The sequence below is a fragment of the Cryptomeria japonica genome, chromosome 8, assembly GCF_030272615.1.
Source record: "Cryptomeria japonica chromosome 8, Sugi_1.0, whole genome shotgun sequence".
Taxonomy (NCBI): Eukaryota; Viridiplantae; Streptophyta; class Pinopsida; order Cupressales; family Cupressaceae; genus Cryptomeria; species Cryptomeria japonica.
The window spans coordinates 360,665,603-360,737,691 of NC_081412.1; the positions used below are offsets into that span (position 1 = coordinate 360,665,603).

At 36.9% G+C, this 72,089-nt stretch overlaps 1 protein-coding gene across 1 annotated transcript; it reads right to left on the bottom strand.

The window, feature by feature from the left end:
- Nucleotides 1–31,811: 31,811 nt before the first annotated feature.
- Nucleotides 31,812–58,871, bottom strand: LOC131066307 (DNA repair protein RAD16). Its single transcript, XM_058001036.2, has 17 exons — nt 58,605–58,871; nt 58,271–58,354; nt 56,284–57,602; nt 55,904–56,026; nt 55,708–55,781; nt 51,924–51,996; nt 51,631–51,777; nt 51,411–51,496; nt 50,529–50,598; nt 49,550–49,684; nt 49,208–49,420; nt 33,473–33,577; nt 33,290–33,382; nt 33,142–33,201; nt 32,938–33,026; nt 32,295–32,375; nt 31,812–32,178 (listed from the first exon to the last, which is right to left on the bottom strand). The coding sequence occupies exons 1-17, from the start codon at nt 58,648–58,650 to the stop codon at nt 32,106–32,108; spliced, it is 2,871 nt and encodes a 956-aa protein (XP_057857019.1). The 5' UTR covers nt 58,651–58,871; the 3' UTR covers nt 31,812–32,105.
- Nucleotides 58,872–72,089: the final 13,218 nt, after the last annotated feature.

A 72,089-nucleotide genomic window follows, 5' to 3' on the forward strand; every position in this document is an offset into this window, starting at 1 on the left:
GGTTATGAGAAATATAATATTGGTTCAAATGAAGATCCAAAGTTTGTCAACATTGGCAATAATTGCACTTCAGATGAAAGAGATAAGTTTATCCAGCTTTTGCACCAATACCGTGATGTCTTGGCATATTCATATGATGATCTAAAATCCTTTCAACCCAAGGAAGTGCAGCACGACATTCCCCTCAAGCTTGGTGCAGAACCTTTCAGATAGAAGCAGCGCCAGTACAATCCAAAAAATTTAGGTACCATTCTTTATGAAATTCAAAAAATGCTTGATGCTCGGATTATCTTTCCCATCCATCATTCAACATGGTTGGAAAATATAGTGTCAGTGCGTAAGAAGAATGGAGAAATACATATATGTGTTGATTTCAGAAATCTTAATCAATTGTCCCTCAAGGACAATTATCCATTGCTAATCATGGATCAAGTTTTACAAATGGTGACAAGTTCCGAGATGCTATCTATGTTAGATGGATTTTTGGGATACAATCAGATTGAGGTTAGTGAACCTGATCAACATAAGACTGCATTTACTACTCCATGGGGTACATTTGCCTATCGCAGAATGCCTTTCGGGCTGATCAATGCAGGGGCTACTTTCCAACGAGCTATGGACTTGGCTTTACATGGTACTATGGGAAGATATATTGTAGTGTATCTTGATGATCTTACTGTTTTTTCTAAAGATCGTGAGAATCATCTTTTTCACTTACAAGATGTCACAAGCATGGCATCTCTCTTAATCCCAAGAAGTCAATATTTGGGGTAACTAAGGGAAAACTTCTTGGTCATATTATTTTTAAGGAGGGGATAAAAATTGATCCTAAGAGGGTTAAATCTATTCAGAATCTCCCTTTGTCGTCCAATAAGACTATTGTTCATTCCTTCTTTGGTAAGGTAAATTTTCTATGGAGATTCATTCCTGACTTTGTAGAAAAGACTTGTCATATTGTGGATATGATGAAAGGAAAGACTGCTTTCCATTGGAATTCTGAAGGAAAAGTTGCATTCAATTAAATCAAGGATGTGATTGCTCATGCACCTGTGTTGGTTTGTCCAAACTACACCAAGGAATTCATCATGTATAGTTATGCTTCCGAGCATACTATGTCGCCTATTCTGATGCAAAAAAATTCAGAAGGGATTGAATCTCCTATTGTTTTCATGAGTTGTCCTTTAAAGTCTCATGAACTCAAGTATTCCTCTATTGAGAAGAATGCCTATGCAGTTGTTAAAGGAGTCAAGAATTTCCATTTTTACATCCTGAATTCTCATACCGTTGTGTTAGTTCCTGATACATCAGTCAAGTCTATCTTAACACAACAGGATTTTGGCACAAAAAGAGGGAATTGGATTGCTAAAATCCAAGAATATGATTTGGAGATTAAGCCTACAAATCTTGTTCAAGGAAGAGGACTTTGTCAACTGATGGCAGAAGGTATTCCAGAGGAGCGAGAATTGGATGATTATGAAGATCTTCCCAAGGTGTTGTTTGTCAGTACTGCTGATGAATGGTACTCTAATATAGCATTTTTCTTGACTTATGGTGAATGTCCACAATATTTGTCATTCAAGGAAAAAAGAAGTATCAAGTTGAAAGTTGTGAACTTTGTATTATGGGATACTGGTTTGTACAAAAGAGAAATAGATGGTACTTTCCTCCATTGTGTTGACAAAGCACAACAAACCAAATTGTTGGAATCTTTCCATGACAAGGCTTGTGGTGGACATTTTTTTGTACCAGTGACTTCTCAAAAAAATTTGGAGAGATGAGTAATATTGGCCTACTCTCTTTCAAGATGCTTTTCGATGGGTGTGTAAATGTATACATTGTCAACAGTTTGTGGGCAAACAAAAGCTTGCAATGTTACCATTGAAGCCGATTATTGTCGAAGAACCTTTCCGTCAATTGGGCATTGATTTCATTGGTGTGATCAATCCTTCTTCAAGTCCAGGTCATTCGTATGTTCTTACTGCTACAGATTATTTCACCAAGTGGGGGGAAGCAATACCAGTAAAGAACGCTACTTCTGAGATAGTGTGTAGATTCCTCAAGGAGAATATTATTTCTAGATTTGGTGTTCCATTCAAAATTGTGACTGATAATGCAGCCACCTTTTCTTCTTGTGAAATTTCACAATTTTGCTTTGAATATAGTATTTTGTTAACTCATTCATCTGATTATTATCCCCAAGGTAATGGTCAGGTGGAATCAAGTAACAAAAATTTGATTACTATTATTCGCAAGCTTGTGGAAGAAAATCAAAGGTCCTGGCATAAGGCTCTTTTTGATGCTTTATGGGCGGACAAAATTACACCCAAAAGGGCCATTGGTATGTCACCATTTCAGCTTCTTTATGGGATCAATGCAGAAATACCCATTACTTTGGAACTTCTTGCTCTTAAGTTGGCTAAAGCAATTGAAGATCAAACTTATGAGAATGCTTTAGACAAAAGGATCATGTATCTTTCTCAGCTAGAAGAACAAAGATCACAAGTAGTAGACTGAATTGCTCAGCATCAGCAACAAGTCAAAGTTCTTTTTGATAAAAAAGAAAAGAAAAGAGGATTCCAAGTTGGTGATCGTGTTTTGCTTTGGGATAAGCAAAGGGAACCGAAAGGTTTGCATGGACAATTTGATTCTCTTTGGTGAGGACCCTTCACTATTCACCGTATTGCTGGAGAAGATAGTTTTAGCTTGGCTTATCATGATGGCACACCATTTGTACTGCCTTATAATGGTCAGCATTTGAAGCATTACTTTGAATGAAGGTTTGAGCTAACTTATTGTAAATAATGTCTTTTTCTTGTTTGATTTCTGTCTTTTGTTTGTTTGTTTTTGCTTTGGTTGACTTTGTGACCCAATGGATAAGAGGAAGGCACTTAGAGTTCTGGATTCTTTTCTTTACCAATTTTAAAGGATAAATGAAAGAATTCCCCAGTCAGAGCCAGTTGTTTCCTCATTTTTGTTTTCAAAAATGAAGGACCATTACATAAATTTTTTGTGAAATTTTTTTTAAAATTACTCTATGGCACGCTTACCAAGGAATAATTTCAACTAATCCATGGATTGGCTTAATCCTTAGTCCATCATCGAACTACATTTCGAATTTCATCGCATTCTAGATTCGTTTGCTATGTCTTTCCTCCAAATTCGGGTTTTTTCTCCCTGACTACAGGTGGAGAATTTTCCTTGAACTGCAAGTTTTAATGATTTCCATTGTTTTGGTCTTTGTAGGGAAATTTTTAGCTTGTTACATGTGCACTTTATTGAAAAATAAAAACTTGTAATTTGCTTTAAATTTACCCTTTATTGTTTTTATTGTTTTTTGGCTTTTTCAGTTAAAATAGGGATTTTTTGGTTAAGTTACAATTAAACTTGTAATTCTCGCCAAAAACCCCTACTTTAATGGTTTTCACATGTAATAGGGATTTTAAACCCTTATTACATGTGTGCAAGTGAATTATAACTTGTTGTGGGGATTTTATTTCCCCTTTGCAAGTGATTTTAAACTTGCATCTCTCTCTAAAAATCTCAATTTTGCCTTGTGAATGAAAAAGTGACAATTTTAAACTTGCACTTTGTCTCCAAAAACCCGATTTTGCTTATAAAGTGCATTTTTGACATTTTAAACTTTCTATTTGATCAAAAAATCCCAATTTTGCCTAACATGTTGAAAAAGTGAAATTTTAAACTAGTTATAACCTCCAAAAAACCCGATTTTCATTGTTTTATGCAATTCGAACTTGCACTTTGTCTCCAAAAACCCGATTTGCAAGGAAAAAACATTTTTGAGGATTTTTAGCAAAATTTTGTGGAGAATTTGTTGGAATAGGAAGGCGTTTAGGATTCCTTCCTATTTCCATCCATTTTCAAACACCTTTCAAGCCACATGGAGGTTAAGATTGTTGGTTTTTAGCTTTATAACAGCAACCACGTTTTTTGCCATTTGGAATGCCACGAATCAACAATGTTATGAATCATTTTTGCTTGGAATGATAAGGCGTTGAGGGTTGAAGGAGATTCAAATATCTTTCATGCCATTTCCCTTTAATTTGCTGCCATGTTTTTCTACATAAGGCGTTTTTGCAAAAACGTGGCTAGGGTTTGTCATTGTGGATTCTCTCTATTTATTGGATTGTCTTCTTCATTCAAAGATTGATTGCATTTTTTGGAGAGGCATTTTCAGTGTGAATCAAGGTATGTTTTCTTTTCTTTCCTTCTTTCTTTTTATTATTTTCTTATTTTCTTAGTTTTCCTTTCTATTTGTAATTTTTGTAAATATGTTGTTCTTCCCCCAAAAATCGGTTTTGTGAGAGAGATTTTCCCCTTGATATGCAATTTTTGAATTGCATTGTTCTTCCCCATTTTTTCTCTTTACTTGTCTTCGGGATTTTAAATCCCGATTACAAGTTGGCTAGAAATTTTTGTTCTTCCCTTACGGTTAAAGAATCTAACCATTTTTTGTTAAAATTCCAAGTTGAAAAGATGTGAAATACCCCTCCTTTCAAAATCGGGTTTTAAAAACCGGATTACATGTTGAAAAGTTCTTCCCATTTTCATGAAAATGACATTCTCGGATTTTCCCATTTCTATCCATTCATGTTTCCCATATCCGTACTTTCCATTTTCGTCATTTTCCGCAAGTCAAATTCTCATTTTCCATCCATTTCTCCATTTGCACATTTACAAGTGTACTTGCATTTGGGTTTTAAAAATCCAATTGCATGTATGTTCTTTCCAACTTGTATAATTGCAAAAATTTCCCCAAGATCCGAAATTGGTCAAAGTCAAGATTTTCCCATTTCCATATATTTCCCCTCTTTCTCTCACAAAATCGTGAGGTTCAAGAATCGAAGTTTTTCCCATTTGAAGAAGGAAGAATGTTATTTGCAACTGAATATGATGTTGCCTTAACACTTTTAAGTCTTCATCATAGTATTCCAGGTTTTCAATCAATGTCATATTTGTCGTCATCTCCAGTTCCAAAAAAGATGAAATACAAATATGACAAGTATCAAAACGAGGTTGCACCTTCCCAAGTTTCTTCCCCTTTGGATCATATCATAGACATAGAAATAGGGCACGTGGATATGTCAGAGTTTGTCAAGAGGGTGGAAGATCCAAAAGATAACAATATGCAGCAGCTGTTGGACAGCCATATCCATCATGCATCTTCTTTCCCAGTGGCTACCCTAGAACCTGAATTTGTTCTCGCCTGCGCCCATCATTTTGACAAGGAGACAAGAGTCATCAAAAATGATGATGGTGAAGCGATAATTCATCTTGATGCAGATACAATCGAGAAGGTCTTCAGAATACCTCTTGCACCTGTTTACATGGAAATCTCCAAAGAAAGTGCAGCTGAGTATTACATGAAGAGAGAAAAAGATTGTAAATGACATATCAACAAGTGGATCCAAGAGCCACGAGCCTCCTTTTCAAGGTGGTCTGAGTTGTACCATTGTGATTTCAAATGGAAGATAGGAGATACCATAACCCTTCTCAGCAGGATGATGGGCCTTGAACATTCTAATGTCTTTGAGCCCTGGATGTACCAGTTCATCATGTTCATAAGGTAGTCGCATCATATATCATGGGGAGAAGTCATCAGCGATGCCTTGTGCGAACAACTTGCAACAGTCCCTCCCACCATGACTTTCTACATGAACTCATATTTGGTATACATAGCAGCATCACTTAGACACTTTCCAGGTCTTTCTACCAAGGGTGATCGCTCACTTATACCAATTTGGGAATATTATGATCAGTTGCCTTTGAGACCTAGCAGACTGCATTTCAAAAGAGTCCAAGATGCATTCTTTGGATATTTCATGTGTTAGTTTGACAGAACTATGAGGAACAAAAGGGTATCAGATGAGGCATGGGAAAGGGTATGCGAATATGGATGTTTGTTTCTACAGTTCCCCACTTTCACCTATATGAGAATTGGATGCTATAGTGGTCAGCCATATATGCTTCCTAGATACCCAACTGACGGGATCATTCTTATGGAGTTGGGAAGACAGATCATGGCTGTCCACACTTTTCAGTCTACTAAACACAAGGTTGGAATGGGGATCTCTACAATAAACCCATTAAAAATTGGCTGGTATTCTCTTATCACATTTGTAAAAGCTAAGGCCATGGAAACTGAAATGCAAGAAATTAAGCTCAAAAGGTCTAAACCTAGAGCTGATTTTGATTACAGGGGTATGAAGGAGAAGATCAAAAAATCCTTTGTGCACGTGCATCGCATTGAGAATATCTGGATAGATCTCCGCACGGAATTTGAGGTTCTAAAGATGGATTACTATAGGCTCACTGTTGAGCAAATTTTTGATTTGAACTTGGTAGATATCCCACAAGGGATGATTGACGATGGGCACGTACTTGATCCTGAATATATTTCACGAAGGGTTGAGGAAGCTCCACTTCCTTTGATCCAATGGTCACACAAAGAGTGTGTATCCATCCTTGAGAGATTTCAGCCTATCTTAGCTAACACAAACACATGGCTGAAAAGTAATGTTGTTAGACTCATAAAAATCAAGGTTGGAAAAGAAGATGATTCTACGAGGCCTCTTGGACATAAGTCTAAGATTCAAGTTGATAACAAGGAAGGTGCATCATCTTTGGGCACAAGGATCAAGTTGCGAGTTAGTCGGGCAGTAGTGCTTCCTCCTGAGGAAATGACAGTTCGTGGGAAGGAAAAATCATGATTTCATGTTCAGGTGGTTAATCTAGATAATCCAGAAGAAGGGCAGCAATCTGATGATGCTCCTAAGTCCCCAGTTTCGAACTTGCCTCATGAGATCATTCCCCCAGTTTCCATTGAGATGCCTCTTTCTCCTCCTAATTTGCTTGTGGATGAATCTCCTCAGAATGCTATTCCCATTTCAGCATACGAGCCGCCTCCTGATCATCAACAAAAGAGTGTGTTGGAACTTCCTGAGGATATTCCTACTTGCATCCAGATGTCAGAAATTGATACTTCCACTTCTGATTTTGAAGAGTTTATGAGGCAATCTACATGCCCATTGGTAATTGAGAAAATTGTGGTCGTTGTCCAAACAAATATTCCTCCCAGGATGACCACGGTGATTCAAACAGAAACTGCTTCTCCTTTGCCTACAGCTGCTACTGAAGGGGGGTTGATGACTTTACCCCCATGGCTTATCTCTTTTACTCCAAAAAGGAAGAAGCAAGAAATCTCACTTGATGCCATTGATTATCAGCAACTAAAACAGTCCAGATCTAAAGTTGCTAAGAAGGCCAAGACTATCTCCAGAGTAACCGTTGACAGTAACAAGATGAAGGTAGCTGAAATTGTAGAACCCATTGCAGATAAGCCACTTGAAGAAATGTCAGATGCTGATTATAAGGTTACAAGGATAGAATTGGGCAAACAAACACATGAGGTCATTAAACATGATGCTCAGTTTTCTGTAGCTTTGCTGGTACAAAGGTGTGATGAACTTCTAGCAAAGAAAGACAAGCTAGAAGAGGAAAACTGACAACTTATGGCAGTCGTTCATAAAATCATGAAACTTGCTGCTGAAGGGAGTAACTCCATAGGTTCTTCTAGTTACCAAGAATCAATTTGTGGAGTGGAAAGGGCTGCTCAGAAGGTACAAGCACTGGATTCTTGGGTTGATCAGCTTCATGATCTATGTGCACAGGTAATGAAAGACATTTTTCAGATAATGTCTAAGTTGGAAACCATTGAGGAGAAACTGGATCAGACTTCTGATACTTTCAAAAAGAATCTAGAAAGTGTTGAAGAAAGTTTGACAATCTGCTGTACCATGCCCCAAAAATAGCTGAGTGTTTTACAAGAGCATGGCATCATCTCTTCCAGGGTCATGTACTCGGAATTTGAAGAGCTTCTAGAAAACAAGGACGTTGTTCTTAAATCCCTCATTGAAGAGATCGGTGATGCAAAGAGATTATGGGGTGAAGTTTTCTAAGATATTGTCTCACATTGTGAAAGGGCCTTTTGTAACATATTAAGTCAGGATGGAGAGATGATTCCAGAAGAAGAAGTTCTTTTTGATTTACAGATGAGGATTCATAATGAATGGAGGAGCGAACAATTCTCGGCCGCTTCAATTCAAATGTTGAGGAAACACCAAGTCTTTTTGCATGAAATCCAGTCCATCCTGGATAAAAACAACTTTGTGCTCCTCCAGTGTCATGACACTATTGTGAAGACCGTGGTTGTTGCCAAGAACACCCATGAACCAAATCCCAAGGAACTGCAAATGAGCATCCAGAAGTTTAAAGGATTTGTGTCTTCACGTGCTGCAACTTAAGCGTTTTTCAACACTTAGTTGTATTTTTCCACTTTTGTAATCTTTAGTTGTAATTTTGTTTTGACAAGTTACATGTAAAAGTATTTTTTGTAAAATGCAAGTTAACTCATTACTTGCACTTTTGTAATTACATTTAAGGCAACTACAAGTTGTGTTCAGTTAGGATTGTAGTTGGAATAAGTCTTTGTTAGTTATTGAAGTCTTAGTTAGTTTTTGAATAAGTCTAGGTGCCTGAGAGAATCTCTCAAGTTAGTAGGATCCTCCCACCTTTTTCTCAAGGCTCCTCTTCTATAAATACTTGAGGGGTCTATTGTAATTTTTATCTTTTGGAAAGCAAGCAAAAACTCTGCCAAATTTACAACAAAGAATTTTTTGAGCTTTCATGTGTAAATTCAAGAATTGAAAGGAATAGAAGAAAATTGCTCAATCTTTTAGTCTTTGTGCTACATACTTGATTTTGTGTTCTATATTATCTTTCTTGCAAGTGATCCTTAAAGAGCTTAATCACATCTGATTTGCAGTCTTTGTGCTGCAAGTAGTTGAGGTTAATATAGATTAAAACAAACATTTTCTTGAGAAAAGTTGCAAGTCTTTGTGCTTTCACTTGTTCTTAGGAGAATTTAGGAGTAGATTTTGTGAGAAATAGCTATAAGTCTTTGAGCTTATACTATTTCTCATTCTTTTAAGTAGAAAAGAATAAGATATTTCAGTCTTTGAGCTGTTATAATTTGTTCTTTATAGTATTAGTATAGTAAAGGGTAGATAGGACTTCACATAATCAAGTCTTTGAGCTTGATATTGTTGTCCCATCCCGAAGGAAGTGATGGAAGTCTTTGCACTTTCAGGAAACTTCATTTCCTTTCTCTCATTTCATTTTGAAAGTGGTTACTGTTGTTTATATCAAATCGCTATCATTTTTTGTGAAAAGAAAAGGATATTGTCTTTCTTGAAGGAAGAAAAAAGATTTTTGTCCCATCCTATTTTATTTTCAAAGTTGTAGTTAGATAGGGGGAGCCTTCCCTTAATTAGGAGAGTTTTACTCAAATGCTGTGGTTGAAACCACAATTTTGTATATTTCCCCAAGTGTACAAAATTTTCAACCAACACCTTTATTATAGAATGCTTTCACTTGAGTGAGGTGCCCATGATCTACAATGTTCATTTTGATCTTTAGAAATGATATTCTCTAGAAAGAGTAAAGTAACTTCAAGTAATATGGTACTTTCATATGTATCCAAATGGAACTCTTCAATAAATCTTCAAGGCCATATTGATTCTTCAAGAGCTACATTCATATTTTGTCCATTTGATTCAAAGACACATAGAAGATAGTCTTCTTATTAAAGTATTGCACCATCCATGTAATATAACTTTCACCATATGTTTTGAAGGCATAACCTCGCCATAGAAGAAACAATATAGTTAGTAACATAGTAATCAACTTCATTTTTGGTGCAAAGAAAGAACATAATATTATTTCTTTGTCATTTGTCAAAGATCATATAATATTCCTCATAAATTTAGAATATAATCCAATGCAAGGAGATCAACATATATTTTCATGAATTTTTGGCCTCTCAAGCTTCATCAACATTCATCTCTGCTCCCAATTTCTGATAATGGCAGAAGTGGGAGCGGGAAAGGGAGCGGGAGCTCAAATTTCAAATTCTCAGCAAGGCGGGAACCCTGGTACCAATGGTGGGATCGACCAGATCAATGGCGCTGGTCCTATTGGCGATAAGGACAAGCCCCCAGACTTCCCAGATGTTGTTGCTGACTCACAGTCTGATGGTACTCTGCTTGAGGAGACAGCGGGTTCATCTAGGCATCTGGGGGAAGGGTCCAATGGGGGGCCCATCCCACGAGATGACTCCATGGATAGCGGGAGGGAGAAAAAGAAATGGTCTTCCCTTTTTGGAACTAGACCAACTGGTAAATCCTCCCTTCCTCCTGTTAAGAATATTTCTGACCCTTCTGGTGGTAAGTTTGCTATCTCTATCCCTGACCAGGTTCTGGACCATAATATCAATAGTATGTCAAACTCCTTGGTAGGGAAATTCATGGGTTCGCGCCCTAATATTGAAGTTGTCAGGGCCTTTGTCAAACGAAAATGGGCCCTTAAAGGAAATGTTGAAATTTCGGCACTACCCAAAGGTCTTCTATCTTTTTCCTTTTCATGTGAAGAAGATAAGGTTAAGATTTTGTGCGGGAGTCCCTGGATGGTAGGAAAGACAGCTCTGGTTCTTAGAAAATGGCATCCGAATCTAAACATGAATGATTCTCTCCTGGCCCAAGTTCTAGTTTGGATTAAGCTTCTAGGATTGCCTCTTGAATACTGGGTAGAAAGTATCTTCTCTGGAATAGCAAGTTCTTTTGGCGAGCTGCTCTCTATAGACCCAGTCACTACTTCAAAAAGAAGACTAACTCATGCAAGGTTCTGTGTAGGAGTAGCCTCTGAGGCAGATATGCCGGAACAGATAGACCTAGTTTCAAAGTTGGGAACCTGGAAACAACATATTGAATATGAAACTATTCCTTTCACGTGCTTCCAATGTAAAAAAGTAGGTCATTGGGCAAAATCCTGCCCAAACAAGCAAAAGGTGGAACCCAAGCAGCTTAAACCTCATATTAAAAGTCAAAAGTTGCCAAAGAAACGGGTGTGGCAAGTTAAAAACCCAGAAAATAAGGAAGAAAATTCCAATTATTTTTTTCCTTTGGGGAACAGAAGGAAGCCTCAAATTCTATCTTCAGGCCCACAATATAGGAAGTAGAGAGAAATGAATCAACCAAAGCCAGCCCCATAAGAACAACTCAAAAAAAGGAAATGAAAGATCAGAATGATCCTCCAAATGAGATAGTTGAAGTGGTTGATGACACTTATGAAAGCAAGGCAATGGAAGCAAGAGATTACCAACCTGAGGAAGGAGAGATCCTTGATCCCCAAGTTGAAAGGACTGACTCTTCTCTAGCCATGCCAAGTTTTGAAATTCAAGAAGCCCAAAAATGTGCAATTTTGGGTATGAATCTTTCGGATTCGGATCAGAGCTCAAGAACAGTGAACAATGTTTCAACTGACTCCAGAACTCCTAAATGGGGTAATGAAGAAGAAATTTCCAAAATCCTCATCAACCCGGAAGCAGCTCCTGTGATAGAAACGGAATGGAAGCAACCAAAATACAGGAACAAGAAGGCAGCAACTCCCTCGACTTCTCTAATAAGGAAATCTAGCATAATAGCTCAAGTTGATGTGGGGTACATTTCCTCTTCCCCAGGACGGCCCTCTAACCACAAAGTTAGAGACAAGGAGGCCAGCAAGAACATAGCAGATGGAACTCAAAAAACTCTCAAGGAGCTGGGAATTGGTAAGTAGCTATGAAGATTATTTCTTGGAACATAAGGGGACTCAACAATCCCCATAAACATGATATTATTAGGAATATGATAAGAGATAGTAATCCTAACATTTTTCTTATTCAAGAAACCAAAATGAGTAGAGAAAAAGTTGAATCTTTGAAGTTCTTCAAAAACGGTAATGTTCATGGGGGCAGTTCTGAGGTTGCTTCTGGAGGCATTGCTACCATCTTGAATCTTAACACTATTAAAGGTCAGGTCATTATCCAGGAAAGTAACTTTTCTTGTATCAAATTTGAGCACCTAAAAGATGGTTCTTCATGGGTTCTCACTAACATTTATGCTCCTAATACCTTAAAGGCTAGAAACTCTTTTTGGAAAAAGATCATCCAGGCTAGGGACAGCTTCAAAAATCTTAGTTGGATGGTTATGGGAGACTTTAATACGCCTTTGAAAGAGGAGGAAAAATTTGGAGGCAGTCCTCCTCAGCTGGAAAGTAGGATGGCCCTCATGGATTTTATTAACTCCCAAGCTCTTAATGACTTGGAGATACAGGGTTGCAATTACACTTGGACCAACAGACGAACTGGTAATGACCTTATCCAAGTGCGTCTTGACAGAACTCTCATTTCTAATGACTGGTATAGTCAGTACTTCTGTTCTCTGTCTGCCCACATTCAGATTGGATCCGATCATTTTCCTATCACCTTCATTGCTGACTTGATCAATAGAAGGAGAAACTTTCCCTTTAGATTTGAAAAAATGTGGACCCTTCACCCCGACATCAAAAGAAATATTCAGAAATGGTGGAGTATCCAAGTTGAGGGAACGGTTATGTTCAAAGTTGTTAAGAAGCTCAAAAGTGTGAAGGACAACATTCGACTCTGGAATAAAACTAGTTTTGGGAATATATTTGAGGCTAAGAGTAAAACTCAGGAAAACCTTAAAGAAATACAGGACCAGATCCAGAAGGATGGTTTCAGTACTGTGTTTATTGCTGATGAAAACGAGATCCTTAAAAAATACCATGATATTATTGTCAAAGAGGAAATGTTCTGGAAGCAGAGATCGAGATGCATTTGGCTCAAGGAAGGGAACAGGAATACAAGATTCTTCCATATGTCGACTATCAAGCACAAAGCAGTCAATAGAATGAACAAGCTAGTTGTGGAAAGTGGGGAGCTGGTCAAGGAGGATGAAATAAGGAATGAAGCTAAGAGGTATTTCTCGGACCTCCTAAAGAGGGATCACAGTCTGGATGCTGAAGCCCAATCCTCTTTTCTTCAGAACAATCCTTGTCTCATTGATGCTCATAATAATGCCTCCCTCTCTTCCATTCCCACTATCTTAGAAATTAAAAATGTTGTTTTCTCCTTTGATGGTAATAAAGCACCTGGACCTGACGGATTCCCAATGTTCTTTTTTCAATATTTTTGGGATATTATTGGTACTGATGTTGCCAATGGGGTTAAGGAATTCTTTGGGGCTAGAAAACTCTTGAAAGAAATCAATGGTACTTTTATTTCTCTTATCCCCAAGACTCAAGGAGCTGACTCTTTGGACAAATTCAGACCTATTAGCCTCTGCAACTCCTTTTACAAGATTATTTCTAAGGTCCTTACTACTAGAGTTTTGTCTATCCTTCCTGCCTTAATTAAACACCGGCAAAATGGGTTTGTTCCTAGAAGACAAGTTCTTGACTCCATTATTACAGTTCATGAGAACATTCACTCTCTTGTTAGAGCTAAGAAGCAGGGTCTCATCCTTAAGCTTGACCTCTCCAAAGCCTATGACAGGGTTGACTGGTCTCTTCTTCAGAAAGTTCTCACTTCTTTTGGGTTTTCCTCTAGAGTTGTGGATCTTTTCTCCCAACTTACTACCTCTACGTCTTTTGTTGTTCTTGTCAATGGTTCTCCTTCTACTTTTTTCCATGCCTCGAGAGGTCTTAGGCAAGGAGATCGTATCTCCCCCATCCTTTTCATAATTTTGGCAGAATGCTTTGGTCGGACCATGGAAAAATTGGTGCAGCAAGGATCCTTTAAGGGCCTCCAACCTTCTTCTGCTGACCTTATCTGTTCCCACCAGCAGTTTGTTGATGACACTAATATTATGGGGGTATCAAGTATCTCAGAAGCTAAAGTATTGAAGAGTACACTGTGTAAATTTGCCTTTGCTACGGGGCAGCTTATCAACTGGGCTAAAAGTGAAGTCTTTTTCATTAATACTCCAGAGAGAAGACAACAGAGGATCAGCAGAATTCTGGAGTGTAAGATTGTTGACCTTCCTGCTACCTACCTTGGACTCCCCATGGGGATTGCCCCTCCTGACTCCTTCTGGAGTTCTCTAGTTGACAAATTTCATAAAAAACTTGCCGGTTGGAAAGGGGCCCTCTTAAGTCAAGCTGGTAAGCTCCAACTCCTTAAGGTTACTCTTCAAAGTATTCCTATTTATGCTCTTAGTCTCTTCAGAATTCCAGTCAAGTATGCTGAAGCAATTGAGAAAATTCAAAGAAGATTCCTATGGTCTGGGGTTGAGGAAAAGCAAAGAATGTCCTTGGTGGCCTGGGATCAGGTCTGTAGGCCGAAAAGCAAAGGTGGTCTGGGTCTCAGGAGGATTCGTACTTTAAATGAAGCTCTCTTGTCCAAACAAGCTTGGAGATGGTTTCATTCTGATTTTGAATGGTGCAAAATTTGGAGAAGTAAGTACTCTCTTCTGTCTTCTTCTCTCTCTTCTTTTCTTAATTTGGATCTCAGTATAAATGGATCCCATATTTGGAACCATGTTTCTAAATGTAAAGATGTGATTGCTAAAGGAGTGATATGGAAACTTGGAAATGGAAGAAAAGTTAGATTCTGGGAGGATCCCTGGCTTTTTGATAAACCCCTAATGGACTTCCATGAATGGGCCTCCCATGCCCCTTCCTGTATTGGCTCTTTTGGCTCCTTAGTGGCAAAATACTGGGATGGGAACAATTGGCAAAACATTGATAGTATCCACCCTAGCCTTTCTAAACTTAAGACCCATCTGTCTGTTATATGGCTGAATAATGAAGAGGACTCCCTGATTTGAAAACATGATCCCAAAGGTACTTTAACTGTGTCTTCATTGTATTGTGTCCTTCCCCCCCCCCCCTCCTATAAATCATTTCTGGTATAAAGCATGGATAAAAGGTCTCACCCCCAAAATCAATTTTTTCTTCTAAACTATCCTCCAAAATAAGATCCTTACCGTTGACAACCTAAAAGGCAGAGGTTTTGCCCTTCCTAACAAGTGTGTGTTGTGCTTTCAAGAGGAAGAGTCTGTGGACCACCTTGCCCTCCACTGTTCCTTCTCAGCCTCAGTTTGGGAAAATTTCCTCAAGAGCTTTAGTTTAGCTTGGGTGTTTCTGAGTAACATCAGAGATTTGTTCTCCTCCTGGAATATTCAATGGACTAACTCTTTTTTGAGATGTATGTGGTAGCTCTCTCTTCCTCACATCTTGTGGAGTCTTTGGAAAGAAAGAAACAACTGAATCTTCAGGGATGTCTCCCTAAATCAAGATACTGTATTCCAAAAAATTCAAAGGGCTATCCAGGAAAATATGGGAATCATGGAGGGTCCTTGTTACTCAAATAACTCCCTGGAGTCAAATATCTTAAGGGCTTGGAATATGAAGATCACCGATGGTCCTAATCTCAGCTACAATAAAAGGCTTGAAGCTAAATGGCAAACCCCTCCCCAAGGCTGGCTCAAAATCAATTTTGATGGTACAGCCAAAGGTAACCCAGGTCCTTCAGGTTGTGGAGCTATTCTTAGAGATCATAGAGGAATTTGCAAAGAGATGATTGTTGTCCCTATTGGAACCCAAACTAACCATAAAGCTGAAGCTATGGCAGCTCTTCAAGGCATAATCCTAGCCAAAAAATGGAATTGCCCCTATCTATGGATAGAAGGGGACTCAAATAATATAATAAAGTGCCTCAATGGGACTTCAAAACCTTCATGGTCGATTCACAACATAATCACTTCTGCTATTGACATTATTAGAACCTTTAAAAAATGTCATATCTCCCATATCTATCGGGAGGCCAACTGTTCTGCTGATTGGGCTGCCAATGTGGTGGTTAAAAATGAGACAATTACCACGTGGATGGGTGAGAGCAAACTCCCCGAAGATGTCAGACAAATCATAAGTGATGAGCGATATAGAAGTACCCCAAAGACTCTTGATTGACAGGGTAATAATGAAAAGTACTGATGTGAGCACTTCGAGTTATTTCTTTAATGAGAAAATCACTCATTATAACATCAATGCAATCAACTTCCACGCTTGCTAGGTAATTGTTTTAGCTCCGAAAAGCTCTCTGTTTAACCAGCTCTACAAGTTTTAAAATTTGGCTGTGAGAAGCGACATCATGGGCGGAAATAGGAGACGATATGAGCCAAGTAGCTGCAAAGAGAGGAAACAAAAGGAAGAGGTGTGGGGTATTTTGCAGAAGGGTAGTCTCTTGAACTTCATAGAGAGACTCCACAGCCGTGATGGAATGGTAACTAGCCTTTTCTGCAAAAACTGGAAGAAGGGCATGTTAAAAATGGGTGACCAAATGGTGGAAATTGATGAAGATTTAATTGCTAAAGCTACAGGTCTCAACAGGGAAGGCTGCAACTTCTACAGAGACAGGAAGGTCAGTAGGGAAGCCATTGAAAGGTACCCAGTTACTGAGAAAGAGAAAAAATGACTAGTAAAGTTGAGCAAAACCTACTACCCGCCTAGGGCTTTTGCCAAACCCTAGCGGGAAATTCTCTTTGTTTTAATGCGGTATATTACTCTAGATGGTAGGCTTATGAAAGTCTATGGGTATCATTTTGTTCTGTTAAACCACTTTAGGCATAATGATAAGGTGAATTTTCTTTATTTCTTGCTTTGCTCAATGAATGCTTCCCTTAAAGCCTACAAAGAGAATCCTCTGGGCGATACTGCAATGCACCAAGGCCTAATGGTCCTAATTTATGACCATTTAAAGGCCAGTCAAATTAATCGGATGCAACCCTCTGTGGACTCTAAGGAAGATATGTCTGATTCTGCTTTTTTGGAGGAGGAGGAATCCGACAATGATTCCTCGTCTGATACTGAGGATAGCTCTGATGATTCAGAATATGAGAGTAGTAAGAAGAGGAAAACAAGACCCTCATCTTCCAAGGGCAAAAAACTTCAAATCAAACCCTTGATCAGCATCTCTTCGGAAGAAGAGGATTCAGATTATTCTGAGGAGAAGAAGAACCCTAAAGGGTTGCTGAAGAAGAAAATTAAAAACCAAGCCCAGACCCAGAAAAAGCATAAGAAAAAAGAGGAGACTGGCAAGGAACCGGAAGCTAACAAGCAAGCTAGGACCCTGGACGCCGAGCACAGCCTGGAAAAGGAGGCAATGGAAGAGACTCTCAGGGCTGCCGACACTATCTCCGCCCTCCATATCCCTAAAGATGAACAGGTAACCCCTGGAAAAGCGACTCCCCCTGATGGCCCTCCTCTCGAGGGCTTGCATGGTTTTATGAAAACTATGGAATGGCTCATTGATGGTTACAAGAAAGCTATGGATGAGTATAAAAAACTATGCAACAGAGTCCTGATTCTGGAGACCATTAATATAGGGGAGGGGAATACAATGGCTGACTATATTGAGGATCTGAAAAACACTATTACTAAAGCGGAAGACATCAGAGATGCTTTCAACCCCAGGTTTGAGAAGATTGAAAAGGAGATGCTGGACAGAAAAAGCCTTGTGGAAACTAGTGAAAAAACACTCTCGGATACTATCACTAAAGTGGGAAAAATTGAGGAGTGCCTTAAGAATATCGCGGAGTAGAACCTTAGTTTTTTGAAAATCTCGGCCAAATCATACCCTCATCAGTAAGCTTGATGATGACAAGGAAATCCAGGAAATTGACCTGGATGCTGAAGGTACAGGGGAAGCTCAAGGTCCCAGAACCTGCACCAGAAGCAAGAGGAAGGAAAAGAAAATGAACAAGGATCTGGAAGAGCTGAAAGTTGTCGGGGCTACCTATGATGAGTTGGTGATAAAGGCAGAGGACCTGCTAAAGAAAATTGCTACGTAGTGTCTCCCCAGTTTCTTTGTTGTGTTTTGTTGTTTTGTTGCTTTGTTGTTCTTTCTGTTCGTTGGTCTTTTGGCCAGTCATTATGTATGCGGAATTTTAATCCTTTTGCTTCTCTTTCTCTTTCTATGATGTAAAGGTTTCGGATCCTTAAAACCTGTTTTTTAATCAATCAGAACTTATATTTTCATGAGAATAAGCATGAATAATTAGTTTTCTTGTTTAAAAAATAGACATACTACTACATATAGTAATGATCCATAAAAAAATAGGCAACGGGTGAGCTATCCTTTCTAGGTTTGCTTCCCAGACAATTTATAAGGGCGATAGTCACCCATTATAAATAGTATGAAAAAAAAATGGATCAAATATAGAATAGAATAACAAATCACTTGGATCTCCAAAAAGAGGATGCTAATGAGAAATTTTTAAATTTACTTACGCATATTTACCAGCTTGTACATTTCATAAAAAAAATATTTTACCCTACATTTATAGATAGATAGATGATTTCCTGTTTATCATTGTGATAGTTTGATATCAAGGAATTTTCTTATCAAACATACTATAATCAAGAATATACCTAATGTTAACATAAGGCATATCCTCCATCAAATACCTATAAAAATTAAATTTGAGATAAATCATGATGTTCCTTCCCTTTATTCCTACTAGTTCACATGACTTTTTGTAATGCAAATCAATACACTAATATAGATCTTAACAATATAAGTAGTTTGGAAGGGCCACTTGAAGATAGGATTTAAGACTATAAGCAATTCCATTTTATGTATGGATATGTAAGAGCTTAAAAAAAACTTACCTTTTGATTTACCTTGTCATTCTTTAGGCAACAAATTTATCCTTTTCAATATGAAAAATAATGAGAATTCTTTCTAGCTTTTAGTATTGACCATGAATGGACTTCTCTTTTCTATGACATATAAAATATCTAATATCAAGTTTTTGTCAATCCCTAGCCATGAATACTTATCTAAAGTTCCTATTAAATTATTCACATGCAAGGTAATTGCCTAAACTTGGAACCTTTTTCATGAATCAATTAGGAAACAACTCTAATATCATATTTTTCATTTTAGGGTCCAAGTTGTTTTATACTAAAGGAAAATTCATAGGTATGATATATGAGCAAAAAAAATGAGTATTTTCTGAAGATGTATGAGATTTTATTGACATTAAAGTCAAGGATTTGAAAGGAATTAAAATCATTTGATTATACAAATACTTCAATCTTCAATATTTTTTGAAAGAGACATGATTATATCAATATCATAAATTATTTGGGACAAAAGAATTTAGAATTCCAATATCTTCCATCAAGAAAGTATAGTAGACCCATTAAAATATATCTAAATTTTATACAAATAGACTTGTTCTATGAATTCAGAGCTCACATATTGGCCAACCTTCAACCCTAATCAAATCAATAAAAAATTATGAAGCTATGTAGAATAATACAATTCCCTTACAATTAAGTGTGGGAGTCCAAAGTGAAAAGTAAATGTAAAGAAGTATTACTGTGAAGACGTCAAGATCTTGTATTAATGTGGAACTCATGGAAATATATATTAATTTTAATAGCTCCTCTTTAGCCAGGCTTAATTGTAAGAAATTGGGCTCACTATGGACAATCTATGCACTGGACAAGACAAAGCGTGCGCGCTGGCAACAAGGAAAAAACTTATTTGGACGAGGGGGCCACGACGTTGACAAATGATATTTAGTGTGTGAATTTAATGATCTTCCTCAAGCAAAGATCAATAATTGCTAGGTTACCTCTAGGGAAAGAGATATTTAATGAAGATATGACTCCCTGAGTAAGATACTTGTAAAATCCGTTTGACTTGTTTAGTCCTTTCATCTGCAGTGCTATACTTAGCAATATGAAGGTTCAGTGCTTGGGCATGTTATGTTTCAGAGATGCCACTCACAGAATAGATTTGTTTAATTTAAAAAACTTTCAAGGAAATCCAATTTGTAGGCGTAAAGCCAAATGTCATGACCTTTGTCATCACAGCCACATGGGAGTTTTGAAGAAGAGTATGGACAACTTTGAAGCATAAAGAATTGAGAATTATTTCATATTTTCAAGATACAGGGAAAAATTCCAAGGGTGAAACCTCATACGTGGACCTTTTTACCATTCCATAAATTTATAAAGAAGTCGCTACTAAACGATACGCCTTTAAGAGTAGAACGTGGTCATTTAAAACAGTGTTTGGTAAAAGATGTGGAAGGTCACGACCATTTTAAAATAACACTTAGCCGAAAAAGAGGTGATTGGTGATTGATATATGGTGAGGATAAGCACAAACATGTTTACATGTCGTCCTTAGTGAAGTAATATGAGGCACTTAAAATGAAATATGGATATAAATTATTAATAAAAAAATCAAAATCTATAATCATTTTTGTAATTTTAGACATATACAAAAATTTATTTTAAAAAATTAAAATATCACGTGTCTATATAATGCATGGCTCTTCTAAAAGTAGGTTTTGGTTAAATAATATCGTTATTAATAATAGGTGTGTTACCTTTTGTAGATTTTAGGATTCACAAGCTATTAATTTTTTTATATCACTTAATAGTTAGATGGTTGGTAAGCATAATCTTATACTACATGAATATTTAAGAGAAAATGTGATTTTTTTCAAGATATAACTTTTGTAAAAAAAAATTGATAGAATCTCCTAACTTGACTTTCATGAAATGATTTTAAAATTCAAGAAAAAGAATATTAGATACATTACAAAAAATGGCCTTGCATGTGTGTTGATTGAGCATAAGGAGGTTTCTCACAAAGTCCTTTATATATTCTAGTATAACCTGTAAAAATGATTAGTATAGCCTAACCTTCTCTGATACCATGTTAGAAATTAGGATCTTAGGATACTAATCATTATAAACAAGATATAAAATAAATGAAATAAAAATCATACATGCAAAATATACACATTACACCAGATATACATGGGGAAAACCCTTTCGGGTAAAAAACCCCATAAAGCATCATTTAATTAAAACACTTACAAATATAGTCTATAATAAAATAGACATGAACATGGGGACACTCCTCCAATACTTCCACATGGCCAATAATACCTCATATGCATAGTGATACAACTCACCATAAAGCTCCAAATTCACACACCTCTCAAATGAGAGAGAACCTCCTTAAATATAGGAGGAAGTGTGACTTCACTAGTCACACCTTTTCAATAACCCCCACTCATAAATAATTAATAATCTAATAGTCATTAGATTATAATTATTTCAAATGGGATATGCTTATAAAGCATATAATATATAAGGTTTTATAACCTTATAATAGAACATTATATATAAATGTTATAAGGATGTGATCCCTAATAACATTATGTTCTAATAGTTAACCAGTAGGCAGTTAGTCGATAAAACGGGGCATCTCAGTATTGTTTTGGTCCGAAATAATTTCCGATGATTGCGGTAATTTTGGTGGTTTATTTTGTGTTCTTGGTGAATGGGAAGATCCTTAGGAAGCGTGTGATTACACTCTTTTGGTCTGGTGCTATGTTTTGTTCAAGATTGAAGCCAACATATGACTACACGTTACACTTCTTGAAGCCGACTTGAAGGAGATTATCTTTTATGTTAAGACCGGATATATAAGATCGATTTGGCGATTGGTTTTCGTGGTAATAATATTGTGGTGATCCATTTTGGTGCGATTGAGCGCAGTTTCACGTGTGCATTTGGTTTTCAGATAATCCGGTAGCTGACTGAGACAGAAACAGAGTATTTAGCAGAGCGAAGACAATCAGAGATTCAGTGCTTAACCGAAACTCATTCTTGCATTATCAGATGTTACTTGAGAGTTCATTTCATTATATTTCCTCATTGTAATCAAATTGTAAGTTAGTGAGACTTCCCTAAAGGTCGTAGCCTTCTGAGTCATTGTAATTGAGCAGTGAGCTCTAGGCAGTGAGCCTAAATGCAAGTCCATTCCCCATCTAAGTAATATTTATGTACTCCTGGCCATAGTATATGAATATTGTGGGTTCCATCCACACCGTGGTTTTTCTCTTTCCAGGTTTCCATGTAAAACTTCTGGTGTTGTGGATCTGTGGTTTATTAGTTGCTTGTTTATGTTCTTTTCTGTCAAGCATTGCTAACCGATGGATAAAGAATAAGTTTGTGGATTTGATTTCCAGCATATCATTGATTCACCCCCCCCCCCCCCCCCCTCCCCTCTCAATGATCTCTGATTCTAACAATTGGTACCGGAGCCTAGTTCCTCTGAGGAAGCTTAACCACTTGAGGAAGATCTGGGAGATTGATTCAATGGATTTTGGTTTTTAGAGACAACTCAATGTGGCACTTGAGGATCTTGATGCAGCTAGAAATGAGATTTGTACCCTGAAGAAGAACCTAAATGTTGTTGATGAGTTCATTAGTGAGCTGAAGGATCAAGAAAGTGTGTAGAGAGAAGAGGAAGGAATTGATGGACAAGTTGAAGGAGAAAGAAGATCAAATCATGGAATGTTAGGACAAAGTTGATGAAGTTAACAAGTTTGAGAGAGAGAATGTTTCTTTGAAGAATGAGATACAATCCATTGTGATGAGGTTGACTAAGGAGATTGAGGACCGGAAGAAGAATGAAGATAATTTGGCACAATCATTAAAGGAAAGAGTTGATGAATGCTTCAGGCTTACCTATAAAAATGATCAATTGAAGCTTGAGTTAACACAATCAAGAAATAATGGTCAAGAACTTGAAAGACAGATTGCTACCTTGAGGGGTGAACTTGCTACTACCAATGAATACAAAGACAAATTCAAAGTCGGTTCAGCAAGGCTTGATGAGATGCTGGAAAGTCAGAGACATGGAAAGGAATGCGAGGCCTAGGATTTGAGAAAGGTGAATCCTTCGGATCTGGACAAGGCAATGAAAAACCTGATCAAAAGAAGAGCAAGAATCCTCCAGTAAGGCAAACTAATGCTCATAAATTCAATGGTAGATGTTTTACTTGAAATAAGTTTGGTCATATGGCAAGTCAGTGCAGAAGTAGGATGAATAATGGAATGATGAACAACATGAATAATGTTCCTACCTTTATCGGCCAGTGTTTCATATGCAACAACTTTGGACACAAGTCAAATATGTGTAGAGCAGTAATGAATAACTTTCAGAACAAAAGATGTTATGCTTGTGGAATGTTTGGACATATCTCTAATCAATGCAGGTCAAGACCAAATCAGCAGAACTTCAAACCTATGCAGAATAATGTTGTTTGCAGAGCATGCAACAAAACCGATCACATTGCAAAGTACTACAGAAGCAAAAACAGTGCTCTGGTAGATACGAACAAATCAGATGAAAAGGGAAAGGCAAAGGTTAATGAGATCAGAGATCAGCATAAGAAGATGTCGGTAAAGAAGGATGAATCTATGGTAGATGGTGGATCTGTACCTGAATATAGTGTAGAACCCTCATCCGATAACTAGGGCTTTTGGCTTTAGCGGGAGGCAAATTCATGCAAATCTTGCAGTACCCCTTGATGAAATCTATAGTCAATGGATTATAGATGGTGGGAATTGAATTTTTGTTGATATCCAGGATTTAGATGGTTGATTTCGGCATCCGGTAGTTACACAGGGCATCTGGTTGGATATCTGAGGCGCATTTATTTCAAAGTGAAATTAGGGTTTGCAAAGTTAAAAGGGTAAATACGAGTCATTCTTCACTTTGTGAATAGCATTTTCGAGTTGAAGAACAAGGCGATCAAGGCTTCAAGGCGATTAGAGAGCTAAAAGTGATCCGGCGAGTGATCTAGGGCATCCATCACTCTGTTGAGGTATTTTTCAAAGAGCGTTTCTAATTTCGGTTTTCTGAAAATTTTAAATGGCATCCTCGTCTTCCATTGCTACTCCACTGGTTGTTGAGGTCAAGGATAGACCTCATCCTGTGTTCAAGAAGAATCCCTACAAATCCATGGAGGTTGACCCGGTTGGAGCTTTCTCTTCCATTATGCACGGAATATTGCACATAGATGATGTACAGGCCTATATTCACTGCGAGATTGAGGAAACTGGAAATGAAGACATTTTGGACTTGTATACCGATAGCATCATGGATGAAATCGGCAACCCCAAGGCATAATTTGTGCAATTGCAAAGAAAGGGTTTCACCCAGTTTGTAAACTTTTTGCCATTTGATGAAAATGAATGGGTGAGGTATGTATTGAGTAGAATTCATGCATAATTTATATTGATTGACCAACTTTACAAGATCACTGCATGCGATTAGGATGGTAACCTGTTTAAATCAAACCGGTGACAAGCCAGGGTTACACAAAGTCACAAACCCTACAGTCAACAAATTAACCATTATTATGTATTCGGGTTACTGCAGATGCGATATGGGCGTTCAATGAAAATCAGCACAATCAAGGAGGATGATGTCAAGTTTGTTGCGATGGTAATTGGTTACAAAGTGTATCAGTCTAACTGACTGAATTTTGTATCTGGCACTGCCATCCATGCAGCCTATCAAATGGTCAAAGAAGATGCTCATTATGACTTGTGCAGTGTTATGTTGGAGAAGTTGATGATAAATTTGAAGATAATTAAGAAAGATAAAAAGCATGTCTTCAAATTTGGTTCCTTGGTTATCTGTCTGGCACTCTATTTCATGAATCAAATCCTTGGAACTGGCAGAGTACAATGGGCTTCTAACAGACCGGTGGCCCAACAAATAAAGCAGGGGCTTGATAGACTTGGCAACAGGGACAATCAGAATGCTTCTTTGTGGGCATTCTTCAAAACTTTTCAGAACAAGATGAAACAGAGAGTCAGAATCCCCAAAGAAATTGTGAAGAAATATGAGGAGACAATCTGCTTTATGGTGAACAAAGATGAATGTCTTATGGAAGTTGTTCAACCCCAGACAGTATGGATAATGCCTATGGGCTACGAGGTTGATGAAGCCACGTTGGATGCCTATGCACAAAATTTGCTAAACACTCTAGTAGACACCAAAGAAGAAAGGTTCGGAACTTGCCAAGAGAAATCAATGGAATTACACACCAAGTTCACCGAATCGACTAGAAAAAGAAAAGTTGCAAAGATTGTGGAGGACATCCTTATTGAAGAAGGTCACTCTCGGGAGTAAGTCAGAGCTACAAGGGATGCGGTTGAAAAAGAAAAGAAACAAAAGACTGCACCTGCTCCGGTTAAAGTAAAAGTGATAGGGTCTTCTGCCGCTCTGGTGAAGACACCTCTTGCTAAAGCAAAACCCTCCAGTTCTTCTGCAAAGGGTAAAGGTGTTCTAAGGAAGAAGCAGAAACCCCAAAGAGAATATGTAGCAGATTCTTCAGTGCAATCTGAGACTGAGTCAAATGTGGACATTCCTAAGGCTCCAAAGAAAGGAGAGTTTGCTAGGGTTATTCGGAAACCCCAATCCGGTGCTAAGAAGAAAGGGCTGAAGGAGAAGAAAGCAAGGTCTGATCCTATACCGGCAAGCAAGCCCAAGCAAGGAAAGAAGATAAAATCTGACTTGGATGAGGCTATAGAATCCGGTGAGATAAAGACCTCCAAAACAAAGTATCATATTATTCCTCCATTGTCTATTCAAGAATTAATTGATGAAATTATTAAAGATGGAAACTTGAAGAACATTTTTGTATATTATGAGAATATGGATGATAAGGATGAGAGGCAGATTGAGGAAGCTGTAGTTTTGTACATGGATATATTTAGTAAAGCATTGATTGAATTAGAAAAATATCTTCCAAAAGATTTGTACAGTTTAGTTGATGCTAGGAGAAAATCTGCTAGCCAAATGGATAGAGAAATAAAGGAGAGTGAACTGGTGAATCAGTGCACCAGTATCACTATTGAGGAAATTGATAGATTAATTTTATTAGCGAATAAAAAGGAATTCAGAAGCAAGCACAGAGTCAACAACTTGATGGTTGGCAGAATAGGAGAAATAAGGAGAGAAACCGATGCAATTTGGAAGAAGTTTCTTACTGAGAACCAACTTGTAGAAACAGTTTCACAAGATGAAGCCACTCAGTCAGAAAATTCTCTGGTAAATAATGTAAATAAAGAGGGAGACACTCAGGATGTTGCAAAGCAACAAATTTTGGATTTCGTTGAGGTTGAGCCTGCTAAAGAGATTGATAAATCAGTTGAGGCAGAGGATGGTGCACCAACTGGTGACTTCGGTGCACAAGAGGCACCCAAAGAAGACAAATCTGGACAAGTTGGAGTTGAGAAAAAGGTAGAAGAAAAACAAGAAAAATCGAATAAAGGGAAGGGTAAGACGATGGAAACTTCGATCCTTATGGCAATTAACACATCAAAAATTCAAAGCCAAGGGAGTTTTCCGCAGTTTAATATCAGTTTTGACAAACCTTTCAATCAGATGTCTCCGGTAGGAATGATGATTGTTGTTGCTGCTCTCCAAGCGCAAGCCAATCAAGAGTTAGCACAGTTAGAATCTGAAGAGAAGAGACTTATCGAGAAATCAGTTAAATTTTTGGAACAGGTGGTACCGGAACTACAACTTGATGCTAATTTTAGTTCATCTAGTAAGCTTCAGAACTTAATAGATCATATATCCACCCAGTTTGATTCTTTGACCAAGGCATCAGCTAGGCAGGCTATGGAGAAATTTAAAGATGTCAAAGTTCAAACATTTTTGCAAATGATTAGTAATGATAAGGCCCAGCTAGATAAGGAATTAAAACTAATTGATGAGGCCTTAGCGGAAGGTGGCAAAATTTATAAGTCTTGTCTAATTTTGACCAATTTTACTACTGAGATAGACAAGTAGATAGATAATTGTAGAGGACGGTTAGTTCAAGCTTCTCAGGCTTATAATCCTTCAACAAACTTAACCGGCGGTATTGAAGGCCAAATTTTGACTATTATGGAGCAGATTAGGAATTTTGAGAAGGAGGAGAGAATGATTAGGCGGACAAGTGAACTCCAGAACCTAATTGGTCCCCTGTTGGACACCTTAGTGTATCATAAGATGGACTGCATTCAAAACATGTCTCAGGAGACTCCTACTGAGATTGCGGCTATAGAATTTCATGCTTATATTTTGAATGGTTTTGTTTCAATTTTGGAGAAGTTGCGGGCAGGATGGAATACATATCTTGGGTTCCTTAAGATGGCATATGCAGATATACTGAAGCGTGTATAGATTTGATCATTCGGTGTGTGTATATATGTACAGGCAAATTTGATGCACACCCCATCTTTGGCATTGTTGTCAAAGGGGGAGAGATGAGATGAAAAATGTACAAACTGATTGTGTATGGAGTGTACAGTTCAGTGATGCAAATTTTTTTATTGTTGATCTAAGGGGGAGTCTTAGAATTCTTTCATTCTTTTTCATCTGGTAGACATTTTTCACAGGTGTTGCCATCAATGCCAAAGGGGGAGATTGTTGGTAATTGACACTCACTTGGTGACTTCTGATGCTTGATTTATGGTCTAGGGTTGTCATTGATGGAAACTCTTCTTGGTGACTCGATCTAGAGATCATGACTCATCCTATCTGAAAGCTGGAGTTAGCCGGTAGGTAGTTAACCGGTAAAATAGGGCATCTCAGTATTGTTTTGGTCCGGAATAATTTCCGATGATTGAGGTAATTTTGGTGGTTGATATCGTGTTCTTGGTGAATGGGAAGATCCTTAGGAAGCATCTGATTATACTCTTTTGGCTCGGTGCTATGTTTTGTTCCAGATTGAAGCCAACATGTGACTACATGTTACACTTCTTGAAGCCGACTTGAAGGAGATTATCTTTTATGTTAAGACCGGATATATAAGATCGATTTGGCAATTGGTTTTCATGGTAATAATATTGTGGTGATCCGTTTTGGTGCGATTGAGTGTAGTTTCACGTGCACATTTAGTCTTCAAATAATCCGATAGTTGACTGAGACGGAAACAGAGTATTTAGTAGAGCGAAGACAATCAGAGATTCAGTACTTAACCGAAACTCATTCTTGCATTATCAGATGCTACTTGAGAGTTCATTTCATTGTATTTCCTCATTGTAATCAAATTGTAAGTCAGTGAGACTTCCCTGAAGGTTGTAGCCTTCCAGGTCATTGTAATTGAGCAGTGAGCTCTAGGCAGTGAGCCTGAATGCAAGTGCATTCCCTATCTATGTAATATTTATGTACTCCTGGCCATAGTATATGAATATTGTGGGTTCCAACCCTACCGTGATTTTTCCCTTTCCGGGTTTCCACATAAAAATTCTAGTGTTGTGGATCTGTGGCTTATTTGTTGCTTGATTATGTTCTTTTCTGTCAAGCATTGCTAACCGATGGATAAAGAATAAGTTTGTGGATTTGATTTCCGACATATCACTAATATTGTGAGAAAAAAATTGATAATCCAATTAGTATACTTGATATCTTCTACAAGGCTTCGAGTGCTAATATTTCTTGGCTAAATCTTTGGTGTTGGGATGGAAAGACAAATCTCCTAACTAGTTTGGTAAATTTAACCTTCACTAGGGTGGCCCAAATAAGCAAGTCGTTTATTTGGGCAACCCATTTATTGTCAACCCTTGTCTTAAAAGTATGCAGAATTGGATTAAAGAGAAAATTGATTCAAAAATTTATTGTTGGAACAAGCATTATATGTCCCTAGCAGGGAGACTTCAAGTTTGCAAAAAAAATCTCTCTTCCAATAGCTTATACTATTCTTCGGTTGGCTTTTCTACAATTATCAACTAAATGAGATTCAAAAATAAATTAGGTCCTTTCTTTGATTATATGATAGAGGCAAGAATAAAAAACATTCAGTATAGTGGGAGTGGTGTTGCTTAAACAAAATGCAAGGCGATCTTGGTCCCAAAGACTTGAAAGTTCATGGTACCTCTTTGGCAGTCAAATGGATTATAAATGCCTTTGAGGGCAGTAAACCTTGGAAAGTGCTTGTGAGAAGCAATATTTTGATGGCTTCCCCTAGACATGCTAAAAGTTGGAAAGGGTTGAACATCTATGACTCCTTATTTGGTAGATTCTATGTGGTCCACTCTGGTACTATGTGTTCAAGAGCGTATGGAAAGCTTGGGAATTGGTAAGAGATAAGATCACTAGCTATGACTTCTATAGCAATAATGATAATAAATTTTATGATCCTAGATCTATTTGGTGGAATCTTCACCACAAGAATGGACTTTGGTTCCCCGACCTAAAAATATAAATGTTATTGGAACTAAATGGGTTTTTAGGACTTACTCAATGGTCAGTGAAGCTTGTAAAGTTCTAAAATTTCATGTTAACATGATCTCTGAGATTGATATGGTTAACAAGGCTCAATGGTGAATTAACACCCACAATATTAGAAAAAGTAGTTAATATGCCAAGCATTGTATTAACATTCATCGCAGATTCAAAATCTATCATCATTGCATAAAAATCAAGCAGAAGTTTCACAGTAAGAATCCAAGTCAAACCACCCTACAAGTGTTTCTATATCAGAAATTCCCTCATTAGATCTCTCATTTTCAGGTACAAGTCATCATTAGCTAGGATGTGAGCATTAGGCACATTATTGAAACTAGGATCCTTTAAAAGAGTGGATTGACACTTTTTTTGCTATATTGATTTTGGAACTCAAGAATCTTTAGGAACTCATTAGCTATTCTTGACTCTAGCCAAAAACTAGCAAAATTGATCTTTGGCCTATTGATAGTGGTGTTGCCAAAGTCCCCTAGCTCCGCAAACCTCTCTCTAGACATTTCAAGCTTAGAGGTGACCTGCATAGACACAAAACTAAAAATGAGTCTTCTAAAAGTCAATAAGCTTTCCCATCCACCCTTTATATCATTCCTCATTTTTGAGCTTCCACAAAACCACATAATTTCAACTGATAAGGCAAGCCAAAATAGCTTATACCCTTTACCAAGACCTTTAATGGATCTAAAAAAGATTTCAAGCATACAATAATTCTTGTTGGAAGTCCAAGAAGCCAAACTACAAATAAAAATAGACTAGACCTCTTTAGCAAATAGGCAAGAAAAGGAAACATGATCAATATTCTCAAGCACTTCATAAAATGGACAAAGTTTGACATAATGGTTATGCAATGAAAGCTTTTTTTATTAACAAGAGCCATTCATGACTTCTAAGGTTTCAACACCGTGACTTCTCTAGGATGATTCCAGTGATGAATCTTTTGTATATGCAAAATGAATGTGAACAATATCTTCTAGCTTTAATATTTATGTTTGGGTTGTCCTTGGCATATAATATGATGTAGTGGACCTATGTAATATGCTTTTGTGTTGATTCACTATCTTTGTTGGCACATTTTGATCAATTCCCCTCGTTGTGCTTTAAATTTCTTAGTAATTTATTATCAATTCAAAAAAAAATCAAGCTACGCTTTTATTAATGTTATAAAATACATTCATTAAAACGGCTTAAGATTTTGTCTTAACTAATTCCTTCGCTTTATTTGAAAAGGTGTATGACATCAAGTGGGTTGAGCTTAATTAATTCAAAAATTAAGTTCTTATTGTGAAGACCCAAAGTTCAATTCTCAAAGGACCATCTAATATGCAATTCTAAGTTGCGAATCTTGGTCTACAATAGTTGGCGTTTAGTGCAAATGTGATTTCTAAATAAGTGGATTTCTAAGTTGTGACACTTGCTCTTCCATAGGTGGTTTCCAATGTGCTTTCTTGAAAGGAGCTAGTACTAGTCTCAACATTTTGCTCACAAGAGCTTGAATTAGTATCATGTTGATGCTTATATGAGTAGAATATTTGTAAAAAATTAGCAATATAATAAGACGCATGACACCCTCACATTGTGGCTTACCAATATTACTAGCACATCAAATGGGGAGGCAAACATTATATTAGAAATAATAGCAATGCCTACAACAAAATTAGGGGATTATAGATTGTCAAAAATAGGAGATTGTCAATTGTCCAAGAAATGTGGAAACATTTGTACAGTTATCAATAGAAACTAAGTTATTCATTGTGGCCCAAGTTTCACAACTAATTATGCTAAATTTGACTAGGTTTAGAAAAACAATTGATATGTTATCCTATTTCTCATAACTTTTGCCTTGTAACATTTGTTTTCCCAAATTTGAATTCTTTTAGAGATGTCACAATCATTTGTCTCAAAAATTTATAGGCAAAAAGTATAGAAGAATCAATCTTCTAATTGAATAGAAACCCTAAATTAGAGAGAAAAAAAATTGAAATACAAATTAGTAATAAAAATATGAATGGCGGCACAATAGCATGTCTCATTTGTGAGCAAAACAATATCATGAAACAAATTTCAAAGCAAGTTACAAAAGCTTCACTCCAAGGGGGCTTCGAGCTATCATGACGAAGCTTTGATCTAACCAATTCCTCATATTGAACCCCTACAACAATTTACAAAGCCCCCAAACAACCTCCACCTACCATTCCAATAAATGTCTTTTTCTTATACAAGATCAAAGCAATTTAAGGAGTGATGAATAAGAGCCCCTTATATGGCTACCTATTTTGTAATTCTTTTCTTTCAATTCATGTGTACATTTAATTAGACTGAACTTGTCACTTCAAGTCATCTTTTAGGAGTCCAGTGCAATCATAAAAAATTACATTTTACAAATAGAGAGCACTCTCTATTCAAGCTATCCCTTAATTAAAATAATAAAAAGAAAAAATAAATAAAATAGTACATAAGCCAAGTGCATGCATGTACATGTACATACATGCATGTACATGTACATATCTATCTAAATATGTATGTATGTAGAAAACCCCTATGTATATTCTAGTACAAAACCCCTATCTCATCAAAACCATATCAAAACAAAGGTGCAAGATGATCGGTATGAATTCACCAGCTTTAATCAAGAGTAGAAAAGAAAAAGAAAAAAAAAACACGGCACATTCAACATATTCTTTAAATTTTTAACATTTCCAGAATGACAACTTTTCGTTTATATAAGCTGGATTAGCCCAAAACATATATGAATTTCAACAAAATCACCAAATTATTCTTATGCATCCAATAGATGCCTATTTTAACAGCTTATCAAAATGAGATATCAAACAATTTGTTGGCAATATCTCACATGCAACAAATACAAAATTTGTTTCCCATTCCGATTAATGGATAACATGTGTAATTTCCATCCAAAATTAAAGGCCTGCTCCATTTCTTCTATATACACAAATATCGTTTATATACATGCTTTGCAGGTCAATTATGAGCTTCAAATGTTTCTCATCTGGAAAGGCCTGTGATCTATTAAGCACAAGGCCATATCATTCTAACAACATTTGACCTAGTTTGTGAACAAGAATCGAAGATCATCTACAGTTAACTTTCCTAGAGCCTCTGACGATCCTCCTACAGTCCTGAATTGAAAATTATAAATGTCAGTATTTACTGGGTTACTTCAACTCTATCGCAATAAATCTGAAGACTTTTAGGGCTTCAAAAACATATGATATCTGGCATATAGAATATTTACCCCTCAAAAACAAGTTGCTTCTTCTCCTGTAACTTTAGAACTCTCTCTTCAATTGTGTTTGCTATTACAAACCTTACAACCCTGAGGATCACAGGCCAGAATTACAGAATCATAAAAATAGTTTGAAATCTAAACGACTATAGCTTCAACCTAAGTTACCGATTCGGGTACAGATATGGATATGGAATCGGGTATTTATAAACTATCACTACCAGTATTGATTATTACAATGATAAAATCCATACAAATATGAAATATACAATGTGACTTTCCAAACATAAAAAAAAATTAGTTAAAGATTAAAAAAATATTAAAAAAGGTCCTTTTTTATTGTTTTTTTGCACCTTAATGACCCGTGGGCCCCATTTTTGGGAATGGGTTCCCCGTGGAATCCTCTCGGGTCCTTCCGAGGTGGCTGGGTCCAGGTGGCAGGACCCACAGAGGACCCAGCCACCTGAGGAGGACTCGGGAGGAACCCAAGCGGAATCAGGCTTGGACCAGGACCAGGGCAGAATCAGAACCCGGACCCAGAGATTTTTGCAAAGAATCGGTATCTTAGGCTGCAACATTTAGGTATTTGCATCTACAAAACAAGGCCCTATAAATCCAGAGATAGCAAGAATCATGCTCCTCGTAAAGGTACCTGATTGGTTTATACTGTCCAAGCCTATGGATGCGATCCTGCGCCTGCTGTTCCACAGCTGGATTCCACCAAGGATCCATCAAAAAGACCTGATGATGAAAGAGCAACTTTTAACAGGAACACTAAAATGGATAAAAACAAGCAATATAGATTTTAACAAAGCAGAAAAATCATCAAAAATGTTTCCAAGGTGTGTACTCTTACATGAGAGGCTACAGTCAAATTAAGAGCCACTCCTCCTGCCTTCAAACTCATCAGGAAAATCTAAGAAGAAATAAATGTCACAACCAGGATAATAATTAAAAAAAATGAACAAACATATTTGCAGACAAAAAGCTACCATTTCAAATACCTTACAATCGGGATCATTTGTGAACTTCTGGATTGTTTGATCCCTTGCTTGAATGCTCATGCTTCCATCTAGTTGCACACATTTTATTCCTGACTGCAACATTTCAGAGATGTTACATAGGATCTTTCTTAATTCACAAACGTCACAAGAAGGCTACTTGCAAAATATGTATAGAGATCATACCTTCTGTAAACAAAACTTTATCAAGTCCAAAAAAGAAGTGTACTGGCTAAAGACTATTGCCTTTGCAGCAGCATCCTTCTGTAGCATAAGCATGATCTCTTCCCTCTGAAGATCAAAATAACATCTAATGTCTAAGCCATTTGAAATATATAAAGTACTAATAGACAGCATTTCTAATGTATATATGTGCATAAAAAACAATCAGGCTTCATTTGAGCTGTAAAACGTCACAAGATAGTAGAATGTATTTTTTCCAAAGAATTTGTCAGAATTAATCCTACAAAAATGCATTCAACAGAAAATGTTGAATAAATATATCACATAAAAGTTGAAACATATAAACACAACAGTGCCTCCCATCAACCTATCCCAAAAAGCCTCGGGTACTTTCATAGCTTAGGTGATTAAGAAGTCTAAACAGGATATCTTCTGCCGGGTCTGCAATGAACTTATTTCATTCTAAAACTTTAAGTAGAGAAACAAGTTTCCTTAATTCAGAGTTACAATTGCATAATCTTTTCAAAATCTGTTATAACAAGTCATAATCATGGCTCTGTACTATTGAGAGATTAGCATGAGAATCTACTTCAACTCAAAGGAAATTGTTCAGTCTACATCTCACAACAACAAAAAAGCTGCATTAAAGTATTGTAAATGCATGCCACAGTCTCTCTGTCTTATGTCGTTGCAGCAATGAACATGTGGATCTCCATCCATTAAACGGCCTGTCACGCAACTCACCCAATCAACATACACAACTTATCGATTACATGCTTAAATCACCCCCCATCGCTTGGCACACACGATAATAGAACTATACCAGCGGCAGCACCATTCTGCTATGCTGCTCAGGTTTTAGATGGGGTTGATTTACCTCCTTCCAAATCTAGATGAAATACCAAATATTAGACCACCGCAAAAGCATTTACAGAAATCAGACTGATTACCGCATCACTTGACCTGGTTGTTTAGTGGAAACAGATGCAAACACCAAGGAGCTTACAACTCCTCGTTAAAGATTGCAAAGTTGGTGATTAACAAATAGAGCTCTCCTACAAGGTAAAATGGAGGGCTGAAGTTGCCAAATGACTTTTCCATCATTGCATGGCACACATATCCTTCTCTCAATAAAAAAAGCTTCAGTACTCTCTAAATATTATACATGAAACTTGCCAAAAGTACAAAATATTCACGGGGACCACAACTAAGTTCAAGTAGCAATTGGCTTCACTTTAATTAGACTGTGCTCTTCTAAATTCCAAATTCAAAAAGGTTCTATAAAATTACAGTCTTTAAAAAGACTTAATTGATGTACAGCAAGATTAATTTTGAGAAATAGAAATTTACTTCTAGGCATAAGATGATATAAAGGGCTTAAAGCCTTGTTTTATTCTGTATATTTTAGTGGTATGTTTTCTTAAGATCAGAAGCAGCTAATAGTAAACATTCAAGATCAGCAATCAGCAAAATCGGTAGCAAATCTAATTTCAAAAACAATTTTCATTGAAATTTCATGTGATGGTCTCCCAAACTATCATTTTGGTCTTAATCCGGAAAAATACTATGTACATGGAACTTCTTAGAATCTCTAAGTTGTCAGTTCCAGTTTGGGCTAGGGTTCGAGGTTTGAGGTTTGCGGGTTTGATCAAAAAAATTAGGGTGTTTGGGTCCATCCGTGTATACCGTGTGTATATACATACATACATACATAGCAGTAATTAACTTCAAAATACACCATCATGCTAATAATCAAATAACATAGCAAAATTTACACCGCCATATATTAAAGTTTTAGTTCAAAATTTCAAATAGCATAGCAAAATAGGCCACCATATTAATCTAAGTTAACGGGTTCGGCACCCGGAGCCCCGGGTGCTGGTGCAGGTTTGACCTGAGTCTGGGTCCAGTCCTGGTGCAGGATCGGGTTCGCCACCGTGGACAAACAGAATTTTTTTTCATCTATTTGCTGGCTTTTTAAATTCCACAAACTATTAATTCGCTGACTTGCCTCCTTTGATTCTTCACATTTGTTTTCATTGGTAGTTATTGGCGCAGCTTAGTTTTGTTGCAATTCCACGGGAGTAGCAGCTTCGATTTTCAGGGTTGCTGTGAATCTGGAGAAATTTCCGTTGCTGTATTTTGTGCTTGGTAAAAATTATTAATTTGATTTAATTATAGATTTTTATAAATTCATTGATTATTATATACATTATATATTATTATTATATACATTAAATATTATTATTATATTACAAAATAATATAATATATATTATATTATATATTACATTATATAATATTAATAATTTTATATTTAAATAAACTATATATATATATATGTTTTTGTACTAACAAACCCAGAACCCAAACTTTTCAAAATTTTGTCGAACTGCCAAACCGAGTTCTCAAACCTGGACACATGCCTGAACCCAAACCAACAACTTAGATATTAATGTTTCAGTAATAATCATCATAATGTCAAGTGTCTACAATCAGCCATCAGTGATCAAATATCATGAGTCATCAAATAAATCATCATCCTCCGTATGTTATGGTAAATTAGAAGAACCACAAATAGTGCCACTAACACTAGCACCGAACTAGCATGGGCAGTGGTACTAGCATTCTGAGTCTCATGATCACTAGGTAGCTCGTGGTCATCATCAACTCCAAGTGAAGCAAGGCGGGCAACTGAATCATCAGACTCAGCATGCTCTAGATAAGCATCACATTGCCTTGTCTCCCCTTGTTTGTAGGAATGTTCTTTGTGTGAGGAGCCGCAAGTTGAATGCACAAAGACCAAGTCCTCCGCCTTTTTGGAGTGTAGTCTATTGTGTTTTATTGAGTGGATAAGGGAGTAGTGCTCCAATTTCTCTCAGAAGAAGATGAACTAACAACCTATCAAGATTTTGAAACTAGAGAGTTAAGACTTATAAATGAAATTAAAATTTAAAATATAAATAAAACAGCAAACTGAAATTAAAATTTAAAATATAAATAAAACAGCAAACTCAAAAGCAAGATAGAAAATAGAAGAAAGTAAGAAGTAAGAACTTGTAATAAAATTTTGATGGCAAGTGGTTGTAGGCTAAGTCACAAGGTTCGAATTCGAGTTCGAGTTCGAGTTCGAGTTCGACAACAATAAAATTCGGATGAAGTTCGACAAGGGTAAAAAATTCAAAAAAAAATTCAACATTAAATTCATCTTATATAAATTTAATTTTTTAAAATATAAATAATATATTCACAAAAATTGATAAATAGATTTAGATTTGTTCATACAAAAACATCTAAAATCAGTGTAAAATTAAAAATTAATTTAATATCACATACATAATATATATTATATATTGAATAAACAAATTCACCATAAAAAATAAACTAATCATTCATCAATTAAATAATATTAAATTTAAAATATAGAATATTATATTTATTAATTACAAATATTAAAATTTCGACACAATATTTAAAACATATATAATATTATATTAATAAATTAGAAATACCTAACTTTAAATATAATTATATCAACTTTTGAAATATTAAAATGTAATTTTAATAAATTCATTAACTAATAATAATAACATCATGTTCCCATGCGGCTGCTTAACTCCCTTTTCCGCTTAATTTTAAGCAGTTGGAGTGTTCCCATGCAAATTTAAAATTGTTGGTAAAGGATAATTTAGAATCTTTTGCTATTTAAGTGGAGCAGCTATTATTTAGGAATTGAAAATAAGCTATGGGAAAATAGGGGGGGCTGGAAATAAGCAGCAACTGCATATTGCCAAAAATGCCACCTGGCTCCACAAATTTGTTTCCCTCTTTTTTTAAGATTTTATTTCTATTTTTTCTTGTGCACAAATTATTAATAATATTATTAATACCAATTTTAAGATTTCTTTTAAAAATAAGCAGAAAAACAAATATTCATGGGGCCACCAGGTCCACAGATATTTCCTAAAAAAGTTGAGCAACCGCTGCTAGCAAAAATAAGCTAAGCAGCTGCATGGGAACATGCTGTAATACTACTATCACTTAATGATACTATCGCATAGTTTGAAACTACGTCGAGAGTAAAACTTTCCAATCAATCGCTAGACATGGACTGATGTAGAATCATTCGAATTGTTGAAGAATCCCTAGGAAATTCTGAATGATATTTGACATGAATTGAACACATTATTTTAGGAAAGATTATTGTAAACTCAAGCGGAACCTTAAAATGGCAGAAAAATCCTCTCGAACTCTGAAGAAGCAGGGAAAAACACCTGCAGAAAACGTTGTCCTGGAATATATTTTATTAAAGATGCTATGCCATTTAATCCGTATGAATTCGAAGCGAATTTCAATGATTTTTTTAGTAGTTTTTTTAAATTCGCCGAAATTCTAAAATCATGGGTGAAATTCTGCGAATCTTGTGACTTAGGTTGTAGGTGCTGGTATGCTTCTCCATGAAAGTACCACCAACTATGAGCAGTTCAAGACCACAAACATCTGTGCTTGCAAAACTCATGAATTCATCCCTCATTGCAGCACGTATGTCTTGGTGAAAGAGTCTACAGAGGGCTGCCTTGTACCCTTGAGCAACTTTTGGATCTCTGTATAGGAGAACTCTTGTGCTAGTGAAAAGCTATTGACTATAGAACTTGGGACTCAATGCAAAGGCTGTAATGTCCCCTTGTTGAAATAGGATTTATTAATAAATAATAATAATAATATATTAAAATATAAAAGAACAAAAATAAAATTTAATATAATTAAAATTTAGTTAAGTTTAATCAATGTTCAAAAGGTATGAAATGAAAAGTTGTGACTCCCTCAAACATGAGATATAAAAGGGAGGGAAGAGAACTTCATTTGGGGAAAAAGGGAGGAAGGAAGAAAGAAGGGAGCAAAGGAATTAAGGAATCATTAATGGGAAGAAGAGAAGGAAGTGACTCTTTCAAAGGGGTAGCAACGATGAAGGGTTGCGACCTTTTCAAAGGGTGGTAATTGTGGAAGGTTGTGACCATTATGAAGAGGTGTGACTCTCCCTCACATTGGAGGATAAAAAGGGGAGAAGTTTTCATTTGAGGAGATAAAAAAAGGGGAGATCAATTTGAGGAATAATATATTATTCTCAAGGGCAAAAATGAAAAGTGGTGACTCAATTCTTATGAAAGGTGGTGACCCTTCCACCAATAAAGTATAAAGGAGAATTCATTCCAAGCATTGAAAGGGACTTATCAATAAATTGAGGAAATCAATACAATTAACATCAATTCTCCTAAGAGAGCAAAGAACCTTCATCAGTCAAATACACATTGAACCATTCAGCAATAGCAGTCATCCAAGAGAGCAGTGTCTAACTTTCAAAGAGGGAAACAACATCGAATTGACTCTGTCCAAATTACCACAACAGACTGAAAATACATAACCGGCAAAAGGGGACATTACAGAGGCAAGGAGATGCAATGAAGAGGTCATTTTGTTCCATCTTTCCACCATGATTTGCTGCAGTTCTTTGAAAAAAAACATCTTCAAGATCTTGCACTTTTTCATTTATGATCACTTTCATTTGCTCAATCATTGAGTCTATGCCATCGTATACATGACCGAAGCTAGGCCTATCCATGTCCATATAACGGATCGTGCTCAATATAGGCTCGGTGAATTTAAGAAGGTACTCAGCGTGATCCCACCAAGTGTCATCTAGCATCATTCTCTTAATGTTTGCTACTCTTGTAGTGCTAGATTGCCTCCATATGCTCCAATTAGTACTAATTACCATGCTAGATAATGCCTCACAAACCTTCACAAGTCGTCTCAACACAAGTGTGTTGGAGGCAAAATAAGTTTCGGCAAACTATTTCAAAATCAAAATAAGAAAAAGTTAATATTAAAATTAAATAACTTAAAGTAAAATAAATATTATTAAATAAATTATTTAACTAATTAACTTACCTTTAATAGCTCCAATTTCGAGAATTGTCTAAATATGCCTCGTGACATATGGTGGTTGTTGATGAACATTTCAATCTCCTCAACGTCAACATACACCTCTTTGATCCATCCTACTTTTTTCCCAATTTGTGCAGCATTAGGTTGAGTGAATGGACAGCACAAGGTGTCCAAAAAATGTGTGAATAGCCCTCCTGAACCAATAAGCCAACAGTCCTACAATTTTTAGCATTGTCTTTTACAACTTGAACAACATTCTAAGGGCCAACTTCCTCAATGGCTTGGCAAATATTAGCAATACATGGACCATCCTTCACTTGCCCTTCACGATCCACTACTCTATAAAACATTGCCCTTCAACGAACCCTACAATAACATTGACCAATGGAAGATTTCTTGCATCTTTCCATCCATTAGATACGACAAACAACCCTATTTCAATCCATGAATCCTTGATAGGCTTCAAGGAGACCTCTACATGTTTCACCTCTCCATCCAATAAGGTGGTACGCACCTTCTCATTACCCGGGCCCTTGAACCTTTTTGGAGGCTCATTAATTGATCTCACCATTCTTTGCCAATAAGGTGAGCGAACAACATTAAATGCCAATCCATTAGCATAGATACATCTAGTTATGTCTTGCTCGGCAACCTCTCTAGCCTCATTGTGAAATGATGTTTCCAACGATCCCTTTGCTCTCTTATGTGTCACAAGTTGTTCTTGAGGTATAGACAAGAATGGATGGCCTTCAAGATTGGAAGGTGATGAAGAGACATTAGATCCTTTTTTAGCCTTACCCTTTGCCAAAGGATGAGCAACTATAGATTGTTTCCATATTTTTTTAAGCCAAAGAAATTATTTCTAGCTTTAAATCAATTATTATTGAGCATGCTTTCAAGGAAAAAAATGCCGTAGCAGACGGCCTTGCTAACCTTGGTGTTATTTCGAAGTTCAAAGCATTTGGAATGGGGAAGATAATATTGATTTTAATATTAAAGAACTCATTAGAAAGGACAGATTTATGGGGAAAGAAGGATCGCACGTTAATCATGGAAGTATTAATGATTAATCATCAAATTTTTAGGAAGGTAATGATAGCTCATCAGAAGGGCAGAGTCCTAAACAAGAATATTAAAATTTCGCACGCTTTGTGGGATTTTCAAAAAGCCGAGTGTCTTTTGGAAGAAAGCTCCGAAGTTGCAGAAGCAGAGAAATCGTAAAACGAATTCTACAATGGGGGGTGATCTTAGAAGAGAGGAACCTGATAATATTTCCAGATGGCGAGAGATGCCTAAGGTATGGACAAAGCTGGAGAAGGGTTTCATGACGCATTTCATGGAACAATTGGTAGACTATGATAAAAGCAGAGTTAACCTGCCGGTTACCAGCGTTACTGCAAATTGGAAAAATGGCTCCTTCAAAATTCATGGTGTTAGATTCAAGCTGGACGCGGACCTCATTTCCACGGTCACAGGTATGCCCCATTCTGTTCTTAATTTCTTTAAGGACCTGAAAGTGTCTAATAATGCAGTGAAGCTCTTTCCGCGTAAAGAGAAGGAGAGAGCGAAATTAGGAAAAGCTTCGGGGGGTATTATGATGCTTCTAATATCAAAAAAATCTGGGGCTGTGTGCTTAATGCAATTATGGAGTATATTACTGTGGAGGGTCATTTCACTAGGGTCCACACCTACCATTTTGTGCTTCTAAATCACTTTAGACATGAGAAGAGGATTTCTCTGCCCTATTACCTTTTCAGGTCTCTGTCGCGGTCTTTGAACAAGCATAGTAAGAACCCTTCTTCTCTTGTGCTTCATTATGGCCTTATTTTGCTCATTTATGAGCATTGTAAGATTTTGGCTATTCAGGAAAACAAAAGGTTGTCGATGTCGCCGGGGAAAGAAAGAGGAAAATTGAGGAATGTGGGCCCAATAAGGATGAATTGATACAGAGTAAAAAGGCTAAAAAAGCCACTGTGGCGAAAATTCAAGAGGACATGGATAAACAAAAGGATACGGAGGTTGATTCTGAGGAGATGGGAAAAGAAGGAAGTGAGATGGAGATCGATGAGTCTGACGGAGAGGAGAGTTGGAAAGAAGAGGAAGTGGGGGAAGAGGAAGGAGGAGCAGAGGATGTTTCTGATCAGAACAGCCCTACCCAAAGCGTGAGTATTGGTAATGTTAACAGCCAGCCTATGGAGGAGCAGGACAATCAGATTAATAAGGAGGAAAAGGAAACGGAAACTGAGCAAAACAAAGATAAGGAGGAAACGAGCAGGGAACAAGATAAAGTTGGAGAAAGGATTATTCTGGATAAACTCAAGAACCAGTCTGAGGCTCGTATGGGTTTTGATAGGTGGGTATATGAAAGAATCAATAAACTGGAAAAAATTGTTAAGCAGCAGGAAGAGCAAGGAAAGAAAGATGACAGTAACCAAGAGCAGTGGAAATAGGTTATGGAGGAAAAAGTGGAGAAGTTGGAAGCTCAAATTAGTAAGCTGGAGGAAGGAAAGACAGCCATGAAGAACTTCTTGATTATGATTCCGGATATCCTTAACTCTATGACCAGGAATATGGAGGAAATTGCCAAGTACCTTGATGGCTCCAGCACTTCCAAACCTGTTGTGGACCTAGATGTTGATGGGGATGCTATTGAGGCAGGGAACGTGGAAAGTGCTCCTGGTGGTGCGGCTAAAAGGACTAGGGCGAGTATGAAAAAAACTGCATTGGCCTCTTCCAAGGAAATCCCAATGCTCAAGGATAATATCAAAAATATGCAAGGGATTAGCGGAAAATTAGCTAATGCCCTTAAAAACATTAAGTAATTTGTCTTTTTTCTGTTTTGGCTGGATGTTGCTGGTTTTGTTGGGCTTTTATGTTGGCTTTTGCCCAGAACTGTGTTGGTTTTTTGCAGAATGTTTGTCTTGTTTCTTAATGCTCTTATCTTTTAAGGATCTCTTGTAAAGGGTTTCGGGGTCCCTTCAAAACTTGTTTTTCCCGTAATCAAAAACTATAGATTGTTTCCCTCTTGCTTCATCTATTTTTGCTTGCTCTTCAATATATGACATTGCTTACTCCTCTACAAGAAGGCCTTTACCTTTTGGCTTGCCTGGACAAAATTTGATGCCTTGATGAGGGATAAAGCACAAATGCACTTTCACTTGACTGTATGAGTTGTTGTATCGTGCTTTGCAATGAGAACATCTCCAAGTGAAATCTCCTCCACTTGGAAGTTGGGCTACCATTTACACATATTTTCGAAGGGGAGAGTGTGGGTCTATTTTAAAGCGGGGTTGGCTCCCAGTGTTTAATGTTTGCATACGCTGCAGGAGATTTTATTTTCTTTCTCTACCGTTTTTTATTTTGTTTGTGATATGGCAGCATCCTTATTGTGCTCTATCGTATGATATCAGTTTCCTTATTACTGACACCAACCTACATCCTTGCTGGCAGCATTTTGTTTTCACTTCGTATTTCTTCCGATGATAAGTTCGGTGACTCATTGCTCATGTGATTTCTTGATAACGGTTTATATATCGAGTTGGCTTGTAACCGCTACTTAGCTCATTAAGTATGGGCTCTTCGTTTACTTTTCTCTTGATGTTTTTATATATGTTTTATCTATTTCTATGCTGGAGGTCACAGATGGTATGGTGTTGAAGGTGCGAAGTTCTGAAGAGAGATTCTACTTATTATTGCATCTGCATTCATTTGTTGAAAGAGATTTGTTTCGGTATTAGCTCCAATGTTCCTATATCTTCTTTTGATAAACAATTGATGTATATTTATCTGTGTATTGTAGAAGTTTATGCTAATCGCAGAAGCCTTCAAATCTCTGAGATATTATCGGCTTCTTCTCATTGTATTCATTTATTGGTACTTTCAATAAAGGTTGATTTTTGGTGTGGCTAGGTTTTTCACCCTCAAGTGGAGGGTTTTCCAGGATAAAATTCTGCATATCTTGTTCTTGTGAGATTATTCTAAGTTTCAGATTTTTGTGTCTTACCTTTCTGATTCTAACATTAACATGGTATCAGAGCAAGTCTAAGGCCATTTCCCTCACAGGAGGCCTTAGGATTTTGGGAGGGTTGCTTGTTTATTGTTTGGTGTTATTTGATCTATGTTCTCTGAAGACAACGCCATTCTCTAAGTTGCGACTTCATTTCTTCCTATTTCCGATTTCTTGAGCAGCCCTGTAAAACACGACGAGATCTCTGTAATGCGACTGATCTGAGGGTATTGCATTGTGTGAGGTCCACTTTATTGTTTTGGAAGGACAAGATCAAGGCCTCTCTATGTCGTTGCTCTTATCTAGCATCTGCAGCCTATCAGCTTGTATTTGTTGTGATCATTTATCACATTGTTGTCATTGCTATAATCTGCAATCTATCTTGTTCAAAGGAGAGAACACTCAACATGTGGTGTATTTGAGCAAATCTTAATGCATACCAAAAGATTCCTAATATAAAGAACAGTGTTGGAGGAGTCTTATGAGAAGATAAGACTCAGGTACAAGACTAACTCAATGGGAACCGGCAATAAAGAGGTGGAGGCTACACATGTTCTAGGTCCCAAGATCTTGATCTTTTCAGCTTCAGAGGGAGCTTGTCATTTCATTTGAGGCAACCTTGGACGAGGAGGCCAGAAGGTTGATATTAGGTTCAAAGGGAGCCACATCATCATCAAGATTTTGTTAATCCATTTTTCTCTGTGATAAAGAAATTTGAGGTGAAAGCCCTTGTAATGCATTTTTCTCTATAATGGAGAAATTGGAGGTGAAAGCCCTTGCAATGCATTTCTCTGTGATGGAGAAATTTGAGGTGCAAGCCCTTGTTAATGCATTCTTCTCTACTAGAGAAGTTTGAGGTGAAAGCCCTTGTTCCACCCTCTGGGAGTAGCCATGGTAGATGTCATGTTGAGAGACTCCATGACAACATCACGTTGAGTGACTCTGTGATGAGAGCTTGTGATTATTTCAATCATGGGAGTAGCCATGGTGAACATCATGTTGAGTGAATCCATGATGCTATCACGTTGAGAGAATCCGTGATAAAATTTTGTTTTTTACACATATGGGTGTAGCCATTGTGTTTGTCATGTTGACAGACTCCATGACTTGAAAATCAGAAAATAATATCTCCTTTGCTAAGAAGGGGGGGTTAATGTTTGCGTACGCTGAAGGAAACTTTATTTTCTTTCTTTACTTCTTTTTATTTTGTTTGTGATATGGCAGCATCCTTATTGTGCTCTGTCGTATGATATCGGTTTCCTTATTACTGACACCAACCTGCATCCTTGCTGGCAGCGTTTTGTTTTCTCTTCGTATTTCTTCCGATGATAAGTTCAGTGATTCATTGCTCATGTGATTTCTTGATAACGGTTTATGTATCGAATTGGCTTGTAACCGCTACTTAGCTCATTAAGTATGGGCTCTTCGATTACCTTTCTCTTGATGTTTTTATATATACTTTGTCTATTTCTATGTTGGAGGTCGCGGATGGTATGGTGCTGGAGGTGTGAAGTTCTGAAGAGAGATTCTACTTATTATTGCATCTGTATTCATTCGTTGCAAGAGATTTGTTTCGATATTAGTTTCAGTGTTCCTGTATCTTCTTTTGATAAGCAAATGATGTATATTTATCTGCACATTGTAGAAGGAGTTTATGCTAATCGCAGAAGCCTTTAGATCTCTGAGATATTATCGGCTTCTTCTCCTTGTATTCATTTATTGGTACTTTCGATAAAAGTTTTTTTGGTGTGGCTGGGTTTTTCACCCTCAGGTGGATGGTTTTCCCAGGATAAAATTCAATATTTAGCTGATACATAGCCCAATTAGTTTATTTATGCTGAAGGAGGGGTGCATGAGTTGACTAAGAGAAGAACCAGGTCCCATATGTGACAATTCCACCTACATCCAAAAACTATCAAGTGCTCTGTTCTCATCATGAAAAGTTCATAAGCAAACAAAACCATTAGCCAAGTTCAATTATAGTCAAAACCATCAATTGCAAAATTTTATCCTCTTTTCCATCTAACTCTGCTCAAGAATCCCCTAATGTTCCGCAAGATTATGTACCCCACAAAAAATGTCATTTCCAAAGATTAGGACATTTACGAGACATCCAAAACAAGAAAAATGTTCCGCCATCATGCAGCCACTACTAGCACCAAGTAGAAGACATCTCCCTCAAAAAAAATATTTCTAAGAGAAGGAGATGCAACGAAGTGGTCATTTTGTTCCTTATGGAGACATTGTGGGGACGCTAAGAATCCTCAAGACCCTCAATAAACTTGGCCAGATCCCTTGCACATCTGGAGAACCTGCAATCATCCTTAATTTGAGCTGATAACCCTAATTCTAATAGTCTAATGGCCCCACCCACAACCTAAACCCTTGAAAAAAAGATATTAAAACTGCATAGCCCTCATCATTTAGATGTGTTAAATTCTTTAGATTCACTATTAGACTTTGAAAAAAATTAGATTTGGTTAGAAAACTGAAATACTGATGACATGGTGTTGGAGAAAACATACTGATAAAATTATGAAAATGGCATGTGCCATGATGATCCATGTGTTCTCAAAGGCCTTAATTTGGGCTTGGTGGCAAGGGCTCCTCCCTTCAACCCCATGATATACCATCACAAACACCATGACAATGTCATGCTTGAGATCTTGCATGGGCACTGCCCCTAAACCCTGTTGGGGTACACTACCCTTGACCCCCACTAGGGAGTCCACCCACCAACCCTTGCAAGCTGCCATCCCCAAATCAAGGTACTTGGTCCCACTATCTCAAAACACATCTCCCTATTCCAAAACTCCATGGAACCACAAAATCCCTCTACAGCATGGTTGCACTCTCAGCGACCTGACTAAGGTTGTCTTATCCAAACATTTTTGGATCACAGCTACATAGCTACTCTTATCTTTGGGATTCCTATTGTGATCCAGTGGCATGAAAAGCTATTCATCCAAGCATGGGCCTTTCCGTTATAACTCATCTAGGGTTATAAAAGGCTTTGGCAGTCATCCATATTCCTTCCCATTTCTATTGTTAGAAGTTTCAACAATCTAAGGTGAGGATGACTGCATGTATGACAAAGAATGAGATTTGGACTATCGATAAAAATGAATTACGAAGGATTGCCGTCAAGGCATGGATCGGTTAAACATAGACCTCAGTTTTACTCTAGGAATACAGAGAACCCTTTGAGAAGCATACGCAGATTCAGAATAATAAGAGCTTTGATCCAGAGAACAAAAGCTGAGATATGAGGTTGATATAGCTTGGAGGCATAGGTATAAGAAAAAAGTCTTTGTTCTCAACCTAGAATAAGCAGATCAGATGTATTACTCCTCCCACGTTACCTCTGTAAGTGTAAATCTCTACATATACGTTCTGGGCTTCTTTAAAATCTTAATGCAAAAGATTTTGTATTGGTCTAAACCCCACAGACCCTTAGGGTATACTTGTAAATGCGTAGGCTTCCTGACCTGATATCGTATCTGCAAATATGCTCTCTGGAAGAGCCCTATGGAGAGCTGCACAATATAAGTTCTGCCCTTGTATTCTAGTCTTTTCGCCTTTTCTGTGGCCAAGGGTTTGAGTTGGGATTATGTTTGAAGATGTGATGCAAAACCTTGTCTTAAGATCTTGACTTGGATAGTAAAGACTACAGACTTATAAGGAAAACTGGTGTAAACAACCTCGTTGATTCTCTGCTTACTTTTTTGAGTTTTGCACTTTATCATAAAATTTAGGACATGTCAACTAGTTGCAGGAATGTATAGTTTTGAGATCTCTGTTCAAAACGCTCAATAACCCAAGAAGAAAAAACAGAGGCTTATAGTCATCTCACTTAACCTTATTTGATCCTTCAAAGGCCTGCCATTGACAGCTTTAGTTAAGTTAGTAAGCTTAACCTATTTTGACATCAACAAGGAATCGATTCATGGAGTTTGTACAATCATGTTCAAAACACTTAAATAATGCACTTTGGGGTACGTTGATAATCCCAACAAGTGCATGACTACATGATTGATGCAAAAGTGTAATGGACTGTTTGAAAAATATCGTGTCTTTGATGGTTTAGGAGTATAAACCATCGATAGGTTTGCACAAAAATGTAGCTGCACCAGGCTTTCGCAAAAATTCCATAACGTTTTGAACATTTGAGTAATTGGTTTTCATTTCATCAAGTGCTTGATTGCTTGCACGTTCACTGCATTCACTTCCCCATCATCTCTCTCTCTTCTATACAGTCCACCCCACTTCAACCTTCATTAAGGATAGGGCATCTCTACTATTAGGAATTTGCTGGGTATGTTAGGGGATAGCCAAGGGACATCCAAACATCCCCCATCTGTCCCTAGGACAACTAGCTATCCCCTAATATACACATGCATTCAGTTCCCCATCATATTTCTCTCTCCTATACGGTCCTCCCCACAACAACCTTCATTAAGGATGGGCCATCTCTACTACTAGGAATTTGCTGGGTATGTTGGGGGATATAGTCCTCCCCACTACAACCTTCATTAAGGATAGGCCATCTCTACTATTAGGAATTTGCTGGGTATGTTAGGGGATGGCCAGGGGGCGTTCAAACATCCCCATCTGTCCCTAAGACAGCTAGCCATCCCCTAACATACGCAAGCACATTAGTTACACCTTTTTTAAAACTTACAGCCTTTCAATCCCTGTTTGGTTTATGACATGCCCATCTAAGATCTGCAACAGAGTGTATGTATTTTGTAAATTTTGTGATCATGTTTAATCATTGGTCTGTTACTTGCTTCTCCATTTGGAGCACATTTACAATTGGCTTACTCATCTCATCACCATACACTATATTAGTGCTATGGCTTATTTGTCTGCCCATTACCATATATATGCGAAAAAAAAAATGATTTTTTTCATTTTATGTTTTTTTATGTTTTAGGCTTTAGTACTTTATTATTAAAAAATATTCACCTGAATACAACAAAGATAACCACATTGCCAAATCCAGATGTACCTGACGCAGCAAAAAAATTGCTCCCAATGTAGGTATGGATGGGTACAATACCCAAGCTGCATCCAAGCCCCATCACACCCACTTTGATAGCAGTTAAACTGGTATTCATACCAAGGGAGGGGTGTAGCATATCCAATGACTTGATTAAGAATTAATAACCCATCCAAAATCATTCCCTAGTCTGTGGTAGTATATAAATGACTGAGAAAATCAGAGTTATCAACTAATGATGTTTATTGTCAACAATAAAAATACATGCTAGCGGTATTTTACTAAAAAAATGATAAAAAACAGATGTGAATGTTAGGGCTACTACAAATGTTATAGTCCTTTCAAGTCCTCTGCAGACTCTTTTATAAAGTAATAATATCCTCTAAGATTCTAATGCCCCTCTTTGATTATTGTAACCTCCACCCATCAAGGGTCCTTTTCTTCAAAAGCTTTTACTTTATTTATTTATCCTACACCTAAATACTATTATTTACTGTTGTGACTGATACAAGCAAAACGATATTATTGTTTTCCTCCTTCAACAGCATTGTAACAGATTCACTACCTCTGCTTCGCCTATTCAATAACATCTATTTCAGCTAACTTTCTATATCATAATCCATCAGTTTGCCCAAAGATTAATACTCTCCCAAATTGTTGCCCAATAAGAACAAGGCAAAATATTTAATAGCAATCAACATGTGCAAATTATTGTATCCACAAACACAAAGCAACAATCTACACAGTAAATAAATGCTGCAAAAATTGGAAAGCCTCAAACATACCAGAGCATCTATCTTGGTGCTGGTTTGAAAGTCGTCAAGATTTATACGATTCAGAATACTTGAGCTTTTGTAGCCCTTGACCTTGTTTGCATTCTTTCTCCCAGTCAAATCAATTGTCAGAGGTTCTGAGCAAGATGGGCATGAAGACTGTCCAGTAGTTGAAATGTATTCTTCTATACAGCCTTTACAGAATGTATGCCCACATGTAGCACTCTGACAAACATCAATACTATGAAGCTTGAAACCAGTTGATTCATATTGTATTAAGAGAAACAATTCTTATATAAATATTAATAGTTTTTCTTACAATGAAGAAGACGGCTTAAGTATTGAAATACTTACAACCAGATCATGTGACTCCTCATGACAGAGACCACAGTCACTTCTTCCCGAAGATAAATCACATGTGCTATTCTGATTGTTTGGATTTGATTGTGACGTTTTAGAATAAACCACCAGATATGGATGATCTACTGCCTGAAAACCAATATCCAGGAAAACGTGACACTTCTCTCAATGCCTCAAAAAGTGCCTAGATAATAACATGATAGTACCTTTATGATTGCTAGTTTAAATTTGATAGGTTTTTACAGTTTATGACATTGTATAAATTTACTGCTTTCTATGCAACATAAAACACAAAAAAAAAATATATATACAAACAAGAATCCTGAAAAGGCTAACCATCAATATCAATATGGAAAAAAAGCAAGTAAAAATTGCCTGTTCCTACAGTTTGCTAAACAAATCGACCATGTGACAAAACAGACTCCATTTTACAGGTTTGGACATAATCATAAAGGATAAAGATGAAGTTTAAACTAAAATAGAATCTTTCTCCACCTTATGATGCGTTTTAAGAGAGCTTGTCATACAACACTTTAAAAAATGGCATAACTGATCAAAATTGTAAACACCTTGTGATATGTTGACTGATACACAGTAGTGTGTTATTTTGAAATGTAAACTTAGAAGTTTGCAATAGTTATTCTCTATTATTTTTATTCTATCTCATCTAACAGACAATTGATAATAGCATTTCAAGTTTACTCAATCGTTAAAACTATTAGAAAATAAGGAAGCTTTCATTGTAAAGAGTTGTAGACATCCAAAGTTCCAGATCTCCACAAGATGTCTTACTGAGAGAAACAATATTGGGAGACGGTCACACCTATATATGTCAGATACTGAATGTTCAAAATGCTTTGAGGCTAGGAATTAAATGACAGATTTAAGAAATAATTGCCCAAGGTTACCTGCCACAGCTGTGTGAGCAGATCAAAGATATGAGCATATTTGCTAAATAATTGCCCAAGATTACCTGCCTCAGCCGTGTAAGCAGATCAAAGATATGAGCATAATTGTTGAGTAGGGTTCCCGCTGTGACATATCTGAATTTGACAAAAACAAAAAGACAACATCAAGGCTTCCATAAAGGCACATTAGAATTAAATCACATGGATACATGCATACTTCTATCGGTTAATATAAAAATAATAAAATACACGTACAGAATTGAAAAATCAGATCATAATCCACAAAAAAAAAATCATTTTTGCTGAAATACAATTGGATACTACACATCCCAAACATGAAATAATTTTTTTATAGATTTCATGATATCAATACTATGCTGGTATTCTATTTATGATGAATGGCAAGGGAGGGTGATATACCTTGGCAAAAGGGATTATATATCCAAAATTTTGCAGAAATTGGAAGTAACATAGATATTCAATAATGAAATCAGCAACACAATATTCCAAAATATTACATAAATGTACTTCATTGTCATTATGAATAAGACACTGCTAAAGGTACCAATCCGTCATGGGAAAAAGAAGCACAAGAAACATTTGCATAGCACATATCTAGAGTTGTAATAGATAAAGAATAGACATCTCTAGAATTTGAGATTGGATTACACCACAAACATGTCTATTCAATTCATCATAATGCCTACAATAGAGATCTAATTAAAGGCATATGGAAGGAAAACACATACAGAGGTGACTAATCAGATAGAAGATGAGCAATGTGAAAATTAGATTTTATTATTAACTTGTAAAAACTAGAAGAGAATCATTAAAGTGCTAAAACTAGAAGAAAACGATAAGCCAATCTTTATATTTGTTACTTAGTTCACTAAAAAATTGCATCTAAACCCATCCCTTGAAAACAATTGATGTGAAGGGTTGCTTACGTGTTAAACTGTGATTGACTTTGTGTATATAAAGCTTCATAGAAGTCTTGTTCTCTTGCATCAAATGCATCCCGTCTCAAAAAAGTCTGCAATGAATAGAAAGTGATCCAGCAAATAATGAGAATCTACCTTGTCTAACCCCTCTAAAGCAAATAAACACAATAACAACTAGGACTACTATAATAAAGTGATCTAAGACCATAGGAGCAGAAATACAAACTATTCTAGGTGGAAGGGCAAGATCTGCTGCCCGTTCAATCTTTGTACGCCTTAAAACTATGATATTCAATATTTTGTACTTGAGCAGAATCAGTGCTTTGCGCCCCTCATAAGTGTAGCCCCATTTCTTAATTGGATTTGCAACAAACTGTAACATGAAATACAAAATTAAAATAGAATCTTCAAAAAGGGACGGAATTTGTACGGAATATGCCAGTAAAGGCAACCAAGGATACAAACTCAAATCCAACCTTTACCCTACAAAAGAAAAAAAGGCAACCAATGATATTATACCTTATTCCACCAGCAAAAGTGATGTGGGGGCGAATGACCGCAATCATCACACTTCTGCCCATCCTTCCCAAAGCTGTGGTTGATGACATGTAAACTCTCTTAGATTCATGGTTACAAATTGACAGCTTACGGAAACAATTACACAATGCTGTACACACAGGTTACAACTATATTGAACATCAAGGCATACAAAAACACCTGTTATAAGTAAAAAAACAAATAAACAACCCTGTCAAATAATACATTAAGCAATAGTACCTCTGCATGTTTATTAATCTTTCAAAAACTGCAATATTACGAAGTTGTTTATCAAACAATTTAACTAGAAAGCCAAACCCAATGCATCAAAAGAATAATTGATCAAGCAATACAAAAACACCTGTTATAAGTAAAAAAACAAATAAACAACCATGCCAAATAATACATTAAGCAATAGTACATTTATTAATCTTTCAAAAACTGCAATATTACGAAGTTGTTTATCAAACAATTTAACTAGAAAGCCAAACCTAATGCATCAAAAGAATAATAGATCTTACCCTGCCAAATTATATAATTAAGCAATAGTAACACGGCATGTTTATTAATCTTTCAAAAACTGCAATATTACAAAGTTGTTTATTAAACAATTTAACTAGAAAGCCAAACCTAATGTGTCAAAACATATAACAACTTTATATATAAATAAATACAATAAACTAATTATAAAGATAATATTAAAATTTAACATCACTCCTATATATCTCTATAACTTTATTAGTTTATCTTATTAAATTATTAGTTTATTGTATTTATATATGAATATGTTATATGACATAATTTTGGGTTGCACATATTAGGCACAAGTCATTGGCTCTCCAATGTGGAGTGTACATTATCCACAGCATCCAGTGCTGCTGCTGCCAATTCCGCAACAAATTCCACTGCCTCTGATCTCTCCAACCAAACTCTAGCCCACTTGGAGCATTCGAACATGGTTGTTGAGCCCCACGGAGCCTGCCATAGAAATTGAAGCAATGGCCACCCAGAATTGTTTTACTGACACCAGCATTTTGAACTCCTATTTTAAGGACCTGCAACATATTCTCCTTCACACACTCAATGCTCGGTTAGTCTGTGACCAACATTGTACTGGTGCTGCAACAACACCACCATGTAGCTATTCCTGCAATTTTTTGTATCACATCAGGAGCTATGCTAACCAATCAACTCCTACACAGTGATGTAATGCATCTCGACCTAGTGCTATATCTTTTAGCATCCTGAAGAAAGGAAAAGGGGAAACAGCCACATCTCGATACATGCAGCTAGCCAAAAAGCTGTCTGCTAGAGGTACTGTGGATTCACCTGAGCAGCTGCAGGTGCACCCATTCAAACCATGCCCCCAGCTGACCGCTAAGGGAACCCGTGCCCAAATCCATTCAGGCCAAGTATGGGGTTTCCAGGGATGAACCAGATAACTTAAATCTGTGCTCTACCTATTCCAAAGTGAAAGAGTTTATCATGATATATGTACTAGTTACTTTAATCTTTTACATAAACTAGAGCAACTTGCACTACAATATGAATTAAAAGATCAGGTTAATTAGGAGAAAAAAAGCAATCGGGCTAATTTAAACTGCAAATCACAGTAATTAAATTACTACCATTGAAGTATAGCTTACAAAATACAAATCCCTCAATTGTAATAAAATTTACCAGCGAGGAAGAAGTGGGAGATGTTTCACACAATGTGTCAAACTATATGATGTATTATCAGGATTGAGTTGTGATGAAATATAGATCAATTAGATACACTCAAAAACTACACAGTTCAATCCTGAAAAACATCACATAATTTGAGCTGCTACTTAAAACACTGCCTACTTGTTAATGAATGGGCTAAGAAGCTTTATAATGAATGGTTCACAAGGTAAAACACTTGCTGAAGGTTTTGCAAATGTGTAGCAAGTTAAGAGGATTTAATCTTCATAGAAACTCCATGGTTAAGCAAGTTTGAGTTGGAGTAGTATCGGAATGGGTTGCCTCCCAATAAATCTTGAATGCTTCACCCATATGAGGATCACTTAGATGCAATAAGTGCTAAGTGGACTATTCATAAACACAAGAGATGAGCCCTTGTAAACCATTAATCCTGAAATTGTTTCAAGATCAGTCCTAATTAAACATAACAGAATTTGACACACTGCAAAAAACACCACCTACTTGTTAACGAATAAGCTAAGGAAATCTATGATCAATGGTTCTCATAAGGCACAACACTTGTTGAAGGTTTTGCAAATAGAGTGGCAAGCCAAGTGTACTTAATCTTGGGCAAAACGCCATGGTTAAGCGCAGTTCAATCGTCACAGTATTGGGTAGGGTGACCTCCTAGGAAGCCGCAATGCTTCAACCCTGTGAGCATCACCTCACTGCAATGTGTACTAAACAAACAATTCATGCTCATGAGAGATGGGTTCTCGTAAACCACTACTCATGAAATATGCAGTGCAATCCTGAAAAAAAAAATCAGTGTAAGAAGTTTGAACCATTTATTAGTACACCTTGGAAATATGCAAATACTTTCAAAAGCACAATGCTAAAATGCTGTTAGCATCAAAATACAATCTTATTGACAAGGGTTTTCATATATTTTTTTTTCATATTGTTTAATCAACTACATTTTCAACAACAAAAACCATTATCCATCTGGCCATCCACAAGATCAAGTTTTCCACAAGTGACCCCCCTTCGTACCCAAAAAAAATGTAGTATGACAACAACATTTTTGAGACCCCACAATGATAGGGGAACATCCCTCCGATGTGCCACCACCATCACTCCCTCAAAGTGGGGGCATTGAGAGGATGCTAGGATTTCCCCAAGACACTCAAGAAAATGAACCACGTCTCTTGAACATCTCAAAGACATTAAGCTATCCGCCACATCCAACATTTTTTTTTAAAAAGGCATTTTTTTATATTTGGGTCACTAACCCTAAATTCTAATAGTCTGAAGGACCACGCCCACATCCTGAACCCTCAAGAAAAAAGCTATTAAAATTGCATATCCCTTAACATTCAGACCAATTAGATACTTCAACTTCATTGTTAGTTCTCTAAAGAGGGAAGAAGTGGTTAGATATACTAAAATAGCGAGAACTAGGTATTGGAGAAATTATAGCAATAAATTATGAAAATGGAATGCACCATCAAGGGCTGTATAGTGTCAAAGACCTTAATTTGGATTTAGGGCTGGGGGCTTTGCCCCTCAGCCCCACCATATGCCATGACAAGGAATGCACAAAGGGCACTGCTCCCAAATCCTATGAGGAGTGCTGCCCCTCAACCCAATTGGGGGCTTTGCCCCTCAACACAATTAGGGGCTCTACCACCAAAACCTTACCAACTACCATCCCCAAATCAGGATCCCTGTCCCCAAAACCCTTCGACTATATTCTACGCTCCATGACACAGGAAAGATCAAAATATCAATCTATAATTCGTATAAATTTGCATATAAATAAAAAACCAGATGAGATTAACGTTTATAAACATAAGATAATATTAAATCAGCCTTATAGTGTCCGTGGAAATTAAAAGCAATAAGTTGAGACAATGCTTGTTTATGGAAAAATGTGCTTGGTATTCATTTTAAAAACACTATTAACTATTTGCACAAATATATTTTCTAGCTCTTTGAAACAAAGAGCATCAACCCAAATGAAAGCAAAAATGCTCGCCTCAAGAAATTGCATTGAACAAATGGGTCCACTTTCAGTCTTAAGATAAAAAAGAGCAGTTACCTGTAATCAAGTGATTTGCAGTTGCATTTCTTACAGTAGTAATAGGAGTAAGGATAGATTTGTAAGAAGCGTACCTGCAGTGCATTTCAAATCCACACCATATGATTTATCAATGATCCAACAGTATAAATAGGCAATCCGTACCTTTTAAAGGGTACAGAATGTGTTAATATAAAAAATGGATGACAAAACTTACAAGAGAGTATAATTCTCCAACACGGTTTTGAAGAGGAGTGCCACTTAGAGCCCATTTGTAAGACGACTCTAATGAGAATATAGCTTTAGCGGTACTACATGTTCGATCCTTGATAAAATGGGCCTGACATATAAAACAGTCAAACCCTGAATGACTTACAACAAAGTAAGACATTTAATTATTTCCACAAATGAAGCTCCTTTTCTGCGACAGCAATATTTGAGATGTATCATAAATATCACTTATTTGATTGTATAAGGTAAGTTTCCTGTGTAATGATTATCATTGGCAAAACTTTGCAATTGAATATCTCAATTCCTTATGTTACAAGCACTATACTCTTTCAAAGAGCCATAGAAAATATAATGTAACAAACATACCTCATCTAATATAATGCGATCCCATTTGACTGAATGGAGAATTGATGGTCCCATGTCAATTGATGAGCCAGGTACCTTATTTCCACTCTCCTCCGTGTTATCAAGATCTGTATTTTTATTTTTCCTATTGCATCTTTGAGATTTCCCATCCATAGCAATCTTAACAATGCTTGACACTTTAGACTTGCCTTTACCCTTCGTGTTTCCCTTGCTCACATCTACATCTTCATCAATTGTTTTCTTTTTTGATGTTTTCCCATATACTGCACGTTTTTCTTTCTTTTTAACTTGTTTAGATTGCTTTTCAGATTTCACAGCAGAAGGCCCACAAAAGTAGCGCTGGTGTATGCCCAATCGTTCTGGATAAAACAACCTACAGCACCATTGACACCTTTCCTTTCCAGGCATCATTTTTTTTCTATGCTCTGTCTCAACAATGTTATATGTTGTCAAAATAACATCATAATCAGAAAGCTCTGCAACATTTTTACATCTATTATTACCATGATAAATCAGAACTTTAGTGCTTCCTTCACTTGTGAACCTTGCAATCTCGTTTCTCCATTGGATGACTGCTACCATTGGACAAACAACAAGTGTAGCTTTAATCTGAGGCAGAACCTTAGATTTGCTACTGGATCCCCCCTCGATGTTTGGCAGCTTTGATGAGTTTGCAGTAAGAGGTGCCTTCAGTCGCAGGTCACGACTAGTCAGAATAAGGGATATTGCCTGAATTGTTTTTCCCATTCCCATTTCATCTGCAAGAATGCCACCTTTATATTCAGATTCTTCTTGTTTTAGACTCCAAGCTAGCCACTCTTTTTGAAAAGGCAATAATGGCATCAACATCTCAGGAGGAGGTTCCTGCTCTTCCATGGGACCCTTCTTTTGAGCAAATGCATCTAAGTCAAGCTCTCCATCATCTGCCCAGGGTTCCCAGTCTTCAAGGCCTTTCTCCCAGGCCTGCCAGTCCAAATTGTCAATAATGCCATCTCCAAAATGTGATGACTTATCTTCTTTCTGCTTCCGGAGTTTTTTGCTTCTCCGTGCATTTCTTGGTCTTGACCCCTTTCGTTTATTTTTTGTCTCCTTGTCACTGGAAACAAGTATTTCTTCCCCATTGGATAAATCAGCACATTGATCTTCACTTGCTTGCATTTCAGGTTCAAAATCCGAATCCCCTATGTCAGATTCGAACATGGTATTTTGATTCACAATCGTCTCAGTGGTTGCATGGGATGGTTTATAGACGTATTTTGCATTCCGTTTCTTTCTGCCACCTCTATTAGGCATTACCGCTTCCATGGTAGGTTCCCTATCTGAAGAGGGAGCAGCAGGTTCAAACAACTTCAGGCACTTTAATATCACTCATACCCAATACTATTTGCATCGTTAGAGTTTCTTTCAAATTATGTAAATGGAAGAAAATTGTTTTTTATCAATTACTTCAAAAACCTATTAAAAAGCCACAAAAGCTATAATTTCATTCTCCGCCATGCTTCAAACTCCTAAATATGCTTTGTTCAGAAGCAGATAAGGCGGTTTAAGCTTAAACAGACGACACATTGTTTAAATTTGGGCTCTGGTATGCTCTCGATAAGTACACTTGGGGACTCTCCAATACAAAGCAACACAATACTCATATTCATACATCTCGGAATACTTATATTTCATAATATATAAAAGTGTAAGTAAACAGAAATCAGAACCAAATATTTGTAAACTTCAGTTTACATTAAAAGACCAAACCAGCGCGAGCCTTAAGTAAACTATTCACTTTTTAAAGACTTCATAAATTATATGTGGATGTACACCAGAGAGCAGAATTAGGACTCATAATTTTGCATGATTACAACAAACAGGCCAAAAGCTCTTTGAATACGAGTTTCTTAGTCTAAATTGGTGTATATACACCACTATAGGGGCTGCTCAAGACCCTGATAACCCACTACCAGGAACACACCACTAAAAACGTGTCCACACTCACCGAATTCACGGTCGCTAGCTCCGAGCACCTCTGCATCAGAAGGCACGCCATCACTCTCAGCATGTTTGACGAGGAGCGCTGTGACTGTAACCATGACAAATGCAAACCCCGTCACCCAAAATGCAGCATACTTAAAACTTGAGAAGCTCTATTTTATTTACACAAACATTCACCAATCTTCTACTACAAGCAGCCATATTCTACTCTTATCAGAATGCTCTTGATCTAGAATTTTACGAATTACTCGGTCTCAAGTACAAAGCTGCAGGGATTAATATAGCGTGATACTCATATAAAACAAAGACAAAAACAAAGAAGAAGAAAGAGGTACGACCTCTCCGCTGAGTTTCCTCCGCTGCCTTTCGTCGAGGACGCCTCATTATGCTTGTAATCGCAGTGGAAATTAATTTTCGTCGTCTCTTCCTCTACGGTTCTTGCAGAGCAGTAATAATGGCGCCTTCTTCCATTGGCGGGAACGAGTGATCCATTAAAAAACCTCCACGTTTTAGGGCTCACCTCAGCGTCCCCATTGTTTCTAAATGCTGACGGTGCCCATTCATAGCATTACTAAATTTGCGGCATGATTTGTTTTTGTTTTGGGGAATCGCGGCATGACCTACCATAAATATATGGGAGTTATAAAATTGATCTATTTTTTAATTTGAATTTTATATTTTTTCTTTCCACATATAGTACAATCGAATAGAAGTTTTTTGGTCAAAAATAGTGTGCCGGTAATAGGGGAGAGGGGCCAGCAGCCAAGTGGGGTTATAAGGTGGGGATATGAGTGGATGGTACGAGGATCTACAATGAAGAACAGAATAGAAGATTTTTTTATCGTAGTGTGTAGGTGATAGGGAAGAGGGGTCGGTAATAAAATTAATCCCACAATGTAGACATCTAAAGGTGGTTTATAATATTCATATATTTGTTCAAAATAAAAATATAGTATAGTTTGATAAGTAAGAGCATATTATAATGCATACGTTAGAACCCATATTAAATCAATAGTGGTAAGAAATGCATTCTAGCATTAAACTTTACACCCACACGTAAGATAAAATGGTCTTGTAACAAACCAATGTGAATCATAAAACAAGTCAACCATTAAACCTTAAGAAACACAGTAAATTTTAATCTTTAACAATAGATTTGTAGCGTCGTAAATTGTACACCCTTAATTAGAGTTGTTCAATTTCATGTTTAGGTTAGCACTCGTCTCAGTGTGTTGCATTTTGCATTTTGCATTTTAAAACTACTTTAATCATTTAATTAATCAATTTTATTAAATCTAAAGTCCTCTCTCGTCACTCCACACATTATAAAATTGGGTCATTAACCTTAAGTGTGCCCCTTTTTATTTATTCTTCAAATTAATTAATTAAATAAGTCTTAATAAGGTCGTATTTCGGCCTTCAAGGCCCGATTTTGAATATCTAAACACCTTGGATTGTCACACTGAGCTAGGATTAGCTTTGTAATCATGAAACCTTACATCCCTAAAAATTTGGAAAAAAGTCGGTCGGACCATGGTGCAGCACCATGGTCCCAACTTTTTTTTGCCGGTATTATAATTGTTTAAATCCCGCTTTGTGCAAAATTATATCAATTCTAAGTCAACCTATGGTCAAAAATAAAGTTAGGGTTTCATATATATAACCTTTCCTTTCCTCATTTGAAGGATCCATCTACAAGCAATTGAAGGAGACCTCTTATAAAGTGAAAGCAAAGGTTTATGTGGAGTCTGCAATCAGCTAATAAAGCATTCATCAACCTCTTTCATCATCAATTGAAGTTTAGGAGATATTGAAGAATAATAAGGAGATCACCGACTGTTGATTGGCTTGTACCTCTCCCTTAGGGTTTGGTATGGTTTCATGTTATTTTCATATCTTTGTGTAAGTTTCACATCACTCATTTTTAGATTTACATTGTCGTTTTAAATCCATATTGCATTTGTGATTTGAAGCATTTATATTTACAATATATTCATTTAGGGTTTAAACATAGGGTAGAACTCTAATTTGCATTCTAGCTCATTAGGATCTTACAAACACATGAGATTCTAGGGCACACACACTTTTCAATATTTTATTGGCTATATGTGGAGGTGGAAATCACCAAGACAAGGGGTTTGACTAAGGCAAAACCCTATATAGCCACCCATACACATTTTTTCAAATCACAAGTGCAGGTATAGGATTCTGACGGAGTTGCAATCTTTCTAGAAGCTAGAATTTGTAGGTACAAGTCGAGATTCAAAGAAACCCACCAGATCCCTGAGACTAGGGCACCTAGTGCTCTGGTCCTCAACATTTTCAGGTAGTTCTGGGTAGTTTAGTCTGTGGGGATATCAATTTACAGACTTTAGATTCTCAACTTAGTATAGTAACAAGGACCAGGGTGCTGGGCACCCTGGTCAGGCTCAGTCAGGCTCAAATTTTAGTGATAGGTGCACAGCAAAATTTCCTTTTTAGCTCTGCACTTTGTATCTCAGTTTTAGTTTTGTATCTCTCTATCATTTCAGTTTACATACTCATTTTCACTCACCTTGCTAGCTTAGTTTGTCATTACTACACATTCAGCTCATTTCCCTTTCGTAGTAGCAAAGAAATAGAAACCCTAAAGATATTCCTTGACTCTCTTTCATAATCTGAGGAAGTCAAAGTGAATCATCTCCATAGGCTCTTTCGCATTCCAATGTATGGAGGAAAGTGAGGTTAGGTCCTAATTTACCCGATCTCATTTTTTATCATCAGATTTTGGTGAACCTGACGTGATCCTATGCTTACTTCTGATTGTCATCTTAGATATGATTTGTATGCACTTAAATATTCATTTTGTAATTGTTTCTTAAAACATATAGCTTGTGCACTTCCATTAATTATATTGGTTAGTTCATATACTTGCACTTAGTTAATCACATAATTACTTCATTGTTTAGACATTCGGTTTACTTTCTTTACTTGCATTAATAAATACTGCTATTCCCTCTCCCAAAATTGTCCTTACCCATGAGGACACCATTGTACAAGAAGATATTTTTAATACTTCTCTCAATGATTTTCCTATTTGGGATGAACCATTAGATGATGGTGTTGATTATTCTCTTGACTTGTTTCTCCCCGATGATGGTGCCTCAGTAAAAGAAGATGATATTATGGAAAAAGAGGATGGTGTGATTGACAATTCCCTTAATAACACCTTGCCTCCTCAAATTGTCTCTACTCACGAGGATACCCTAGTTCAAGAAGAGAGTATTAATATTTCTTTCAAAGATCTCCCTCTCAAGGATGAATCTTTGAAGAGTAATGTTGATCCTTCTCCTAGAGAGTACCTGCCCCATGTGGATCCTTTGGTGATAGAGGATGATATGATGGCTACCTTTCCTAGTGACACTATACCTTCTTTCAATGGCCTTCCCTCTAGCGATGAAGCATTAATGCCTAGTTCTAGTCCCTCTCCCAAAATTGATCCTATTCATGATAACATTTTGGTGCAAGAAGAGACTGTCAATACTTCTATCAATACTCCCCAACATATGAATGATGTTGATCCTTCTCCGAAAATGTACACCCCTTGTAAGGATACTTTGAAACAAGAGAATGATCTTAGGTTACAAGGGCGTGATATCATTAATATTCCCCTCTATGAGGGTTTCCCTTTCATTCAATCCAAAGAAAACCCTATTCATGAAGGAAGTGTTTCAAGTTGAAAATCTTCTTTATGAACCACCTAATGATTTTAGCTCTACCATACCTTCCTCACATGTTCCCAAACCATCTTTGATTGATATGATACATGTGAATGAAACACCTAATAAACCCCTCTTCACAGTTCAAGGTGCTAGTCCTCCTCAAAAATTCTCAACCTCTTAACAAGCCTCTCTTTGTGGTTCAAGGTGGTTATACTAATTATTCATTTTGCACTCCTAACAAACTAGTTATTATTGTGCAAGGATGATATCCTCCCAAGAGTCCTTATGAGTATGTTAAATAGATTACTTAAGAGAGATATAATTTGGTTGCCCACACATATAATACGAGGAATAATTGGCAACCTAATCCTCCTCTGATTATCCCTTATTCACTTCCTGCTTCTCAACCTATTCTCCCACTAGCACCTCATATATCACAAACTCTTGGTAAAGAGTATGATCTTATTGAACAACTTAAAGCTACTCCTACCAAGAAATCCCTTTGGGATTTGATTCAAACTCCATCCACACATCATGGAATGTTACAAGATGCTTTAAAGAACTTAGATGTCCCACCTGCAGTGACACCTTTAATAATATGGCTTCTTTGATTGATCCTATGAAAGAATCTAAACCTAAATTTGTGTTCACACAAGATGAGTTACCCTCCCATGAGATTCAACACCAATATTATCCTCTTATGATTGTTATTCTTATCAATGGTAATGCTATAATAATAACCTTTTATGGACAATGGATTTGTCCTTAATATTTATAGTATCAATTTATTACATAAGATTAAGGTACATCCTTCTCTTATTCAACCTGATTATCTTTCTATTTGTCGCTTTGACAACATTGCTAAATAATATTTAGGTACTATAACCTTGCCTATTAAGGTGGGACCCATTATTTTGCCTACACCTATTCATGTCATGTCCGATAAGCTTACCTACAACCTTCTATTAGGATGACCTTGGCTTCATAATATGCAAGTTGTTCCTTCTACCCTTCATTGTACTATCAAATTCATTTCTAACAACAAAGATGTATACATTGTTTGCTTATACAAATCTACAATCTTGTTTGTAAACTTCTAAATCTTCTTCAACTACTTCTAATTATTCTCCAAATACTCCTACTTCTTCAAGTACTCTTGATTCTTCTTCCCCTCAAGTTGAAACACCATCTCCTGCTAAAGATACATTCTCATCTGAAGAGATACTCTTACACGATGATTAAGGGTCCTTAGATTTTACACCTACTTTTATAGGAGAATATAAAATCCCCCCGAGAGAGCCTAAGACTAAAAAGGAAGATGATATGACCACGAAAAACTAAAAAGAAACCTACTTTGTCTAAACAACTTAGTAACCATTTCATGGCTTCTTCTAATTAGAACAATTCTTCAAAATCTTCTTCTAATTCATCTAATTATGACATTGAGACCTATGAGGCCCTGCCATCTCTTTCTGATATGGCATCCCATTATGGTCATGGTTTTCACATCTTAGCTAAAATGGATATAATGGCAATGGTTGTGGCGCAAATGAACAAGGGATTAAGGTTCCTTTACCAAATAACATACGTGAAAGTTCATTTGGACTTGGATATAATCCTTCAAAGCCCACCAAAGCATCTGAAAGACCATCTCTCAATGTGAATGCTATATTTAGTAGTGATGATGACTTCATCTCAATTAAATCATCTTCTACATCTCTCAACACTCATCCCACTCATAAGGAAATCATGGTGATTGACAAGTCCCTTTATGAATCTCTCTAAGAGATTGACAATCCCACTTATGAGGCTTTACATATTATTCATGACCTCTCTTATAGAAATAAGGCCCTAATAAATTATACTTGTCCCTCTCCTATCTTTTTCTCTATGTATGAGAAAAGTTGTGTGCAAGAGGAACATGACTTAGAGGCATATTCTTCTACTAGAGAGTACTTTCTTGATCAAAACATTTCAATGCTTGTCATCTTATACATGTTTTTTCTCCTGTTGATTATAGAGCATTTAGCATCTTGCATTCGACTTCTTCATCCAATCTATCATATAATTAAATGACATTAGTGGCTATTATGCTTATCTTGACCATGTGACATTGGTAGCCTACCTATTGGGGGCTCATTGTCATTCATGATAGTACAATTTCACGTGCAATCATACTTTGGAAGCAACATAATATCCTATTCTTTGTCCCATCTCTTGTCTCTATGTATGGGGGTAAGAATGATTTCACACATCTCTCATTCTTAAGATTAAAACTTTCCATTTGTGAAGCAGTGTCTTCTATAAGGATCTCCTATTTGATCATGGAGGTGTATATCCCTGTTAGAGATCTCCTTCCTCTTATTGGAACAAGTATCCCTAATGAGGATCTTAAGTACATATCTTTAATTGGGACCTCTTCCTTAGTGTTGGAAGTCTATAACCATTCATAAAATCCTTTTCTTGATTGAGTGGTATCTTTTATAATGAACCCTTCTATATTGTGGACGTTCTTATCCCTAATGAGGATCTTTGTCCTTCTTTTAGAAAAGTGTTCTTTTTAAATGATCCATCTTTGATGTCCTTGCCTACATGTTTGGGGGGCAAGGGTGATATCTTAATCTTCTATCTGTTCTTCTAATGATTCACCTTTCCTTCATTGAGTTGCATTTTTCATTTGATGTCATTTTTTGCATAAAATATGTGAGTTCCTTGGTAGGACCTATTTTCTGTTTGAAATGGTGCTTAGTGAAATAGTTCAATCCTTCACTAATAATCCACTTTTTTCTAAATATTGGAGAAGGTGTGTATTCTTATTTTCCTTCTCCTCTTTTTAAAGATGTTATCTTTATCAAACATCCCCTCTACTTCCAAAGGTGGATGTCTTTAGGTAATGATATTTTCCTCCTTTTATTCGTAAAATGGATCCCTTTTCACTTGTCGTTTATTAAGAGGTAATTCTTTTTCCAAACCCTAATTCTACATTTTGCACTTAATCTTTCATATCTCGAGCTAGGGAACTTTGATTCTCGCACCATTGGTCACTTTAGAATCATGTTTCAGTTATCTTTCTTACCAAATGTACCTTGACTTAGTTTTATCTTGTATTAAACCTTGTTGTGAGCATTTGTCATCAATTTTTCTTCACAATTCAATGCGGTAAACATGATACCCTGTTTCAACTCACTAATTGGCAAGTTGAAACAGGGGGGCCATATAGCTACCCTTGAATTTCATCATCCTTAGTAAACATTTAGGTGATTCTGTGATTTCATCTAATTGTTTGGTTTTGTAGGATGTGGTTCCTAACATTGTACTGCAAATATCGTTGGAGGCTTCATTCGACATCTCATGGACATATCCTTTTTCCCATGAATGTTTACTTTTTTGTACTTTAGCTTACATATGCACATAGTGCCATATAACCGCTAAAGTGGGGTCTAAATGTAGTGTCGTAAATTGTACACCCTTGATTAGGGTTGTCCAATTTCTCGCTTAAGTTAGCACCCGCCTTAGTGTGTTGCATTTTGCATTTTAAAATTACTTTAAGCATTTAATTAATCAATTTGATTAAATCTAAAGTCCACTCTCATCATTCCACACATTATAAAATTGGGCTCTTAACCTTAAGTGTACCCCTTTTTATTTATTCTTCAAATTAATTAATTAAATAAGATGGGTTTTCATCTAGCATTCAACCTATCTTTGGATCTCACAAAGTCCATCATTGCTTTACACCTTACATTACATTCACATTTGTCTAAACTTGAGTCAAAAGGTCACTTGCTTGTCCTCATCTTACTTTGTCAACACACTACATACAACAACATTTTGCTAAGTGGTCCCTCATCAAGGTCTATCACCTTTGGGTCTCATTTGGTCTTACTTAGAGTCAAGGTCAACTTACCTCATCAAGAGAAACTATCATCTCTTTGGAAGCCACACCTACTCTACTACATACATACCTGGTCTTACACTTTGGACATTGCGAGTAAACTTCAGATTCATTTACATTCCATCCAACTCTTGGTCTTTCATATCTTTCTATTTTTCATCTAGTCTCACACATCTTGGTCAATACCTAGTTCATGGTTGAAACCCGTTCCCAAAAATCTAGGAGAGAAGTTAAAGAGGCTCAAGAGTTCGCAAACATGAGTTCCTATGAGTATGACAATGATATCTTTTTCAATTCTGATCATACTACATTACCTGACATGGATGCTTATAGAAACATTCCAAATGTTGAGAACATGGACACTACAAACAACAATGATACACACAATGACAATATGGACAACATTTCCGTACATTCAGTAGAAGTGGAAGATACCATTATGGATGCCCATTTCAATAGATTGGTTGAGGAAATAACGAGGAGAGATAGACAATATTTCTTACAAGTGATGGCACAAAGTGGAGCCAAGATCCCTCATGATTTTGACATGTTTCAAATAATGGAAAATCGACCCTTGCAACAACCTCACCTCAACATGGATCAAAGGAGGCCTAATAGTGGAGGCAATAAAGGACCACATCTTGTGCCTAAATCACCATCATCTTTGTTTTAAAAACCAGAGGTCCCATACACACATGGTCAAGCATATGATACTCACCTTCGCAGACCATTATGGAGGTCTTATGTAGAAAAATATACTCAATCACATACCAATGCTAAGGATCAACCACCAAAGCAATTGGATATTCAAAGGCATGTTCAAAATTTGGACACAAGGAAACCCCGTGTCAAATTTGGGGGCAACACACTAGAACAAACTCATGACATTCCTGTAGAGTATGGTATACATGGACAAAGCAGATATTCCATTCCTCACCATGACTCTATACCAAGTGGTCCATATACGCAGCATCATTATAGACCTCCTCCATATGAACATGTGTATGATCAATATCATCCATATATGCAACATGCTCTTCCTCCACCCGGTGGTTCAGGCATGGGGTATGGTCCAAGAAGTCGGTCTCCACCTAAGAATAATTTGGAACAACAAATCAAGGATTTACAAAAGAAAATGGAGGACATAAATACACTGAAGCCAACTTACACAATGAGAGACATATGTCCTTATCCATTTGATAAAAAACATTCCAATGCCTCCATTTCCTACACACTTTGTGACACCTAAGTTTGATAAATACAGAGGCAAAGGGGATCCTAAGGCACATATAAGACAATTTTTCACAGCTTGCATTGAGGTAGTAGCAGAAGAGACATATTTGATGAGATTATTCCCACAAAGCTTAGGTGATCAAGCTATGGAATGGTTCTCCCAACTTCCACTTGGAATTAAGTCTTGGGGTGATCTAGCAGAGGCATTTATCCAACATTTCTCATACAACATAGAGACAGACATATCAGTCACTACCTTGTGCAACACCAAGCAAAAGGATGGAGAATCTTTTTCATCATTTTTACAAAGATGGAGGAATCTAGCCAGCAGATGCTCTTGTGAAATTCCACAAAAATAAATGGTAGAAATGTTCACCCAGAATGTTAACAAAGACATTGGTTATGACCTAAGAAAAGCTTGTTTGTCCACCTTCAAGGACGTCATTGAAAAAGGCTTGGCAATAGAGAAAGTCCTAATTGAACAAGGAGTCATCAAAATATTCAAGGAAAACAAAGAGGACTTTAGAGGAAAAGACAAGCCAATATTTCAGAATAAAAACAAGAACACACAATCAATGATGGTGTTGTGGATGCCAATACAGTACGACCCAAAAAAAATAATTCTGGATCAAGCTCTACAAACAATCAAGTGAATACTCAAACAACTTCCAAATCATGAAGGAAGTACACCCCATTGGGAGAACCACTTGAGTCAGTTTTCAAGGAGCTAGTGGCAAACAAAATAATAACAATTCCAGATCTGCCTCCATATGAGCCAAAGGTCAAACCAAATTGGTGGAATGATGATGAGTATTGTGAATTTCATAAGAGCAAGGGACATAAAATAGGAAATTGTCATCAACTGAAGAACATCATACAAGATCTTATTGATAGAGGTGACATTGAAATTGAAGGACACTCGTCCAATCAAGCACATGAGATGTTTAAGGAACCATTCCCAAAACATGACAAAGGAAAAGCTAAAGCCATAGATGACCAAACCAACTATACCAGAGTATCTTATAACTATGATTCAACTATCAATCACATTTCGATGGACAATTATGTCTCTACCAATATCATCAAGGACAAAACGCCTGAGAATTTTACCCAAAGACCCAAGATTGTCCTAAAAGGCATTGGATCTTCTTCTGAACCTACCTTTGAATGTAATGTTACAACTCGTCGAGGTAAATTCACTTTGCAAGGTGCTCTAGCTAAAAGCATTGCTTCCTCATCAACTAAGCCTGAGTATGACCTTGTAGAACAGTTGGGGAAGACACCCGCGCTTATCTCAATCCTTGAGCTCTTACGCATATCCCCCGCACATAAATCCATTCTTGACAAAACTTTGAGAGACATTTATGTCCCTACTGATCTGAACATGGACCAATTTCAAGCCATGGTGGGATACCTTTCCATTCCACACTCCCTTACATTCACATAAGTCGATGACGCCTCCATAAGTCAGCCACATAATGCACCATTACACATTCAAGCCTTCCTACACAAACATCGAATAAAATGAGTCCTGATAGATGGAGGAGCAGGTCTAAACATTTGCACATTGAGCACTATTAAACAATTGGGATATTTAGATAAAGTCATGAATTCTACAAACAAAATTACCATCAAGGCATATGATGATGAAGAGCGTTCATCCAAAGGCACAGTCACCTTACCTCTCAAAGTTGGGCCGATCACAAAGGATGTGGTTTGTCAAGTCCTAGACCTGGATCTCACATACAATATACTACTAGGACGTCCTTGGATTCATGAAATGAGGGCAGTCCCATCTACATATCACCAATGCATTAAGTTTCCTCACAATGGAGTTGAAATAACAGTTAATGGTGATCCTAATCCATTCATATACTGCTATAACTTGAGACCAAAAACTGAGACGATCATTCCAAGTAATAGGGAAGCTGTCCCTTCTTCTGCATACATTGATCCTGAATCATTAAAACCTTTGACATCAAAACAAGGTGAGCTTAAAGGGAAATATCAGGACAAGGGCATGGGTGAATACACTTTGAATCAAACCATGTGCTTGCAACAAATTATGAGTTCACTAAAAGAATATGGAAGACCACATCCTAATAAGCAGGTATCTATCATTATACTCAAATGGGACCCTACTACCTTTCAAAGATGGGGTGAACTGGAAGAAGAAGACTTATACAAAATGCTTTACAAAGACCCTGAAAATGATACACAAGATCACACCAGCCTACCATGTGAAAAATATGGCAAAGGATTCAAGATCCTACAAAAATTTGGGTATGATGGCAAAAGTCCTCTTGGTTTGAGAAAGGAAGGCATCATTGAACCTTTACAACCAGAATTAACATTCAAAAGGGACCGCTCGAAAGGACTTGGTTTCATGTCTTCCAAGGAAAACATTCGAAAGACGGGAGAAGCATTACAAATCAAAGCTGCCAAAATTCAACAAGAGAATCGCTATTCCACAGACTCTAATGAATGGGAATGGGATTCAGACAAATCCTCTAGTGACTATGAACTCACCGAGACATTCAAAGAACCAGGTGAACCCACAGAAGAAGAGGAATTTTATAAAAAATTCAAAGTTGGTAAAGAAACAACCCACGAGGATCCCACACAATCCTTACCTCTAGGTTCTAGGTCGAAATCACATAGAACGAGGACACCTATCCCGGAATGCGCTACTAGTGATGACAATTTGGATTCGTTCACGATTGAGACGGATGAGGAGAGTGCCAATGATGACCTCGATAACTACCTTGACATACCTGAGTATAACTGCATCTTCACTCTTAGCCCTGCTAACTTTGAAGACATCAAAGGCGTTCCCCTTGTTCACCACCAACTTATTGACTGGGACCATGAAGGACCTACACAGTTTGACACATTCCAAAATGATGAAGCCTTTATTGACTATCTAGGCATACGAGATGATCTTCCCCCTGGGGACCATAAGGCAGGATACACTATAGAACTCAATAGCGTGGCATATTTTGGTGAGGGTGTCGGGCCTTCCAGTCACAAAAACATAAAAATAAAAACAAATCAAGGATCTTATGGTGAAAACCACATTGTGGCGCTGTCTGACCCCAAAAATGTAAAAAGAAAGGACGTATCTGAGGGCGAAAACCTCTCTGAGGCACCCGAGGATGGAAGAATCGACATTCTCCCAGCATCATATGAGGAAAAATCATCTATGTTGCTAGAGGAGACCATCAAAACAAACATTGGTACAAAAGAAAGTCCACATAACATATTCCTGGCTCAATCCCTGACAGAGACAGAAAGATCAAAGTTCATAAGTTTCTTCACGGAGCGACAAATTAATTTTGCATGGTCATATGCTGATATGCCTGGATTGGTGATGCAGAGGGTCAGGGGTTTTAGGTGACTTCAAGAAAATATGTTTTCAAGTGCTTCACACTCCTTGCATTTGCCTAGTGTTTCCAAGGCACCCTAAGGCTTCAAAGGGGCAAATCAATACCCAACTCTCCACTATGACTCCTAGTGTCTTCAACCACTTATTCCAACCCAATTCAACAAGTTTCAATTAGTTTTAAGGTTTCAAGACTTCTCCATGCTCTTAAACCCCACTATGCCTGCTACTAGCCCTAGAGCCCCAATTAGGCCACTTGAGGCTGAATTAATTTAGTTTCTCTAATTTTTCCCAAATAACTTCCCAAAAAAAAAGATTTTTGGATACCCTTTTTGGCTTACTACAACATATATCAAAATTAGGTATGGTTGTTTTGGACCATGCCTTTGCTGTCCTAAGACTGAGACTATTTTTAATGCAAAAACCCACACTTTTACAAAGCAAGTATATAAAATACTTATCCCCCAACCTTTAAACTCTCAACAGTAATTTTTTATGACTCCAAACCAAGGAAAATCCAATTTTTTAGGTTCTATGATCTTTTTTAATGTGCAAACCCCAAAACCCTCACCAATAGGCTCCAAAACCAAGGGTTTCTTGATTAACCATTCTCTCAGCACTTTTGCAACTTTATCAAGGTTCATACACCTTTTCCTAGACCATATTAGACATAACCAATCATTAAACTACCCTTTGTTAAGGTAGATCTTCTGCTGCTATAGACTTGCTATGCTTCCTACTCACTTCTCCTTCATCCAACTCACGGTGATCACCTGCAAACCCACTCTTCCTGCAAGCTATATTGTTAGAATAATAATGTACAAGTTATAGGTAGCCCATTCCATGAGTATCAAATTCCTACATTCAAGGAATGGCTCCAAGTTGCATTTTGTGTCTTCAATGCCAATGGCAAAACCTAGAAATTTAAGTACAGTCAACAATAAATGGGAAAATTTGTTCAAAAACCTCTACAAAAGCATTAAAAAACACTTATTACAATGCTCAATGATTTCCCAAGGCTTATACCATGAAAAATCAATCACTTTCAAGCAACAAAACACAAGAAATTGCAAGAAAACGAAGGTTTTATTCACGTTTTCTGTTAAATCCGTACAACATCCATACTATATCATCCAACCCCACCAAAATGGAATTCCAAGGTTTTATAATACCTTCCCCTAACTTCCCAAACCGAAATCCATCAGTTATTCATGATTAAAATGCTTAACAAACAAGTTTTTAGCTTTTCCCTCCAAAATGACACTAGCCACTATTTTCAAATTTTTGAATTTAAAACTCTTATGAAATGGACTTCTACCCCAACCTAATGACTTCTAAAGGATCAAAATGATTTATCAAATAGTTCTAAACACCTTTGAGACCCTTACCAATTCTATACCCATGAAATCCTATATTTGGTCCTATGGCCTTATTAGGTCCATTAGGACAATTAATCATTACATTAGGATCATTACAATAAAATGTCATAATTGGCTTCAAGACATCATAATTGAGTCTATTAGACCCATACACCTCCTTGTCATTCTTCCATGGTGTCCTCCAAGTTGTCTTCATGCCTAGTGCCCCTGCACCAATTGGATCCGGATTTGGT

What these genes read in the sequence shown, in the direction of transcription:
- LOC131066307 (XM_058001036.2), bottom strand. Translation starts at nt 58,650, where the DNA reads ATGAGGCGTCCTCGACGAAAGGCAGCGGAGGAAACTCAGCGGAGAG. An exon ending in TAAAGTTTTGTTTACAGAAG is followed by an intron (nt 33,383 to 33,472) that starts GTATGATCTCTA and finishes GAAATGTTGCAG; the next exon opens with TCAGGAATAAAATGTGTGCA. An exon ending in AAGCAACTTGTTTTTGAGGG is followed by an intron (nt 32,179 to 32,294) that starts GTAAATATTCTA and finishes TTTTCAATTCAG; the next exon opens with GACTGTAGGAGGATCGTCAG.